This window comes from Lepisosteus oculatus, chromosome 23 (assembly GCF_040954835.1).
Source record: "Lepisosteus oculatus isolate fLepOcu1 chromosome 23, fLepOcu1.hap2, whole genome shotgun sequence".
NCBI classification, from domain to species: domain Eukaryota; kingdom Metazoa; phylum Chordata; class Actinopteri; order Semionotiformes; family Lepisosteidae; genus Lepisosteus; species Lepisosteus oculatus.
The window spans coordinates 2644119-2699630 of record NC_090718.1 but is presented as its reverse complement, the minus strand read 5'-3'; the positions used below and the strand labels follow the sequence as shown (position 1 = coordinate 2699630).

Here is a 55512-nt window from a genome sequence, read left to right as displayed (position 1 = left end):
AAGAGAACTGTGGTCCTTGAGGGTTGAAGAGTAATTTTAAACCTAAACATTCTAAACTACTTAATTTAATAAATTAGCTGTTTGATTTATCAATGGGACTGAATGTTCTTTTAAACTGGCCACTTAGTGGTTTTTAAATCTGACCAGATCAACCTACAGAAGTGTTGGCGCGTCAGCCAAAACATCCGTTGTAACATAACGCACTCCCGTACCGCAACTGGTCTAGGGTAACACGTTTTAAAATAATCGTGTGTCTTAAAATCGAAATAAAAAAACGGTCCAACTGAGATCTTAAAGGATTTTTCAAGGCGAATCGATCCCTGATTGGGTGCTCAACTAGTCGGGTCTGAGACGGAGGGAAGGAGGTGCTGCACAATGGACTTTGTTTAAAGGTTGCGCAAACCTTCCCTTTCGCCTCCCCTACACGTTTTGCGTAACCTCCGCCCTTCACCTCCACCGCTCCATCGGCGGACGCTGTTGGCGCCACGTAAACCTCTTCGCAGAATCTCGGCGGCGTTTCCGCATCAGCCGCAGCCGGAGCGGCGACTCGCTACGCACTTTGCGTAGCTCCGCCACCCGTCTGCCGGGAGCTCTTGCGCGGCCGGGCTTCGTGAATCCCGTCGGCCAAATAATGTTAAATTAAAGGAGGCGTACGGTGGCCGGTGCTGTGCCTGCGGATCCAGAGAGGGGGAAGCGATTGGAGGATTACGGCAGACACTTGACCGGCTGGGTACTGCGGTACGTTGACATTGCGCCGAGAGGGAGGACGGCCGTGTGACGGTGGTCTGATAAGTTATATGCAGCGGAGGGGGGGCGGCGCACTGTTGTCCCGTCCGTCTCTCTGTGTTGTCTTGGCTCGGAGGCGGACAGCCTTGCCTCTGTCTGTTCAAAAACAGCCCCCTGCCTCACCGTCCTCTACCTTGGTCTGCCCGCCGGTGGCCGGTGAGCTGTCCTTCAGCAGGTGAGCGGACAGCGAGTGTACGAGGGCGCCCGCACGTGTGGAGAGCCGTGTGAATCGTGTGCTTGTTGTGGCTTCAGCGTGTCTTTCTGTGATGTTGTGACTTAGGGGAAGGGTCTAGTGTGTGCAGGTTGCGCTCTCTGTGCATAGCTAAATTAGGTATTTTCCAGTGTCTTCCTACTCTGTGTGAGGAGTATATTCTTTTGCATGGAAGAATGAACCTGTTATATGTCAGTAATCCGCTCTCTGTGTGTCACCTACAGTGAATCCAATTAGCTCTGAGGTCACTTTGGGGCTCCTGCTTCTATATTATACAGTCTTAAATATATCAGTTTATATAACATAGCCTTCAGGCAGTCAAGGCTGTCTCTATGGCATAATCGTCTGTCAGGCTGTGTGTCTGTCTTTTATCCTTGTGTTTATATTGTATCCCTGTCTGTCTTTGTTGCTCTGTGATTGGTCAGTTCAGGTTGTGGCTGCCAACTGATTGGCCGGAGCTGGTGGCTGCCATGGCGATGCGGGATCTGGTGGAGGGGGAGTGTGGGGGTGCCAATCCGCTCATGAAGCTGACGGGTCACATGACCCAGGACCGAGAAGGCGGAGCTTGGAGACACAGGGCCACACCCACTGTGAGTCACATGGAGCAGAGACATATTGTTCTGATCTTGGAAGTTTTTCCTCTTATCATAAACGCCTGTCTCTCTCTCCCTCAGATTCCCACTCCTATTGAGATTGCCACTGAAGATGACGTGAGTAAAGTTATTATTAGTCACTTGTTTGAAGTAATTGAAGAAAGAGATGTAGATCGTTCCAATATTACAGGAACAAGAGCAACAGCAGCTGCTCATTATATTTGCCAGCAGCTATATTATCCTGCAACTCACAACTGGCAGCCCCACTGAAGCTCAGCAGGGATGAGCCTGGTCAGTACCTGGATGGGAGACTCCTGGGAAAGATAAGGTTGCTGCTGGAAGAGATGTTAGTGGGACCAGTAGGGGGCGCTCACCCTGAGGTCTGTGTGGGTCCTAATGCCCCAGTATAGTGACGGGGACACTACACTATAAAAAGGCTCCGTCCTTTGGATGAGATGTAAAACCGAGGTCCTGACTCTCTGTGGTCATTAAAGATCCCAGGGTGTTTTTTGAAAAGAGCAGGAGTGTAACCCCGGTGTCCTGGCCAAATTTCCCCCTGGCCTTTACCAGTCATGGCCTCCTAATAATCCCCATCTCTGAACTGGCTTTATCACTCTGCTCTCCTCCCCACTGAGAGCTGGTGTGTGAGGAGAGGACTGGCGCATCATCCAGGTGGGGCTGCACACTGGGGGTGGTGGAGGGGATCCCCATTATCTGTTACGTGTCCCAAAAAGCGCTACAGAAGTGTAAGGATTCAATTGGATTTATTGTTGTAATCACAATGGGTTGCCAGCGTCTCTCTGTCGCCCTCTAGCTGGTTAGCGAGTTCCTGCAGGACGCGGCCCCCCCCCGCCCCCCCCACACCTTCAAGATGGACGACCTGCTGGTGGAGATGCAGCAGATAGACCAGCAGAGCTACAGACAGGCTCCTCAGAGAGGTACCGTCTCTGCTGTCCTGTATCACTCTACCCCAGGCCTGGTCCTGGTGTCTCCCACACCTCCTAATTTCCCACGTTCATTAGATAATTGAATCCTTACTGGATCTAAGATCCAGTTGCTTCATTGGAATATTTGCGTATTGCCTCTGGTCATAAGTTGGCCGATTTTACTTTGCTTATAAAATGCAATGGTTAAGGATCCAACATGTTTAAAAGGGAACTGCAGTCTCAATTTCTTAGACCGGTTATTTATTCTCGTAAATTCATTGACGGAACAATGGATAAATCGTAAACTTTGTGAAAGTGCTGTATAGTCGCCACGTTGTGGCAAACTCGCATTGGAGTTCCCACAAATTGGGATGTTTTGCAGCCCTTCCTGCTCACTAGTCCCAGTAATGACTGATGTGCTGTGATGGATGAGCGAATAGGTACAGGTTGTGCAGCAGACATTTCGCCACAGAAATGTTCCAGCGTGATCTGCAGGCAGAGTGAACCAGTGAGTAGTATTTGTCAGTGGAACCATCTGGAAGTTGAGAGCATTATTTCTCCTGGATTAAAAGAGAGGGATTCACGAGCCTGCTTGTTTAAAGTGTAATAGAGCCGCTTCACCTCACCAGAAGTTTTGTTGTTCTGAATCGCAGAACATGGCGCTGCACAGACCTGGACATTTACTTGTGATGGAAATTGGAGGTTTTACAAGTTACTGTGCACATCTTACTTCCATTGTGGTTTGAAATGCACTCATCAGTGCTGATTCCTTCTAATCCCCGAAATTTAAAAATAGCATTGCAGTTCCCTCTTTGAGAGCTGGGAGAAATCGGTTCAAATCCATCGCGTTATTATGAAGTGAATTGAAGGGATGGATTGTGGAACTGAGGGCGAGCCAGCGGGTGTATGGGGGTCACCAGGCCCAGGACTGCTGTTTCACTGTTTCCCTGTCTGCCAACAGCCCTGTGCTCGGTCGCTGCTTGTCTCACGGGCTACAAGCCAGGCTTGACAGCTAGGATGTGTGGTGCATTGTGGGGAAACAGTAGGCATGTCTTGTTACAAACCAGCTGATACTCTGGGACGTGACCGCAACACCTGGTGTACTAGACATGCACGACAAGGAAGAACAGAGGAGAAAATAAGAGTCAAGTGCATTTGATTTGTGCTTGTAGTTGAATGTGTCCTGAAAGTTTTTCAATATTCTGGCCATTCCTGAGCTGTTAACAGGATCAGAGGATGCATTCTGAAAAGGTATTTGATTGCTTTTGCTCTGCAGGTTCCTGAACACACCCCCTTTTCCTTTTAAGGTGTAATGTTAAATGTAACAATTGATGCCATCTCACTGATTGTTTAGATGTTTCTCTCCTTCTTTCTGTACTTCTGTTTATTTATGAGCTGTCTCTTCTCTTTTCTTCCCCCGCTGTTCCTGATTGGTGGCCCTCTCCGTCCCGGGTGCGCCCGATTGGCGGTTCTCGGCGCAGCCCCGGGGGTGGCGGCCCTGGCTCTGTCGGGCGATTGGGCGGCTGAGTTCCTCAACTCCCCCGACCCCGCCCCCTCCCAGACGCAGGCGGGGCCGAGCGAGACGGCGGACTCTGATTGGACCAGGGAGTTCATAGATGACGGCACAGGTGCGTTGGATCCGTGTGCTGGATTTTGATTCTGTGCTGGTTCGAGAATTGAGACTGGGGACCATCCAAATGCCTGAATCTGCTGTGCGAATGGTAAAATTGAAGTTGGGGGAAGGGATATTGACATTGCACAACACGTTATTTAGTCCTCCTTTACAGATGTAAAGTTCTACAGTTTCCAAAAGTGAAGCGATTACTCAAAGGGTGTGAGATCATCAGTGAGTCCTCTCTTGCAAGAAATTGAGGACTGGCAGTGTGAGGCTTGTGCTTGTAGTCTGGGGACTGTGAGCAACTTCCTTGCCAGGTGTGTTGCTTAAGATGATACTCTTCTGAAAGCCTTCCAGAATGGTTACAAATGAGAGACCAGTCCCCCCCATATGGTCTGTTTGGTGGTTAGTAATTACAGGGGAGCTGTTCTTATATTTTGGGGTTAGAAAGAATCAGGTATTAATGAGTGCATTTCAAACCCCAATAAAGGTAAAATCTTCACCGTGACTTGTAAAACCTCCAATTGACATCACAAAATAGATTATATTTCCAGGTCTGTGCAGCACCATGTTCTACAATTCAGACCGAGGCAACAAAATTTCCAGTGAGGTGAAGCTGCTCTATGATGCTGTAAACAATCAGGCTTGTGAATCCAGCTCTTTTCATCCAGTAGAAATATTGCTCTCGACCATGAGATGATTTTGCTGACAGATAATACTTACTTGTTAACTCTGCCTGCAGATCACGCTGGAACATTTCTGGGGAGAAATATCTGCTGCACAACCTGTACCTATTCGCTCGTCCATCACAGTCATTACAGGGACTAGTGAACAGGAAGGGCCGCAAACCATCTCAATTTGTGGGAACTCGAATGCGAGTTTGCGGCAACATGGCGACTATACAGTATCTTTGTAGTTTTTTTTTCCGCCATCAGTGAATTAATTTTGTTACCGAGATTTAAGAGCCGGTCTGAGAAATGGGGACTGCAGTTCCCCTTCAGTTCACCATCTCACCCGGCCGTTGCTTGAAACAAGGCAGGGGAGCGACTGCCGCCCATCTGCAAAGAGCCGCAGGGGACTCTGGGATTGCCGCTGCTGACGCCGTTTCTCTCTCTCGCTGTCGCTCCCAGACCCGGCCGCGCCTGTGCGCTGGGCAGAGGAGTACCTGGAGCAGTCGGAGGAGAAGCTGTGGCTGGGAGACCTGGGGGAGAAGGAGCAGGACAACGAGTGGTGAGGAGGAGTACCCGCTGACCGGCTGACTGGATGCTGGCTGACCAGATACTGCATCACAATGACACTGACTGGCTGACCGGACACCGGGTGACTGATCAGACAGTGACCAACTGACTGGAGGCTGACCGGCTGTCCAGACGCTGCCCAACTGACTGGACACTGGCTGACAGCACTGCACCACATTAACAGGGAGTGACGGACCAGACATTGACCAGCTGTCTGAACACTGGTTGGACAAATACTGTGCATCACATTAACACTGACTGACCGGACACCAGGTGACTGATCAGAAACCAACCAACTGACGGGATGCCAACCACCGGTCCAGACACTGACCGTCTGACTGGACACTGGCTGATGGCACTGCACCACATTAACATGGAGTGACTGACAAGACACTTACCAGCTGACCAAATACTGCATCACAATGACGCTGACTGGCTGACCGGACACCGGGTGACTGATCAGCCACAGACCAACTGACGGGGTGCTGACCGTCTGTCCAGACACAGTCTTTTAAAATCGCACAGAATGAGATTGAGTCACAGTGTTGACCCCAGTGTCCGGGCTGAATTCTACGTGAAGTGGGCCCCTTCCTAAAAACAACCAACATTGAGATGCGATTAGTTTCTTTTTCCTTTGCTAATGCCCATAGCGGGCATTATGGTGGCAGAGTGCTTGGCATTGCTGCCTCGCAGCACTGGGACCCTGGGTTCAATTCCTGGGGTGCTGTCTGGGTGGAGTTTGCATGTTCTCCCCTGTGGGTTTCCTCCCCCAGTCCTGACATGCTGGTAGTTTAATTGCCCAGGGAAAACTGGCCCTGGTGTGCGTCCCATCCAGAGTCTACCCTGCCTTGCTCCCAGTGCTTGCTGGGATAGACTCCTCCTCCCCAACGACCCTGAATCAAGAGGAGGTTAGAAAATGGATGACACCCTTCACTGATTTTGTTCTTTTCACCATCTCTGGGAGGGGGAAGACCATTTCCCGTGGGAATTGGTGAATAGTTTCCTTTAAGATGGTAATAATGTTTACTTTTCTCTCCCTCCTTCCGGTCAGGACGCGGGAATATCAGGCCGGAGAAGATCTACAGCAAACCGCCAAGCAGCTTCTGGCTAAAGTCAGCGACCCCAAATTACAGAACACAGAGGTCAGTGCCCCTTTTAACAGCCAGTGAGAGGGCAGTGTTTTAGATATACTGATTTGGTTTCATTTTTATTTACCAGGCTCAACTTAACATTGAGTAAGTCGCCCAGTGCGATGCCTGTTGGTGATAATATAATAAAAAACCTGTTCGACAGTCCCATCTCCTCAGACATGGTAGATCTGTCCACTTTCCTACAGCTCTTCTGTGTCCTGTAGGATAAATGTATTTTGCTTGAGTGTCTTTGATGGGCGCTCAGACTGTTAATACGAGATCTCAGCTTGGCTAGATACGGTACTTCTGTGTTTCTGTCTCTTCTGTTTTATGCCTGGTGTTCAGTCACTAAAAAAAAAAAGATTAATGCTCTTGTCCAGGGGTGCACAGTTTAACGTGGCAGAGTCCCACGACAATCCTAATTGTAGGTGTGGTTCTGACGATGAATGATCGTTAACAATGGTGATTTGTTCTCCTCCCCTGATGGCTGTGTAATTCTCTGTTCCCATCTTAGTTTCTGAAGTTTATTAGGCAGATCGGGGAGGGGTCAGTCACCATAGAAACCAGCGAGGTGAGGGAGAGCACTGATAACAGGCAGGCTGAACAGGCACAACACTGGGCTACTAACATCGACCAGGTAGGACCCCTCACACCCAAGCAGAGACTAGAGACGACTCGTTGCTTACAGATAGTACAGCTTCCAGACTACACACTATAGACAGTCCTTCACTATGCAGTCAATCCGCATGGATTTCACCCTACAGATTGCCACTATATAAAGTATGATCTGTCTTATAAACACTGTAAGCTTGATCACATAGAGAATTTACTGTGCAGAACACTGCATGGGCTACAGCATAGAATATACAATATAAACGCAGGACTAAGTACTGTAGTGTTTTCTATATAGATAGGTACTTTATTGACCACTACTGTGGAAGTTTGTCTTTGGCTTCTCCTTTAAAAATATAAAACACACTAGGAAAACATAAAATCATAACAACAGCACATAATACATAAATGGATAGAGGGAGGACTACATTTACACACATTCATTGAGCTGTTTAATTGCAGAGGGGACAAAGGACTTCTTATAAGTGGTTTTATCTGAATACTCCCTGATGAGAGCATTATGAATTGGGAATGGAGTGGGTGTGTGGAGGCAGCTGTGATCTTCCTGGCCATTCTGAGAACTGTATTAGGATATAAATCGCTGAGCTGGGGGATGCTTTTTCCTAATAATTTTTTTCCTGGACAGTTTGGTTTTGCTTTTCAGCCCCAGGTTTCCATACCAAACTGTCCTGTTAAATGCTCTCAACGAGGCTTTTTATAAGCCATCTCTCGGACATTGTGACTGACATTCAAGTTCTGTAGTCTTGGAATTTAAAAACCTCTTTCTTAAAAAAGCTGTCTATATTCTCAGTGAAGCCCAGCCTCTGATCGATATGCGTTCCCAGATATTTCAAGCTATGTTGTTCAATATCTTTTTTAATTTTCCCAGATATTTCAAACTCTAGTTTATAATATACCATATAGACGATGCCCTGTAGATGAAACATGATGTACTGAATAAAGTATATTAGCGTACCGGCTGTGCTGCACACTGTGCAATATCCAGAGATAATGTCAAAGTAGAACTTGTACTTAGACTCAACTTCACCTCCCAAAGACATTCCCTGCCAAATGACTGGCCTCTGGCCCAGTGCACCTGATCAATCAGGGCACCTTTCACTCAACCTGATTCCTGGTGTACCGGCGGAGTTCCCAGTACATGCTCACTTGATAAGATATTGATCCGAACAGTGCCCAGCCACGATCAATACTTTGGCTTCATTCACGAACGGGCTGGATGAGATCCTGGAACCAATTAACAACCAACGACCAAATTAGATGGTGCCTAGCCATCCTCCTTTCGTTTTGTACCTTTTATTATGTCTTCTGTGTGCTGTGTTGTAGAGTGTATATTCTCTAAGGTATGGTCAGCTGTGCGGAATGTGTTTTCTGTGCTGTATAGTCGGTACGGACTGAAATATGCAGGGGACCCTACATCCTGTAACATGCAGGATGGAGTGGTGGGGTTCACTCGGATTACAACCCTAAAACCCTCATTGGCCGCTAACAGGTCCGAAAGTGTTCGTTCTGGGTCAAGTCAATGATTGGGTCCTCAGGAGTTCAAAACCAGATCGGTCTGGGTCCAGTCTCAGTCCAGGACATCTGCACCAGCCTGTACAGAGGTTCGCTTTGGTAGAGCACATGGGCTGTCCTAGAGCCTGTATTCATGGGTCCCAAGCCTGCTGGGGTTCCCCGTGTCTGTTGGCTCTCATTCCATGGGCATGGCTGATGCCCTGCACTGACTCTCGGCTCACCTGTTTCTGCACGTCTAGCCCCAAGTTTTAAGAAGTCCCCTCCCTCCATTTTTTAAAGGTGCTGTTTCCGGCACGCAGTGATGTGCGCGGTCTCTCCTCGCCCTGTAGACCCTCAGCTTGGGCAGGTTGGGGGGGGGCAGGGGGGATCACACCCACTCACGGTGAGCGCTTCTGTCCTTCTGCAGAGGTCCAGCTGTTTCCAGTCTGGCCCTCGCGGCTGTGTGAGAGCAGCTCCCAGATATTGGTCCCTGATGGCCGCCTGTTGGAAATCGCGTTCGAAGCTTTAAGAACTAAAAGCCGGGCACTACACATTTGTGCACTGCAGCCTGGCAGCGCTGGAGCCCTGGGTTCTATTGCTGGGGTGCTGTCTATGTGGAGTTTACATGTTCTCCTCGTGTTTGTGTGGGTTTCTGCTTCTGGGAAAACTGGCCCTGGTGTGTGTGTGTGAGTCTGTTATAATATATTATAAATATAATGTATAATTATTAATTATTATCAGTTAAGAACTTTATAAAGGACCCAGAACTGTTATTGGGAACCCCTGTTCTCAGGCAGAAGTAGTTGAGAGCTCCCAGCTTACCATTTGAATCCGTATCGGACAGACACAGTTCTTGCTCTATTTAGTTTGTCTGGTTCTGTGCGTCCTCACTGTCTTGTCTCAGCTCTCTCCTGTTCTCTGACACACTTTTAAACTGCCTCAACTCCCCCCCAACCCCTGCCCGGTTCCACCCCTCCCACCAAGTTACTTAGACAGATTCACAAGGTCACAGTCACCACAGAAACCAGCGAGGTGAGGAAGGAAACTGATAGCAAGCAGGCTGAACAGGCAAAGAACTGGGCGGCTAATATCAACCAGGTAGGACCCCAAGGGGAGGTGCAGTAGAGCGCTGCATGGATTTGTAGTTTTTTAGATGCTTTTTTTTAGGCTTGTAGTTTGCATTTGTGCTGAGTGAGGTTGGGAGTGAAAGAGATGAGAGGGAGACCGGGATGGAGTGAACAAGAGAGGAAAGAAATTAGGAAAAGTCCGAACGAGAGAATAAAAAACAAAGGCGTCCGCCCCTGTCTCTCTGAGCACCATGCTTGTGTTCTTGCAGTTAATCGCTCTCGGTGTACGTGTCCTGATCTCTCTCTAAGTCTCTGCCCTTCTTTTGAATTTTTCCTCTCTTTCTCAGGTGGAGGTAGAGTCCTGGGTGGATGAGTTCACCACAGGGGGCGCTCTCTCCCCTAACCCTGACTTTGAGAAAGCGAAGGCAGCTGTGGAGGTAACTGGGGAGCCCCACTATCAGAACTGTTCTTGACCGAATCTCTGTGGCCCAACGGACCCACCTGTTATGTGTCTTTCTTATGAAGCCACCTGGTTTAGTGCCCTGAGAGGTTGTACAAGGGTCCAGTTACTTAAAGAGGACTACAGACTGGAGAATACACAAGGGCACTCTGTGAAACTGTGAACCTGTGATGTCCTGTTAACTGCAGAAGAGGACATTATTAACAGCTACAAGTGCAGTTCTTACGCAACACTTGTTTAATTAAGAAGTGAACAGACTGTACTGCCCAGGGCTTGTTAGTGACAGTTAGAAACAACCCTTTTGTGTGAAGTAACTTTCATATATAGTGATTTATAGAAACAGTGATAGGATAAATACTATGATGCGTTACTACTCCTAAGTACCATTAATGGACATATGGCTGCCCAGTGCCATGTGGGATATGTAGTTTGTTAGAGAACTTTCTCTAAGGAACTACATATCCCACATGGCACTGGGCAGCCATATGTCCATTAATGGTACTTAGAATACCATTAACCCATGTAGTTCTTTAGAGAACTACATATCCCATATGGCAATGGGAAGCTATATGTCCATTAATGGTACTTGGAGTAGTATTGCATCATAGTGTCTATCCCATCACTATTTCAGAGATGTGCAGTTTTGTAAGAACTGCAGTTCACATAGTGCCTTTGACCACGTTAGAAAATCCCTACGGGCAGTTCAGGGTTTGCAGTGCAACATGGGAGCTGTAGTTTTTGTCTCCTCTGACATTGTTCCCTGTGACTGTACCTGCAGAGTGACGTGGATTTCTGGGAGAAGCTGCAAGCGGAGTGGGAGGAGATGGCCAAGAGAGACGCCGAGGCTCACCCGTGGCTGAGCGAGTACGACGACCTCATGTCCTCGTCCTATGACAAGGTGTGGCTGACGTGCGTGCATGTGTGCGTGTGTGTGTGTCTTGAGTGCTTCTCCCTCTGGCTCTGTGCAACGCCTGCTTGCTTTGGGGCGCTTTTGATTTTCATTTCCAGTGGAATGCCCGGTGGAGAAGCATGTGATGGGGCACGTGCACTTCTCTGCCGTGGGGCACTGGGGAGTGTTACCAGCGGTAGGGTGTGGAAGTCGCTGGCAGAGGGATGCTGGCTGTTAGACAGTATGTGATTCCCACCTCCGCTGTGTTAGTGCACTGGAGTGGTGGAGTGTTTTGTCTGGAATTAACCCCTCTCTCTGTGTTTACTTGTTAATGCACTGTAGTTTCTGTATTAACCCCTCTGTGTGTGTGCTTGGTAATGCACTGTAGTATCTATAACAATAATGGGGATTACAATAGTCATTACAGTGACTAGTGAGCAGGAAGGGCTGTAATCCCCCTCTATGAATTGTCTTCATTACTCTGCTCTCCTCCCCACTAATAGCTGGTGTGTGGGGAGCGTTCTGGCGCACCATGGCTGCCGTCGCATCATCCAGGTGGGGCTGCACATTGGTGGTGGTAGTGGGAGTCCCCATTACCTGTAAAGTGCTTTGAGTGGAGTGTCCAGTGCTATATAAGTGTAAGCAATTATTATGAATTATTAGTTAACCCCCCTGTGTGTGTGAATTCTTGTTAATGCCCTGCAGTGTCTGTATTAACCCCTCTGTATTAATGCAGTGTATCTGGTTTCACTCTGGTCTCTCTCTGTCTGTCAGGGATACGAGTTTGAGCAGGACAACCCCTACCTCTCGCACCCGGACCCACTGGCGGAGGGCGTGAAGAAGCTGGAGCGCGGAGACATTCCCGGGGCAGTGAGGCTGTTTGAGAGCGCCGTGCAGAGAGAGCCCAACAACCAGCTGGTACTGAGGGGGGCGCTGTGTCTGCAGCAGGGGTGTTTACAGTGTTTAAAGGGGAACTGCCGTCCCAGTTTCTCAGACCAGTTATGAACTTTCAGGAGCAGGATAAATTCAGTGACGGTATGAAAAAAATGGGACAAAATCGTTAACTTTGTGAAAGTACTGTAGGTCGTCCTGTCGACGCCACTCACATTCAAGTTCCCTCGAATTGCTACGTGAGTCAGACCTTCCTGCTCACTAGTCACCATTAGGACTAATGTAATGTGATGGATGAATGAGCGCGTACAGGTGGTGCAGTAGATATTTCACTGCAGAAAAATGTTCCAGCGTGATCTGCTGCAGAGTGATCTTGCTGCAAGTAGTATTTATCAGCAAAGCCATCTGTAAGTCGAAAACGTAATTTCTGTTGGATTAAAAGAGAGGGATTCACAAGCCTGCTTGTTTACTCTGTAATAGAGCCGCTTCACCTCACCGGAAGTTTTGTTACCTTGTTCTGAATCGCAGGACATGGTGCTGCGCAGACCTGGAAATTGAATCTATTTTGGGATGTAAATTGGAGGTTTTACAAGTTACTACGTGACTTTTACTTTCATTGTTGTCTGAAATGCACTCATCAGTGCTGATTCTTTCTAACCCCCGAAATATGAAAATAGAGTTGCAGTTCCTCTTTAAACAGCACGGGACTTGGTCTGACACCGTCCCACCTTCTTTCTTTCTCTCTCTCCCTTAGGCTTGGCAGTACTTGGGCACCTCCCAGGCGGAGAATGAGCAGGAATTTGCGGCCATCAGCGCCCTCCGCAGGTACAACGCAGGCACTGCAGCACCCGCTAAAACGAAGAACTCGAATTCAGATCTCGTCGCGAGTTCCTCACTAGCAAAGCCCATGCGCTCGTGGCGGGTTAAAAAAAAAGATGAGGACACCAGTCTCAAAAGAAAGAGAGAATTTGAGCCGATACCTTAACTTCCGTTGAGAAACGGCGAGATGAGCTGCGGGGGTGAATTAGCTCCTCACTAACGAGCGCGAAGGGCTGATCTCTGTGGGGCGGACTGTTCTCTGTGGCATTGCTTTCCCTTTTTGGATTTGCCAGTTGTTATTCCTGCTCAATTTGACATCTGCGCTTCCCCGCAAGGGGGCAGACTCGTCTTTTAAGGCATCGCCTAGGCAGGATGGGGTCAACGTACCGGTGGGAGGGAGGGGGTGGCTGGTTGGAGGAGAGGGGACGCCTCGACGACGGCCAACGCGCCGGACACGGTGCCGCTGAGAGTGTCGCTGCAGACTTATCACTCCCCGACCCCTTGCGGGGCTCGACTAGCCTTGTCTGCGCCACACTCCTCTTGCGGGGCAAAGCTGGGAAAGACATTGAAAGGCATGTCTCCCCCACCAGAGTGCCTCTGGGAAGCTTTTCTCTACTGTCTCGACGAAACCGTCCTGTAAAACGTTCTGCCCTCAAGGCCCGATCGCTGCCCTGCAGTGTAAATACCCCCCAGTGGAAACTTCAACTTCTTCCTTTTAGGATTAGTGAAGGGCGGCATGGTGGCACAGCTGCCTGAGCATTGCTGCCTCGCAGAGCTGGGGCCCCGGGTTCAGTTCCTGGGGTGCTGTCTGTGTGGAGTTTGCATGTTCTCCCTCTGTTTGCATGGGCTTTCCTCCAGGTGCTCCAGTTCCTCCCAAGGTCCACACACATGCTGGTGGGTTAAAAACTAGCTCTAGCGCAGGAGTGGGAGTCTGTGTGTGCCCGGCGAAGGACGGGCGTCCCATCCAGGCTGTACCCCACCTTGTGCCTGCTGCTTGCCAGGATAGGCTCTGGCTGCACCCCTGAATTTGAAGGAGCAGCTAGAAAATGGATGGATGGGTGGAAGATGAGTGAAAACGCCCATCAGTGCCTTCAGCTGTGTCTGTTGACCTCGTCCTGTTAAACCCTGAAACTAGTGCTTTTTCTGCATGACATTAATGTGGTACTATACCGCTATGGTAATGCTATATAATATGGTTATATATTTTGTATATGGAATATATTGTGGTAATATGGTAATATAATATGATATTATATAATAAGATAATTATTACACTCATACTCCAGTATCCAAACCTAGTTTGTTCCTGAAAATCTGTTTGGAAGGCGGGAGATTGTCAAATCGAAAATAATAATTCCATTATTTCTTCCTCCCCTGTTCTGACCCGAAGACAAGTTTACTCAAAAACCCCCCTAAACATACCATCCAGATCATTATAGCAAGCTCGGTGAACAGCGCAGTTCTACTCAAATAAGCCAGCTACATACGATACAGATATCATATTTACATTTTTCATTCTTTTGTAATAGATCACTATCCAAGCGATCGGCTAGAACGATGCGCGTATTGTTGTTGACTATGATGCTAAAGAATCTTTTTCTCTTCCTACCTGTGCTAACTCCATACATATTTATGAATTATAATTATCTGTCCATAATAAATAGCCATATACAGATAATATTATTAATACCCATAAGGCCGTAGTTGTAAACGAAGTAATCTGTATTCAGTTTAAATACCACAGGTTTAAGTAATTAATAGGAGTCGCTGCCTGGGGAAAAAAGCTGTTATATGTAAAACAGCTTTTATATGATAAAAAATCTATAATATATAATATACAATATGATGATTATACAATATTATATATGGTAATATAATATGGTGATGCTATATAATGGTAATGTGGTATTCAGAGCTGTGTGCTGTACTGCAGATCCAGTCTGGTATTGAGCTCTGCTGTCGTTGAAACGGTGTCGGCCGCGGTATTGACTCATGCGGCGCCCGCCCTCCCTCCCGCAGGTGTATCCAGCTGAAGAGCGACAACCTGGTGGCGCTCATGGCCCTGGCGGTCAGCTTCACCAACGAGTCGCTGCACAAGCAGGCCTGCGAGACGCTGCGCGACTGGCTGGCCCAGAACCCCAAATACCGCCACCTGGTGGACAGAGCCAGGGAGGGCGGCGGCGGCGGCGGCGGCGACCGGGCCAGGGACCGCGAGAGGGAGAGGTTCGGCTCCCTACTGCCCGAGTGAGTCCCCCCCCCCCCTCGTTCTAGGGTAGCGCCCCCTAACCCTGGAAGAGGTGTGAGTGGGGCCAGCAGGGGGCGCTCACCCTGCAGTCCATGTGGGTCCTAATGCCCCAGTATAGTGACGGGGACACTATACTGTAAACAGGTGCCGTCCTTCGGATGAGTGTAAAACCGAGGTCCTGACTCTCTGTGGTCATTAAAAATCCCAGGGTGCTTCTCGAAAAGAGTAGGGGTGTAACCCCGGTATCCTGGCCAAATTTCCAATTGGCCCTTACCCATCATGGCCTCTTAATAATCCCCATCTCTGAACTGGCTTCATCACTCTGCTCTCCTCCCCACTGATAGCTGATGTGTGGGGAGTGTTCTGGCGCACTCTGGCTGCCGTCGCATCATCCAGGTGGGGCTGCACACTGGGGGTGGTGGAGGGGAGTCCCCATGACCTGTAAAGAGCTTTGAGTGGAGTGTCCAGAAAAGCGCTATAGAAGTGTAAGCAATTATTATTATTATTATAACCTTGACTGCACCCAGTGCCCTTATCAAAGAGCGTTGAAGTGGTTTGTGTTTTTCGATCTTTTACCTTCTGAAACCATGTGGGCATCTTGTCCCCCCAGAGGTACAAACCTCTGCTCCACAGTCCTCAAATTACTATGCAAATGATGGAAAGAATGGTATATGTATTGCTGTCAGATTCATTTCAATTCAATAAAACATTAAAATATAGTTTTATAGAAGATAAGTGCTTTGTGTGAGAAAACTGGGTCAATTCAAGCTTTCAATCAAGTATGCAAATGAGAGAAATGAGTGGCTGTACCAGCCAATCAGAATGCTCCATGTTTCTACCTACCCTTTGCTGCTCCTTAAAGATCAATTTTGTCTTTTTATTCTGCATCAGGTAATCTTCTTAACATTTTCCTGAAAGTGGTACTTTATCAAGATGTCTTCCAGCAGCTTTATTGTTAAAGTTATTTTGATTTTGAAGGTACTTCAAAATCGTTCATCTTCTGTTAACATACTAGATGTTTCAGAAAATAGAGCTACTTGTTAAGATTCTTTTTTGTATGCATGCCGTCAGAATTGCCATCACTGGAGATTGGTAATCGATACCTCGTGTCTGTTCCTTTTTGTCTTCATGTGGTCAGAATTGCGATCATTAGCAATCAGTAATCGACACCTTGTGTCTGACAGGACCCTGTTCTCAGAGGTGCAGGCTCTCTTCCTGACGGCGGTGAACTCCGACCCTGGGGAGGTGGACCCCGATGTCCAGTGTGGGCTGGGGGTCCTGTTCAACCTGAGCGGAGAATTCGACAAGGCAGTGGACTGCTTCAACACCGCGCTGAGCGTGAGGCCGCAGGTACTAGAAGATCTTTAAACACGGCGCTGCATGTTCTGATCATACTCACTGTGAATGTACTGTATGAATTAATACTGCCAGACTATTAGAAAACACTGTGATTAGCCTGTGCATGCATACTCTGTACAAGACGAGCCCTATCTCTGTAGTAACACATGACGGGCTGAAGGAATTTAACCTTTTTAGTCTTGACCAGTGGAGACTATGAGGGGATCTGATGTATAAAAGTATTGGAAATGTCAGGCTTCCTCAGAATCAACACTGTAACACGAACCAAGAGGAACCATGTGGAGGTGGAACAACAAGGAACTGCATTTAAAACTGAAGACGGGGAAGTACCTTTAAAACTGAGAACCGGAGGCACTTTTTTACATAAAGAGTTGTGGGAGTGGGGAACAACTAAGGAACAAGTTGTCCAGCCATGTTGTTGCAGTGGATTTTGTGAGGATTTCCTGGGTCGGTGAGCTCTGATCTAGATGGACTCCTCTCGTTTGTAACTGTGCTTTTTTTCCCTTTATCCCTCAGGACTACCTTCTGTGGAACAAGCTGGGTGCCACGCTGGCCAACGGCAGCCGGTCAGAAGAGGCTGTCGCCGCCTACAGGAGAGCACTGGAACTGCAGCCAGGTTTCATCAGAAGCCGCTACAATCTGGGGATTAGCTGTGTCAACCTGGGAGCACACAGGTAAGCCACATGTGTTAAGGGGGAACTGCGATGCAATTTTTGCATTATTCGTGGTTATAAAGAATCAGGACTGATGAGTGCATTTCAAGCCACAATGAAAGTAAAGTGTACACAGTAACTTGTAAAACCTCCAATTTACATCACAAAATAGACAAAAGTTCCAGGTCTGCACAGCACCACGTTTTGCCATTCAGAACGAGCCAACAAAACTTAGTGAGATAAGGCGGCCCTATTACACTGTAAACAAGCAGACTTGTGAATCCCTCTCTTTTAATCCCATAGAAATATTGCTCTCCACTTCCAGACAGATTTGCTGACAAATACTACTTGTTAACTCTGCCTGCAGATCACGCAGGAACATTTCTGCGGTGAAATGTCTGCTACACAACCTGTACTTATTCTCTCGTACAACATCTTACATTAGTCATTACAGGGACTAGTGAGCAGGAAGGGCTGCTTCACATCGCAGTTCATGGGAACTCGAATGTGAGTTTACGACAGCATGGCAACTTACAGTACTTTTCACAAAGTTCCCTGGATTTCACGCTTAATTTGACATTTGTACATTCTATTTCAATGAATTAATTTTGTTTCTGACATTTAATAACTGGTCTGAGAAACTGGAACTCCAGTTCCTCTTGAACAGTGTAGGAATTGTCTCCAATGTGTGTGCTGTGATTACCGTGTGTTGCTTTAAGGAGTTGAATCTGTGCCGGCGGGTGTTGCTAGTCTGTTTAGGGGTGTTTACTACTGTTTTCTCTTTGTTAGCTTTTCTCTCTCTCTCGTTGCTAGGGAAGCTGTGGAGCACTTCCTGGAGGCGCTTTCTCTCCAGCGGGCGGCGCAGGAAGGGGCGGGGCCTGTGCCGGGGGCGGGACCCCGCGGGGGCGGGGCTGCCATGTCGGAGAACATCTGGTCCACGCTGCGCATGGCGCTGAGCATGCTGGGAGAGAGCGAGCTGTATGCGGCGGCCGACAGCCGCGACCTGGACACGCTGCTTAGAGCGTTCGGCCTGCGAGAGAAGGAGGGGGACTGAGAGAGGGGGGCGGGGGCGGGGGGGCAGATACTGTGTGAGTGTTTCGTCCGAGGAGGAGGGTGCGCGAGTGGGACAGTGGGGCGAGGAGGAGGAAGAGGGGGGCGAGAGGGAGACGACGGCGGTGAGGGGTGGGGACGTTAGCGGGGACAGGCAGGGGAAGGCCGGTGTCTCGTTGCCATGGAGCACACCTGAAGACAGACCTAAACTGGCTGCAGTAGAACTCCAGTTAATTTTCCAAACGTGGTGTTTTCCATTATTTTTAGAGCTCTGTCGTAAAGCAGCAGTTGTGTATCCATAGATGTAATTCCAGGAGAGACAGTGGGACAGGAGAGACAGTAAGACAGGAGGAGGAGGAGAGAAAGTGGGACAGGAGGAGGAGGAGAGAAAGTGGGACAGGAGACAGTAAGATAGGGGGAGAAGGAGAGACAGTAAGACAGGAGGAGAAGGAGAGACAGTAAGACAGGAGGAGGAGAGAGACAGTGGGACAGGAGAGACAGTAAGACAAGATGGGAGGAGAGGAAGACAGGAGAGAGTAGCAGGACTCTTAACGGTTGGGCACAGTCACTGAGGGGAGAGGGGGGTGAACTCTCCCTCTCTCGGTGTATTTTAATTTCAGCATCATTAGGCCATGCTCTTGTAATATAAACTTGTTCATTTGTAAATGGAATTCTGCCACCTATTGTAAAATACAGTGCAAAATAATGGTACATAATAAAAAGGAATTCAATTCATACCGACATCTGTGTCACACGGTGTGTCACTATTACAGCTTCTTAAAAAGGAGTCCGTCTGCATTCTTGGAGCTCATCATTAATTAACTCTTCTTTCCTGAGCTGATTACCTTCTGTGTGGAGTCTGCATGTTCCAGGGAATTGTCGGGCCGCCCAGTTTCCTTCCTTCCACCTTTCAGACGTGTGCTGGCCAGGATAATCAGTGTCTCCGTATTGTCTTTATGGATTTGTTTACCAGCCAGAGTGCGGTCTAGTCTGTCACCCAGGTGATGCTTTTGTGAAAGCCTATTTCCAGGAATAAGCGGCTGTCTGATACTGGAGGAATGCGGAAAAAAGCAGAATTTAATACTGCAGGAGAAAAAAAAAAAACGTTTTTAAGAGGTGTTCTTCTGCAAATGGCTGCCAGCAGCCATATCACTCTGCAATTCACAACAGGCAGCCCCACTGGAGCTCAGCAGTGTGAGCCTGGTCAGTACCTGGATGGGAGACTCCTGGGAAAGCTAAGGCTGCTGCTGGAAGAGGTGTTAGTGGGGCCAGCAGGGGGCAACCGCTGTCCTTCGGATGAGACGTAAAACCGAGGTCCTGACTCTCTGTGGTCATTAAAAATCCCAGGGCGTTTCTCGAAAAGAGTAGAGGTGTAACCCCGGCGTCCTGGCCAAATTTCCCATTGGCTCTTACCAATCATGGCCTCTTAATAATCCCCCACTATGAATTGGCACATCATTCTGCTCTCCTCCCCACTGAGAGCTGGTGTGTGGGGAGTGATCTGGTGCACAATGGCTGCCGTCGCATCATCCAGGTGGGGCTGCACACTGGTGGTGGTGGAGGGGATCCCCATTACCTGTAAAGCACTTTGAGTGGAGTGTCCAGAAAAGAGCTATATAAGTGTAAGCAATTATTATTATTATTATTATTATTATTATTATTTAAGTGTAAATGTGGTGGCTGTTGAATCTCTCTTGGGTTTGCAAATACAAAATTCTTGGAGTGATGGAAAACCTAGTTTTTGAAAATACAGAATCAAATGTCTAACGACTTATTAAGGTGATTAAGGTTTTTCGCATGTTTAACTTGACTGTCGATCTCCGGAGTTTCTTGTCGCCATTTTGGCTCATATTGCCCCCTCCTAAATCTGCTTTGAGCCAAAATGGCTGCGAGTCTCTACAAGGGCTTGCGCAACAGCCGCAAAGGCGGGGCGGGGCTGGAGCTGAAGTGGGGCGTTCCCTGTCCCAAAGAGAGTCGTCGATCTTCCAGTTGCAGCCAATCGGGTTGTGAAGAGGGGCGGGACCGGACTACGATTGGCCGGTTTGAAAAAAGCAGGATGTAACGTTCCGCGAATTCAAAAAAGGCAGAGAGCTTTATTTGTGTGGTAACAGAGAGAAATTCTAGGGACTGTGGAGTTATCTGACCGTGGCGTGTGAGTAGTCTACAGGTTGGGAGTCACGCGAACGGGTAACAGAAGAAGCAAGGGGAAAACCAGGTAAATATGGCAAAAAGAGACCAATAAATAGACATGTTTTGCAGAACAGACGCTAATCAAAAGCAAAATGAGACAAGCAACGCAAGTCTCTTTTCAGACTGAGATTGAGAAGATAAATGCGATCAGGTTGTCGAATGACCAAGGTCCTGCGAAAATAAACTGTTGTGTAGCTGTGTTAGAGTTTACGTGTAAACTGCAGGCTGTCTTTTTGTGTATCTTTCAGAAAAGTGTCATTTTCCTAATACTTATACTGAAGAAACACTCCTGCCTTGAGTCTCTTTACGGTTGAGCGGTACGAAGTGGTTGTGCTGCGTCTGGACTCCGACTCTCTTTACTGCACATTAAGGTGCTCTGTCCTTGTTTTGAATTGGATCAGAGGTCAAAATGGGCACCAGCGAGAGCAAGGTCGCTGTGGCAACACCCAAACTGGAGCCCCCCAGCCGGCCCGTGAGGAACAAGCACCTTCAGAGCGTGATCGACCCTCGCTCCCCCAGTGCTGGTATTGACAGAACACCGATCCAGGTGAGAGAAGCAGGATAGGGGCAGGTATTTCCTATTGCTGGGTCTCAGGTCCAGGTGAGAGAAGCAGGACAGTGACACAGGTATTCTATACTGTTGATGGGTCTCAGGTCCAGGTGATAGAAGCAGGACAGTGACACAGGTATTCTATACTGCTGATGGGTCTCAGGTCCTGGTGAGAGAAGCAGGACAGTGACACAGGTATTCTATACTGCTGATGGGTCTCTGATACAGGTGAGAGAAGCAGGACAGTGACTCAGGTATTATATACTGCTGATGGGTCTCTGATACAGGTGATAGAAGCAGGACAGTGACTCAGGTATTCTATACTGCTGATGGGTCTCAGGTCCAGGTGAGAGAAGCAGGACAGTGACACAGGTATTCTATACTGCTGATGGGTCTCAGGTCCAGGTGAGAGAAGCAGGACAGTGACACAGGTATTCTATACTGCTGATGGGTCTCTGATACAGGTGAGAGAAGCAGGACAGTGACTCAGGTATTATATACTGCTGATGGGTCTCTGATACAGGTGATAGAAGCAGGACAGTGACTCAGGTATTATATACTGCTGATGGGTCTCAGGTCCAGGTGATAGAAGCGGGACAGTGACACAGGTATTCTATACTGCGTATGGGTCTTCTTGTAAAGGATGCAGTTTTTTCCTCAAAGGGTTGTGGGACAATGGAAACATGCACCCCAGCCCTGTTGTCGAAGCTGATACCCTCACATCCTTTAAGGAACGATTGAATATCATGGGGATGAACAGCATCTTGTTTGTAACCTTGTGTCCTTCAGATCACGTTGATCTTGACACCTTATGCCTCTAAAGGCATTAATTAGCTGAATTTAAGTGAAGCCCAGAAGACCTGAAAGGTGTGCAGTACAGGGTTCCTTCTGTGTTTCAGGTGGGTGCTGTCAGCAGCCTCACCCCTGTGAGGGGGGGGCTCTCTGAGGGTGCAGTCCTGGAAGACGACCCCCGCTCCCCCACGCTTGGTATTTCCCGCACCCCGATGAAAGATATCATGGCAGGTAGGAGTGTACCACTGTTGAGGAAGGACGGGGGCGGGGAGATGGCAAAATCACTCTGTGTGTGTGCAGTGGTAATAGACACCGTTATCTCTCCATTTCAGCTACGGTGACCTCCTTCGTTCGGCGGCTGAACGATCTCTTCCTCGACGAGGAAGGCAGGGCAGAGGAGGGCGCCCCCAAAACGGTCCCACGAGATCCCTACCCTGGGGTGCAGGACGAGCCCTTTGTGGCCCCACCGGCCCTTTCTGAAACCCCCCAACTGGATTCTCCGGGGGCCGTACCCCAAAACCTACAGGCGGGGGCACAAGTGTGCCGTGAGCCCTCCCGATTCGGTTGCGGCTCGCCCGCGAAAGACGTTCCTCGTTTCCAGACACCCCTCCTGCCGGGAAGCTTGGGAATTGATGCCGGAGTTCTACAGACATCTCATGTGCTGAACAGTCCTGAACCAGACAAGATGGAAAACCCTGAGCCAATGGGAGAGCCTGCAGGACCAGAAATAGGGGAGCTCATGGAGTGTGGCGGGAGAGAGACCAAAGACGGGGTGCCCAGGGAGGGGAACGAGTCATCCGAGTCGGGGTGTGAGCAGCCTCAAAGCCAAGAAATGGGGTTACACCTTGAGTCCTGCCCCCCCTTTGGTAGCGGCCTCCAGCAGAGTGTGCCCCAAAACGGGGAAGAGGAGGCTCCCCCTCTTCCAAGCTCAACTTCTCCAAGAAATGCCACGGTCTCTGGTGCAGAACCCCAAAGCTGTGAAACGGAGCCGCACCTGGCATCCCAACGTCCCGACAATTCCGGGGTCGGCTCTGACGTGGCGAAGGCGGAAGGCGGGAAACCCGCCGGCTGTCAAGATGGTCACCTCGCCTTGCGGCCACAGTGGCTGAGGTCGGGTTTTGGGGTAACGGGGAAGGGGGTCCCCCCAGAGAGCCACAGGGCGGTCCCACAGGATTCGAACCGAACGCCAGACAGGGCCACGGCGGGACATCGGGGAGCAAAGCATGCTGGGAGTGGCGTTAAGGACCGGGCGTCACGTTGCAAGAAAGGTGGGGGATCAGGAAGTGTCCAGGGACTCTGACCGTCATGTGTGTCTGCTGCAGGCAGCAGGCAAGTATGCCCGTGATAACCACTGTCTCCGTTTCTCTCTCTCTCTCAGAGAAGACTACCAAAGTGCTGCTGGGTGAGGGCCGCTCTCCACTGCAGATTCTGAAAGAGACCAACTCACCTCGGGAAAGACCGCTGCAGGTAACTCTTGGACTGCTGTCCCACACCATAGCTCAGAGTCGGCAGGCCATATTTTGGTTTTGAACCAGAGTTATGCTTCTGGTTACCTGCTGAGGACAGATTTCACCAACCCTGGTCCCGGAGAGGCCCGGTCCAGTGACTCCAGGGGTCTGTAACCCCAGTCCTTAATGATCTTTAACATACTTGATTTAACAAATCGCCTGATCGCGATGAGGACTCTTCAGGACTAGGGTTGGAAATCTCTCTTCTTGAGTTTCTCTCAGTTTCATCAGTTGCTGGTCCGTTCACAACATACCTCACCCTGGGGACAAGACCATTTGCTTCTCACAGGAATTAGTCACAGAACTGGTCCCACGGGAATAGGAAATACCAGGAGGTTTTCGTTTTGCCTAATCCTTGTGATTTGAGAGTTTGGAGGACGAGTAACTTCCAGTAGTAAAAAAGCAGAGGCTTCATACTCCGTTCCTGGAGAGCCTTATCTCTGTGATCAATTAAGTAATTCAGAAATGTTTGTTAGCAAAGATCAAAATATCCTTCAGCCCTCATGGAACAGTGTTCCCTTTCAGCAAAATATTACTTGTTTAATTGAGCAACTTGAGCAACAAGTTACTCGGTTTTCAATAACAGGTGATGAAGGGTGAGCTGCAAGAATAAGTCAGTCAGGGCTCTCCAGGCCCAAGGTTGGAAGTTCTTGAACTAGGCTGCCATATTCTCTAGATCAGGCTCCCTGTGCTTTTCGTTCTTGTGTCGGGCTATCTAAAAATGTTCAGTAAAGTCCTTCAGTCCAAAATGCAGTGAACTTACAATAACCACACAGCTGGCTACAATTGTGAAGATCACATCACTAAAAACTGCCCGTCTAGTGCATGAAGATAACGACTACAGGAAATGAACATGTATGCAAATGGACTTTTTAAAAAAGAACCTGTAAAACAGATCTCTTTAAATTATAAACACCTGAAGACCTGGCTGGAGCTGTTAAACTGGTCCGGTTAAGCAAAAAAAAAAAAGAGCTCATTTGGGTTACGAGCTCAGCTGGACTGAAAATCTGGAGACCGTGGTCCTCCAGAACTAGGACTGGAGATCTGCAGGTCTACCAATGCCTTAGGTTTTGTTCGTTACATGTGATTACAGGGCTGTGCTAACAGTGAACACTGTGCTCTTTCCCTGTTTTCAGATGAAGAAACAGCCCCCTCTGCTGGTCAGAGAAGGAAGGGTCACCCCTGACAGGCACAGTCAGGCTGCAACACTGAATAAGGAGAATCGGATGAGGTAGTCGGGGAGAGAAAGATGAACAGATAGTGCCTGATGGGGAGACAGAGGTGTGCCCCTCTGTCATTAACACTACACAAGCTCTTGGCCTCCACATCCACGTCTCTAAATATGTTCTGCTCTTTATCAAGAAGTCCTGTTAGTCGTAGCTCTGTGCGTCCTGATTCTCTCCCACTGCCTTTGCTGGGATCTTTCTCTGTGTCAAGTCAGTCTTTGTCTTTTTAATTCGAGTTGTAAATAAACAAATCCTGTAAATAAACTCCTTCCGAGATTGACCGTTTCGACTTGCCTGCACCTCGTGTCCGGCCTCTTCAGAAGCAGTCACACACATTGCCACACACTGTGATGCAGGTCTAGTTTAATTGAAAAGAACCAGTGGTAACAACATTCAGAAACAAATATCTGAGAAGTTGTAAAAGCGCCCCCCCCCCATAGTGTTTACAGGCAAGGTAGGGGCAGTCTGTTTTGTGGCTCTGCGGATTTCTGTGCCTTTATTTACAATCGATCCTTAACTCCTGCGACAAGCAGTACATTGGTGGTTTAAGTGAACCCGAAAATATCAATTTCAAAAGCCATAAGGCCTGGTGCAAATTGCTCCCTGGTGTGTGCACTGAAATCCATTTTTGTAAAACGGAGAATTAAGTGAAAGATCATTAGCTGTAGGAAAGAAGACTTGAAAAACCCACAGCAGTGAGATGGATTAAGGTGGAAGGGGAGAATTGTGCGACTTCCTGCTCGCGGGTTAATGAACCAGTTTAGTTGACGACAGTCTCATGTGTTGGCAACAGCCGGCCTAATCTTTCTCGCCCGGTGGAAGAATTTGGGATGAGTTGGAAGAATAGATGCCCAGGAGACCAGGAAGGAAAGCCCAGAGGAAGAGGGGCGGGAGCAGGTGAGGAGGAAAGGAGACAACCGAGTTTGAGAGCTACCAGCAGTTTCGCTAGCGAGAGAAAATGGAAGCTGTGGAAAGGGAGAGAGAGGCCCAGATCTAAGCACATCTCAAGATTTGGAGGTCAAAGGGGAAAGGGGGGGGTGAATTACCCAGAATGCACAGCACATGTTAAACGCTATGTTTCAAAAAGTGGATTTTCACTCTTGGGTGCGGGTTTGCAATTTCAGATTTGGGCAATCCGGGAGTTTTTAACCTTTTTTTTTTCCAGCCCTGTTTCACTCACATTTTGTAATAATACAGTTTCACTGTATTCGGGCATGAAGTGAGCGACCGGATCATTCAATAATGCTGATGGCCGTCGAAACATCACGAACGCGTCATGGATTTAAAAGATGTTATGTAGCTCCCACCTCCGCACATACCTCTGCTGCAGATTTGATTTTTGTTTTTTATTTTACAGTTAAAATGATATAAGATGAATGTTGCGTAACCCAGAGAGAGTCCGTGTAGAGCAATTGAGGTAGAAAAGATGCATACGCCTGTATCAGGGTGTATACTGTATATATCCAGTTCTGGATAATCAGAATCTCTTTCAAGCAACACTAGCCTGTAGAGTCACTCCGATTAATAATAATTCCTAATACTTATATAGTGTTTTACTCCCCTCCACCACCACCACTGTGTAACCCCCATCTGGAAGCCATTAATTATTGTAATTGGAGCATTAAGCGTTGTGCTTGAATGAAAAATAGCAGGACAGCAACACCTACTTGATAGAGGTAAATCGTATATTATTAGTAAGATATATGGCTGGACAAATGTATACATTAAAAAAACCAGTTTGGCTGAGAAGAACATTTCCCATAATCCATTGTAGCCCTCCTTCCCACTGTCTTCTGGGAGTTGTAACTTGCATGTCTAGAAAACGTGTCTGAAAATCACGATTTAAAATAGGAACTGCAAAACAACATGAAGACTAAATTCAAATTCGTCGGCGAACACACACTTCCAAGTTTTAAGGGAAGCCACCTGCAGATGGTGTTTTGTTGATCAGCTGTAAAATCATTGGCATATGATTGCATGTTTAATTACATTTGCTTATTGCCTGTCAGCCTTAATGACAATAAAACTCTTAACCTTAATATATTTGAAAAATCGGTTCACAACCAGTAAAACAATGACTTCTTTCTATTTTATAACTTAATTACCAATGAACAGGGTGTTTTTTTCTTAATTTTCCTCTTGAAGAAAAACAGACGTCTCATAAAGTATTGCAAACCTTAACAGACACCAGAATGAGTCCCAGTGTGCATCAGTTTTACAGTATGGGTTCCAATTTGCAGATACATAAGCTTGTGTTGTATATTTGTTTCTGTAAGCTAAAAAAAATCAATTAAATAAGTCCAATAAATAACAAGAAAACTAACAGTACAATCAAAGGTTAATGAAAAAAAAGCATTTCTCTAAAGATCCTTCAAGTTACAAGTGTTAAAATCATTTACATAACTCTAAAAATAGAAACGATTTATGAGTTTCTTATTTTAAAAAATATTGCTAATTGTTTTCCCATTATTTAGCCATTTGTTATGTATACTTTGTTTCCGTATTGCGGTCCGTATTCGAGATCAGTCTTTCCCTGAAAAGCACGCACGCTACCATTAATGACAATAAATACAGATGCAGAATCGGGCTGTTTCATTGCTCGGTAACAGGTCTTGCAGAGAGTGAGAGGGAAGAGAGACAGACAAAACAGACAGGCTGACTGCTTCAAGACTGACATTGTCTACCCCCGTCTGTCTCCAGGTGAGCAAACTCAGACCCACTGTCTCTATCTCAATTCTTTCCTCACTATGGCTTCTGTCCTCTCGTCTGTCTGTTCCTATAACTCATTTGCATAAACTTAAATATTGTCTTCCGACAGACTAGCTTCTACCTATTCTGCCCCTCTTTCTCTCTCTGTCGGTATTTATCTCTCTCTCTCTCCCTTTCCTCCTCTCCATACTGCAACATTCCTAGTTCCAGATTTTCAGGAAGCTGTCCCATGATCCTGTGCAGGCAGCCATTCCGTCTGAGGTCACTCCGATACAGCTCACACGGTTGTCATGACCAGACAGAACACCTGGGGGAGAAGGAGGGGGATTGCTTGATAGGCATCATTGTCTATAACGTTAACACAAAACTACAGATTCTAATATAGAAACCAGGGACACTCCTCAAACAGAGAGACGAATACAGACCCTAATATAGACCCTAGAGACACACCTAACAGAGAGATTAATACAGAACCTCATATAGACCCTGGAGACACACCTAACAAGGAGAGATTAAGACAGACCCTAATATAGACACTAGAGAAACACCTAATACTGTTTAATACAGACCCTATTATAGATCCTAGAGACATGTATTATAGTACACAGACAGATTCATATATCTCAGAGCGGCATCTTGCACAATGAGAATTATATAGACCACAGAGAGAACCAGACACAGACCGTAGAGATATGTCTAACACAAAAAGAATAATGTGTCACCCTGAAACTGACATAGGGCAATTAGTAACGGCCCCAGTATCAGCCCAGCAGACAGCTGGCCACTCACCCACTCTCTCAGCCTTGAGGGTGTCCCAGATGTTGCAGTTGAAGTCGTCATACCCGGCCAGGATCAGCCGGCCGCTGCGGGACATGGCAATGGAGGTGATCCCGCAGATGATGCTCTCGTGGGAAAAGCCGATCAGCTCCTGGTCGGCGCGCAGGTCGAAGAGCTTGCAGGTGGCGTCGTCAGAGCCCGTGCAGATGGCGTTGCCGTTGGGGAAGAACTGGGAGGGAGGCAGGGGGAGAGACGTACATGTAAGGGCTCGAACCCTAGAGCGTTTCCAAGACGGGTGGAAGACCCGTTATTCCTTTTCGCTCCCGCAGAGGGAGTTCCCACTGGGGAAGAGCTGGGAGAAAGGCAGGGAGAGAGATGTAAGGGTAAGAGCTCGAACCCTGGAATAATTCCAAAATGGACAGGGAGTCTTGTCACCCCACCACTCTCGACCACTCGCGCAGAAAGGGTTCCCACTGGGAAAGAACTGGGAAGGAGGGAGCACTAGAGGCGTACAACAAAGGGCTTGACCGTAGACCGATTCCAAGATGGGTGGAAGACTCGTTATCCCTGTGCTTGATCGCTCACACAGAGGGAGTTCCCAATGGGAGAGAGCGGGGGAAAAGGCAGCGAGAGACGTACAGGTAAGAGCTCAAGCCCTGGGCTCATTCCGAGACGGGCCGGAATCCCATCAGCCCCGCACTAGGCCACTCACACAGATGGCGTTGATGTCGGACTCGTGGCCCGTGAAGGTCTGTCGGCAGGTGCCCTCGCGTACGTCCCACAGCTTGGCAGAGGAGTCGCAGGCCCCCGAGATGAAGAGGTTGAAGTCCGGGGACACGGCCAGACTCATGCAGTCCCCCGTGTGTCCCGTGAAAATCGTCTTCTGCGTCCCCGTCTCGATGTCCCACAGGGCACTGCGGCGGAGAGACGTAGGGATTCGGTGTGCGCGGTTAGGTGTTACTCCAAGCACTGCCTCAGCTCTCGCGGGGGAGAGCTCATGATATCGGGGGGCATGGTGGCTTGCAGCTCTGGGGTCCTGGGTTCAATTTCTGGAGTGCCTCGTGCCCGGAGTTTGGAAGTTCTCCCTGTGTTTGTATGGCTTTTCCTCCGGGTGCTCCGGTTTCCTCCCACAGTCCAAAGACATGCTGACGGGTTATCTCGCTTGTGGGAATACTGGCCCTGGTGTGAGTGTGTGTGTCTGTCTGCCCTGAGATGGAAAGGCTCCAGCTCCCCCACGACCCTGAATTGGATGAATATGGCTAGATGGATCTCGTAATATTATCGACCTTAAGACATACTGTAAAGAAGTAAAGAGACTTTATCATCCAAAAATTGTTCATTGAATTCAGAGCAATGAACTCAGCGTTTTCGGCATTTGGAAGAGAAGGCCACATTGGGGCTGACACCAGGATATGAAAGGCACAGGGTTATTTAACCCCTGTACTGGAACAACTGGTGTAACTGTAGTTCTCTTTAAAGAATGAGATCCTGAAATTCTGGGGAGAAGCTGTTAAAGGGGTCCAATTAAGCCAATTATAATCAGCTTTAGGTTATTACGAGCTCAGATGTGTAGTCTCTTTCGTAGAAGGTGACCATTTTGGCTCTTACTGGGGGTCCAGGCGTAGTCGCTGAGCCAAAATAGCTGCTGACAAACCAGTAATTGAACCCAGGTATGGATGGGGACAATCAAGGCCCAGGTGGGTTATTAAAGATCTGTAATTGGGAGCAGGGAGTCTGGAAATATGGAAAGGAGAGTTTATAAAGGCTCAGAACTAATTAATAGCAATCAGTGAAGCAGGTGATGTAAATGAACTGGTTTAGAGATCATTTAGGACCAGTATCTCAGTTTCAGCCCATAAGGATCAGAGTTTTCCTAACTGAATGTATAACCTGCTTATTTCTTCAACAACCAACGGGTATTCCTGATCACAGTCAAAGGAGAGTTTGGATGTAAGAGGTCAAGAATATACAGTTGTGCTCTGTATTGTGGTTTCTGAGCTGTCCTGTATTCTCATCAGACACACTGGGGGGAGGACAAATTTAAGTCACTTTGTTAAACCGAAATCAGACACCCCTGTGCTGTGCTGTGCTGGAACAGGCAAGACCTGTCCTGTCTGAGCCACGATGACACCTGTGAGCTCTAAATGAGGTGATCAGCTGAGCTGATGGGGTAAGCAGGCCAGCATGCTCACCAGGTGGTGTCTCCAGAGCTGGTGACGATCTCGTTGTCATTGAGGAAGCGACAGCAGGACAGGTATCCTGGAGCAAGAGGGAGACTGTGTGAGTGGTAACTGTTCATATTGCAGGCACTATTCGAGATGTATTACTTTATCTGGACACACTGGCAGTCGTTCAATACCTTCAGCTTTTACAGGTAATTGGAATTGTGTGTTGGATGGGTGATCCATTAGTTAGTTAATCCAGAAGTGTTTCAGTTGCTACTAATTGAACAGTGTGGGCGCCCAGCTTGCAGCTCATCTTGATTAGTACTGTCTGACTGTCTGCTTAGTGTTCATTAAGCAGTATGCTAATACGTCAATGAACTGTATTGAGCTCAAGTGTGTGGCCAGCTGACCTGTAAGGTGATTGGTAAACAATCTAATGAGTTAAGGACACTACTGCTCTGCCTGCACTGGTTGATTGTGTGAAAGAGGTGTCAGGCAAGTCCATGTTTGTTCATGAACATTCAATGTGTTCGATTTGAGTCTAATCGGGTGTCTGTATGGGTTGATGAGTTACTTGCTTAAAATTGTGTTCAAGGACGGAGTCACCCTGGTACGTTAGACCCTGTGTAGACTGATTTTGACTTGTGTGATTAAGGTAAAGAGGTAATGCATTATAGTGTTGACTGGTGAGCCGTTCAAGTTGTTGAGTTCTGTGTTTGAGTGCAGGTGGTGACTAATGATGGAGTTCATGAGCAGGGATATCTGACCTGTGCTACTGGTCGACCGGTTACTTTATGTGACAACCCCTATAATTAATCAGTCAGTTCATGGCTTAAAGTGGCATAGTAAAATTGTTCTCATTTCAAATTCAGCACAAAATCGGGAACTTGGTGAAAGTGCTGTATGGTTGCTAATGTTGCTGCAGACCCCTGGTATCCCTGTGGGCGAGAGTGAGAGTTTTCACGAGTTGGAGATGTTTTGCGGCCCTTCCTGCTCACTAGTCCCTGTAATGACTGATGTGCTGTGATGGACGAGCGAATAGGTACAGGTTGTGCAGCAGGTGTTTCCCCCCAGCAACGTTTCAGCGTGATCTGCAGGCACAGTTAACAAGTAAGTAGTCTAGAAGTGGAGAGCCATGATCCTACTGGATTAAAAGCTATCAATGCCGTTTCTTCCTAAAACGGGAAATGTTAAAAACCGTGTTGCGCTTGAAACGGCTGGGGTGTTGGTGAGCAGGAACGGTACCCGTGTGCGCGGCCAGCTCGCGGCTGACTTTGACGTTGCCCTCTCGGGTCTTCAGGTTGTAGATGGAGCACATGTTGTCCAGCCCCCCACAGGCCACGAAGTTCCCTGAGGGGGCGTAGGCACACGTCATTACCCAGGAGGACTTGAGAGGGATTGCGTTGACCTGAGAGAGAGCGAGCGAGCAAGTGAGTGAATGTTAATGCAGGTCTGGGCTAGAGTGAGGATAACGCAATGAGAGAGAGAGATCTGGATCTCTGTACCTTGTTAGTGGTGTAGCTGTCCCACACGATCAGTTTTCCATCCTGGGATGCACTGACCAGCAACCTGGAGGAGACAGAAGGGGGGATGATCTAGATACACAACTGTGAACTGCTCGGCCAACGCGCCGCGGGAGAGAACTGTGGAGTGAGTTTCCGAGTTCGGTCGTCATGGGTAAAGTCAGGCACCAATGAATACACAGAGCGGAGTCCAACTAGCGGGCGGAAAAAGATTTCAGTAGATATTTTTGTATAAAAAGAGAGGTAGCTGCACACAGACTGAGTACAGTATGTAGAGAATGTGTGTATAGACTGCTCCTTTATACCTGGTTCCTAGGGTCTGTGGGAGTGTGCATGTGGAGAGACTGATGACACAGGTGTGTGTGTATTTATGCTCACACAGGCTGGTCTAGGTGCAGTGTGCCTGTAGAGAGACTGATGACACAGGTGTGTGTGTGTGTATACTGTATGCTCACACAGGCTGGTCTAGGTGCAGTGTGCCTGTAGAGAGACTGATGACACAGGTGTGTATGTGTATATATGCTCACACAGGCTGGTCTAGGTGCAGTGTGCCTGTAGAGAGACTGATGACACAGGTGTGTGTGTATATATACTGTATGCTCACACAGGCAGGTCTATGTGCAGTGTGCCTGTAGAGAGACTGATGACACAGGTGTGTATGTAGTCACACAGGCTGCTGCAGGTGTTGTACCTGGAGTCGGTAGCCCAGTGCATGGCGTAGATCTTCGCCAGATGGCCTCTCAGCGTCTTCCTGGTTCTCATCTGGATGCGGCCGACCACCTCCGTTCCGGCCACCATCTCCGCCAGGGTGGTGTCTGCCACGGCTTTCCGGGCGTCCTGTTACACGATTGGCACCGGCGTCGTTATCGGCAGAAACGATCTCACCGCAGACCTAGAGCCAGCCTCTGTAACCTGCACGGGCGCCTCCGCTGGGCTGCTGTTATCACGGTCCTCACTACAATCGCACGGCAGCTATTGCCCTCACTGCTCCAGTCTGCCAGCACAGGGAACATCGCTTTGAATTCACCTCGATCCGTTCAGGGGAGGAGGGGAGAAAAGTAACTTCTCACCATTAGTTTGATTTATAGTCTGGCCAAGTGGGTGATCAAGTCTTGCTTTCACTTGCTGTGCTTTCCTGGGATAGGTATTGTGTAGACGTTCATATATTACACAGATTATTAGTAATCTAATAAATGAATAATAAACTTGTCAAGGAAATTGGATTGATCACTATCGTCCAGACCATTAGTAATGATTACAAGCGAGAGTATCTTTTGTGGCAGCTACAATAGTTCTAGCCGAATTTAAGGTCCATTTTAGACCAAATGAATCCATATAGAGTTGATCCATATGCACAGCTGTTCAAGAGTCATCATTGGGAATTAATATATACATATTATGAGATTCGATAATCGAATCTTTCTGCCTTTCTTTCCTGTTGTTGAAATTGGATTGATCTTGATCTTCCAGAACCTGATCACAACAACACGTCAACTATACACAAGCTGCTAATAGGAAGAGTTGTAGGAGCTGATCGGTCAGTCTGTCTTCCCCAGTTGGATTGAATTGAAGTTCCCAGAATTTCTTCCTCTCTTTTGTTTGGGTTCATCCCCGTGTGTTCCTTAAGTTTGAAAGGCTACTTTTGGTGCTACAAAACCAGATCTAAAAGGACTAACCATTTACATTTCGGAGAGGAGAGTGGATTCTCACCCTGGATATAATCATCGTGCTTCAACAACTGACACGCCTAGTTCATCCAATTCAGGTTTCATGCATTATCTGTTCATTACAAGATAATAACCCAGTGTCATATCATTAAATTCCAGATCACACGCTACTGCACAGCGTGATCAGATTCTAACAGGATCTTTATACTTATGCGGTCTTGAGTGACGTGCACAAGAGACAGTTTTTGTATTGATGAAATCAGGCTGGCTAGGTGGTGTTTGTTTTTCATGATTCATTCTGATCTCACGTTTGAGGAGTAAATGGGGAGGGGTCAGTCTTGACTGTGTTGGCCATATTAATTTAGTGTCGTTTAGGTGTTAATTAAGTCTCCAGTAACAGGATGTTCATTATCTATCAGTAACCGATTAAGGAACTGTACATGTTGTGGATGTTAAGGAGACATTGCAAAGTTTCTGTGTGGTGCGATGTTGATCAGTTGAACACTCTGGTCTCAGCAGTGTTATCTGTGGAGTGCTCAAGAGCCATGTTGGATTAATTAACGTCAAGCAGGTAATTGGACTCACGGCAATCTGCTGTTTCAGGGCCTCTGCCTCTTTCCGAAGCTGCTCCACTTCTCCCATGGCAACGGTTGCTAGGCGCTGTCACCACCGGCAATGGACAGGAAGTGAGGTCGGGTGCAAGAAGGAGCTGGGAAAGAGAGTTTTGGAATCATCTGTGCGTGTTCAGTAACTGCTTCGTCCGATACCGAGTCAAGTTCAAAACAGCCCATCACAGGACACAAACACACACTCACACCAGGGCCAGATTTTCCCGAAACTAGTTAACCTACCAGTTAATTAACTGTCAGAAGGGGCAGAACATGCAAACTCCACGCAGACAGCACCCCAGGAATTGAACCCACAGCCCCAACGGTGTGAGGAAGCGGTGCTCACCCCTGCCCCACCCTGCCTCCTTCTTCCCAGACACTTTTATTAGATGTAACTCCCCCAGGAAGCAACAGTTGCAAGCTAAACACAGGGCTCTTATCTCCTGTCTCTTGGTGTTTGCTGTCCGGCTGCGTTTGTTTATTGCTGAGAAACGATCCTTTTCCTCTTCTGAATCGGCTTATTTGCTTTGCAAACGAGTTCTCCCAGTCCCCCAAAAAAATCTGCTTGCGCCACTTTGCAAAATTTGACTGGGCGCACACACACACGCACACGCGCGCACACACCCTCGGAGCACGCTGTAAATATGGGCACGCGGAGCACGGCCGGGTCCTGCCAGCCTCCCCGCCGTCTCAGTCAGTGCAGGGTCAAGCCGGGGCGCTGTCTCTGTATGTCCAGGTGCTGTGGCGTCCAGTGGGCCTGTGGACATGAACTCCCTTCTCTCTCTCGCCCTCTCCCATTTGCATGCCGATTTAAATCTCCTTCTGCTGATCTGACCATCTCCCTTTCTCTCTCTTCCTTTCATTTCCATGCTGTATGCAAATAACCCCATTGGCCAGGTCACACACACACACGCACACCTGTCTCCCTACCGCGGCTCGGCTGTAGTTTGCTGCACTTGTAATCGCAACTACCCGATCACGTAAGACCCAGGTCCAGAACGCGCCGTATTGTTCCAGCAGAACCAGATTTAGATTGCAAATGCAGAACATTGGACCGGCCACACGTCAACTTGACCACGCTGGCCTGTTTGGATTGGACGTTCAGTTTCAATGGATCTTCTTATACGGGAACTGCACGCGAGCCCGTACCTGAAGTTTCCCGTCGCGTGTAAGTGCGACGGCGTGGAGGGGGCATTTAAAGCCGAGAACGGGAGGCACGTCTGTACACAAAGGGTTGTGGGAGAAGGGAACAAGGCGCCTGGCAAAGAAACGGCTGGATGAGGCCCTCGGCTAAAGCGTGGGATCTCGCGCCCGAACTGAGCCGGGTGGGCCTCGGCGGGCCCCCCCCCACTCCTCGTTTCCGGCCTCTCTCGACTTCTTTGCGAGACCCGGGAAGTCTTTCCTGCCTTTCGCGTTTCCACTATGCAGCGCCTTCATAAAAAAAAAACTTTCAACCCAAAGCAGCTCCTGTCTCCCCCCCCCCGAATGACTGCCCCATAGAGAAAACAGCCGCTCTTACCTTCGGCGGTGGCGAAACTGGGAGGCACGCGGTTGATCGCTGAGCTCTCTCTGTGCAGCGTCGCCGTCCTGTGCTGTCAGTCTGCTGCTCTGTTTGTCTTTCAGCTCCGATCTTGTGACCCTCGGCGATTTGACTGAAATTTGTTTGGAGTGACACAGAGAGAGAGAAAGAGAGAGAGAGATGACGAGAGGCCGCCCCAGCCAGCGAGCAGGAGATACAGACTAATTGCAGCACGGGGTCGGCGCCGTGGGTGGGCTGGAGGTGGCCGGTGGGCCTGCAGGGCGGGCTCCCTCTCTGGGACGGGACATACAGAGGGTCCCGTTCAGCTGGCCTCTGCCCTCCAGGGCGTTAACGCCCGGAGCAGCGAAGGGAGAGAGGCGGGCAGACTGCGTTAGAGCCCAGCAGGAGATTTCAAGCAGGGGATCCGCTGGGCTAAACCGCCTCTGATCCGATTAGAGACGACGACTGCTCTTTACGAGGGGATAAAGGAGGGGAGGGGAGGGGGGTATTAGCGCAGAGAGAACTCTCGGCCTAACTAACCAGACGCCAGCAGACGTGAGCACTACAGGGGGAGAGGCGGTGATGGTTCGGTGGAAGAGGGGCAGAGGAACACTCAGTGCAGGACAGGACAGTGCCATAACCCTGCAGGGAGAGAGGAGGTGTCAAAGTAGATGAGTGAGTGACCTGGCTGGACGCTACGGTACTGAGAGATGGGTGGAGAGACAGATATTTCATACAGATGGGGAGACTAACTGAACGCAGTACTTGTTCCCTCCCAGTAGGTGGCGGCGCTGTCGCGCACGGCCCGTGGTTGGCTTGAAGCGATGAGGAGCTGCCCTGTAGGCACTGCCACCCGGAGACCGTTTTAGACTGGCCATTGACTGTGAGCGGCGGCTGCTTTCTGGGGATTGCACAGCAGCAGCAAGAGCTCCGCCAGCCTCTCTACCGCTGGCAGGAAATGGAAACGGCTCAGAGAGCCTGGAAAGAGAGGGCAGGAAACGCTCAAAACATTCCCATTTTTCTCATGGGCTCCTGAAAGACACTCCCCATGATCCTCTGCAGGAACCTCGGTTTGGTACAGCGAGCGTTTTATCCCCCCGGAGGACACTGGGAGCTGTAGCGGGACACTCTTCGCTGGTTCAGCCATGAGCTACGCCTGCCGAGAAGCGATTTCCGTCAGCGTTACGAGCTGTCCTTTCTTTAATTGACCTCTCCTCTCCCCGCGCTATACTACCCTGTGAGCGCCGATCGCGTCTTCCCTCGTGTCGAACTGATCTCGCCTTCGCGCTTCCTAGTGTAAGTTGGAAGTGACTGCGTCTACGTACACGTGACATCCTGTCCTGCGCGGTCTGTGATGTGCTATGTTGTCCTGCTCGGATGGCACTACCGTCCAAAAGCACAGTATTTGTATTTCCAAGTTCACCAGACCCCTAATCCAGTCTGCCTTCCACAATCCATCACTGTAAACCCCCTACTTGACCCTCCCTGCCGAGTGAGGAAGTTTGCCGAGAGTCAGTGGTTGCACGCCAACATGGCGCCCAAGAGCGGCGATGTGGCTGGTTCGCCCCGTGGGCCGTTCGGATCCAGTCTGTCCTCTCGTTATTCCGGACTCCACAAGCGCTTGTGCGCGTTGATTCGGATTGTTTTTTTTCTAGTTGTGGTTTTCCGTCGCGCGTTATTTAACCTGCTTTGGGGGGGGCGGCGACGCCTTTAAGGTCTTGTTATTGGCGCGCGCCTGCGAATCAGCCTGGCGTTGCCCCAGCGCGGATGCCACATACACTGCGCCGCACGCCGAAACAAGAAGAAGAGCTACTGTCCGACTGGGGCTAGGAGGGACTGGCGGGAAAGACAGAGGTCCGAGCGTCTGGAATCGCGAAGCTGTTGAAATGGGTCTTACCTGGGCTTTGCTCTGGTTAAGGTGCTGCTCTTGTCCTTCTCCTCCTCCTCCTCCTCTGTCTGATTAGGTTTCTCTGCCCCTCCGCAGTCTCCCTTGCGCTAGCTTTTTGAGTTCTGCCCTGTTCTGCTGCTGCAACTGGGAGCTCCTTCTCTGTCGCGGCTGGACTTCGGTCAGGAGTCCGGTGCAATCCCGTGCTTTCTCTCCGTCTCTGTCTCTCTCTCTTTCTCTCTCTCTCTCTCCCCGCCTGGCCTTTGATGAACAGATGAGGGCCGAGGGATTGGAAGGGATGAAGGGAGATCAGCGCTGAAGGGATAAAACTGAGGGATGGGCGGAGAGAGAGAGAGAGGAAGAGCGAGAGAGAGGTAAACCGATTTGCTCACCAGAATCAGGTCATAAGGTCAAAAGACTTCAAGGGGTAGAGCAACAGCAGGGGAAGTTGCTCTGTCCCATAAAAAGGGCTGAAATTAGTTCAGAAAGGGAACGCGCGCCTTTCGAGACGGGCACAGATCCGTCCTCAGCAGTTGAGAGGCCAGCCGAAAAGAAATGAAATGAAGATCACTGAAGCCTGGGGCACAACAGACATCGCGAGAAGCCCGACCTGCCCTTACAGAAATGGAATGTACTGGCGGGGTTAGGGAGCGGGATTATGTGTAGTGATGTCGTTTTGCTGGGTGGGGGTGGTGATCGTACTGCTCTGTGACGGTCTCGGGGGGGTTTTGTTAGTCGGCGAGTAGCCATGAATTCCGGGAGGGTTAATTAGCTCAGCTGTTAATTGGATTTCCCGGGAGTGGGGACCGGGGAGTTTGGCGTGCGTTTGTCGGGGGGGGTGTACAGGGGGAATCTTGTTAAAGAATCAGCACTCTGACATAATACCTACGTCAGCCCTGAGAACATTACCCTCTCGCTGGGTAGCGAGACACCCTGCGCTGCCACAGGTAGAGAGAGAGAGGTAGACAGGATACTATCACTGAGCTAGAGATTCACCATTACAGACCGGGCGACTGGGCATTCCAGTACATTAATCCATTCCAGTGTATTAATACTACACTGAGTGAGACAGACAACAATGTCCACTGTTATACACTTACACAGTGACTGGGCATTCTAGTATATGAATCCTTTCCAGCGTATTAAAACTGCACTGGGAGAGACTGAGAGAGTAAGACTCACACAGTGACCGAGTATTGTGACTGCCTGTGAACTAGTCACAGACGGTATCCCAGGTTCAGACTTTTCCACCCGTTCTGTGTACATGTCCACACAGAACACACGGCCCAGTGGGCAGAGCTCCGTCCAGCAGCCGGGCAGAGAAATGTCTACATAAGGCACATGGTCCATCCAGGAGGTCAAGTCTGGGGTAGAGACCGACAGCTCCTGCTTAGTCAACTGAGAGATTTCTCTTTTTAGAGCCAAGTGTGCCTGTATATACTGTACAGTGTGTGTGTACAGGGGTCTGTAAGTATAGTTTGTGTGTGTATAGGGGTTGTATGGGGGTGTGTATGTGTATGTACCGCATGTGCAAGTGTATAGGGTTGTGTATTTGTTTATACAGTATGTTCAGGTGTATAGGTTGTGTACAGTGTGTGCATATACAGTATGTATGTGTGTATAGGAGTGGGTACGTATAGGGGTGTGTAAGTATAGTTTGTGTGTGTTTATGGGGCTGTGTATATGTGTGTGTATAGGGATGTTTGTGTACAGTACAATATGTGTGTATAGGGGTGTGTATGTGTATATACAGTTTGTGTGTGTATTGGGGTGTGTATGTGTATAGACAGTATGTGCAGGTGTATGGTGTTGTGGATGTGTATATATACAGTATGTATATATCCATCCACATATTTATATATACACAGGTGTTTTCTTTCTTCTCTTTTCAGCATGGAATAAAAATGACTTGTTCCTTTGCAGCCTATGCATGCAGACACAGCTCTCCACCTGAACTATACACAGTATGTATGTGTGTGTATAGGATGTGAGATCAAGTTTAGTCAAATTGAACCTGAACAGCGCAACTGAGAGCTTCGGTGAGGGACAAAGAGCGAGGAAGAGAGAGAGAAGGATGATAGAGGAAAGGTAGACACCGGTTTCCTAGATTTACCCACCCTCCTCCCTCCCTGCATTATCTTAACGAGCGATGGCAGAAGCAGGTTAATGAACTTCCTAAGGGGTTTAAGACAACAAGATCAGGATGCAGAGAGCCAAGAGAAGGAGAGAAAAAGACAGATCGCCACATCTCTATAAAGCAGTAAAGACTGATCCTGTGGTAGAGGGAGAGAAAAAGATGAGTCGTGTCTTTTTCATGTCAAAGATGACCTTGTTAATAAATCAGTTCCACTCTCCCCTGATTTTAAATAATGTGAAAAGTACCCCATAGCCTGATCTTGTCAGAACTCAGGAGCTGAGCCTGCTCTGTCTAAGGAAAACTGTAATGAGTGGTATACAGTAAGTGACCTGTAGGTGGTGCTCTTCCCTCTGGACAAGCCATTGCCAGAGACTGTTTCCTGCAAGAGGTTCTGAATCATTAAAGAACCCAGAATATTGTACAAAAGAGTAGGAGTGTAACCTCTGGGATGAATGGCCACTGTGGGTCACCCAGGTGGGGTAGCTGTACATCAGTGTGGGATGACATGGATCTCATCCTAAGTGTTTGAAATCACTTGGGATGATAATCTAAATCCGAGAAAGTGTTATAAAAATGTATGCATTGAGTTTATTATAAAATAAACCAATTTCTTCCACTGAAGAGTTCCTGGACTGCAGGCAGCTTAAAAATGAAACATCTCTGATTTCCAGAGGAGTGAGAGAATGGAAACAGAGCATAGTGTTGAGGAAAGCGTTGAGGAGATCAAAAGAAGACAGCAGAAAGGAGTTCGAGAGAAAAGGAGATAGATGTACGCACACTCTATTTAAACATGGGCTTAACACCGCCTTTTAGGAAAATGTTATTGCTCAGAGAGCCGCAGAGGAGTTAATACAGACGCGCAGACTGACAGGACACTACAGTACATTAACTCTGTCCCCAGACCGGGAGATGATCAGAGATGATTATGTGCTTACTTATTATAGAGATTATAGATCCATATTCTAAAAAGGATATTTTAATTTAGAAAAAAAAAACCTCAAATGCAGACATACAGATACTTTGTCGTAATCCGGACTGAGTGACAGTGTGTATGCATTAACCCCCACCAGAGCAGTGTTCAAATTCTGTCGTATCCATTAATGTGGGGTTTTTTATTTCAATTGATCGGAGATTCAGTCTGTCCGTCATCAGAATGTCCACCATCAGGAAATCACTCTTGTCCTCCACAAGCACAGTGAAATGCACACAGCACTTTAATGTTAACCTCCTCACATAGAAATGAATTGCTACAGATTATCGGAATGATTTACACTTTAAGGAAGACTCTGTGCACGAGTGCACCCTTAACTCTCCCAACTTCCTCACTCTGCTGAAGACCAGCTTCTACATAGTGAGAGACGGACTCTTCTCCCTCTGGTGAAGACCAGGCTCTGGTAGGCGACTTTGACCACGAGAGACTTCTTTTCTGTCGCCATTTTCAAAATTCTCCCAAGCCATATCACTCTGCAGCTCACAGCTGGTGTGAGTCTGGTCAGTACCTGGATGGGAGACCTCCTGGGAAAAACTAAGGCTGCTGCTGGAAGAGGTGTTAGTGGGGTCAGCAGGGGGTGCTCACCATGCGGTCCATGTGGGTCCTAATGCCCCATTATAGTGACGGGGACATTATACTGTAAACAGGTGCTGTCCTTCGGATGAGATGTAAAACCAAGGTCCTGACTCTCTGTGGTTATTAAAAATCCCAGGACATTTCTCGAAAAGAGTAGGGGTGTTACCCCGGTGTCCTGGCCAAATTTCCCCCTGGCCCTTACCCATCATGGCCTCTTAATAATCCCCCTCTCTGAACTGGCTTCATCACTCTGCTCTCCTCCCCACTGAGAGCTGGTGTGTGGGGAGAGGACTGGAGCATCATCCAGGTGGGGCTGCACACTGGTGGCGACAGTGGGATACTTCATTACCTGTAAAGAGCTTTGAGTGGAGTGTCCAGAAAAGCGCTATAGAAACGTTAGAAATAATTATTATTATTATAGTCTTTGCACTGGAGCCTTTAATGTGATGAAACCCTGCTCTTCCCTCCTCACTGAGCTACCCCAGTCCCAGTGCCTCAGAGCTACTGACTCCTAAGACAGGCCTGATGGGCATCCAGCAATTTCAACCTGGAAATCTCTGGAGCAGGAACCAGAAATAACTGGTGTCATCGATTCAAAATGAAAAGGTAACGCTCAACTTCATTTAAAAATGTTGGGGTTTATTTTAGACTTTATATACAAATGAAACGCAAAGAGCACTCTGTGGACGAGTCACAGCTCGTCTCTTTCTATCCTGCCTGCCCTCCTCTCCCTCGCCCCCTCTCTCCGGCTGGAGCGATGAGGGGGCTGCGGTGTCTCCTCTTGTCTCTCCTCCATATTCACGCCCTGTCCACTCTGTCCACCTGCTGACCACACTGCCGCGGCCTCCTCCCTCTCCTGCAGAGAGATAAGACAGGGAATACTGGCTGACTGGACACTGCAGCGCCTTGACACTGATTGACCAGTCAACTGGACACTGCAGAGTCTTGACACTGGCTGACTGGACACTGCAGCGCCTTGACACTGATTGACCAGTCAACTGGACACTGCAGAGTCTTGACACTGACTGACCAGTCAACTGGACACTGCAGAGTCTTGACACTGACTGACCAGTCAACTGGACACTGCAGCGCCTTGACACTGACTGACCAGCCAGCTGGACACTGCAGAGTCTTGACACTGACTGACCAGTCAACTGGACACTGCAGAGTCTTGACACTGACTGACCAGTCAACTGGACACTGCAGAGTCTTGACACTGACTGACCAGCCAGCTGGACACTGCAGAGTCTTGACACTGACTGACCAGTCAACTGGACACTGCAGAGTCTTGACACTGACTGACCAGTCAACTGGACACTACAGCACCTTGACACCTGGACTGACTGGGCAGCTGGACACTGCAGCTCCTGGACACTGACCGATCAACCGACAGGACACTGCAGCACAGGTCACAAGCTCCACCTGTGTGATTGTGACTCAATGCCTCTAGGTCAGTCCCCCATCAAAGGATTGTGGAATGCCCATTCTCTGCAGTATATACAGTACCCATAGAACCCAGCGGTATTGTAGCTTGCTTATGCACAGTACACTAAAGTTCACCTTGGTACATTATGACATACTTGGCTGATCAGTATTGTTTATTGTTTTTCTAATCTCTGCACAGCCCCTGCAGTGTACTACAGGTTGATGCACTGATTGTACACTGAAATAGTCTGTTTGATCATGTCTCTGCTGTGTATATGCACGCAGAGTAGTGTGATCCATTGCTTTGTGGTTTTCTGGTCTGTGGTGGAGGCCGGCACACTGCTTCCTGCTTACCATGTCTCTGTGCAGTCTATCCAGTGTGAACCAGAGTGCCAGGGCACAGCGCCGCCCAGAGGTCACTGCAGAAACACCGTGGGGATTGACCGGTCCAGAGGAGAACCCCACTAACCGCCCACACTGAGGGGAGACCACTGCCTGCAAAACCGGGAGAGAGACAGGTTTGTACCAATGGGTGGAGACCAGCACAGATTCTTACTGACTGAGACAGACGGGTTCTTACTGACTCGGAGAGTGAGAGACAGATTCTTACTGACTGAGAGACAGACGGGTTCTTACTGACTCGGAGAGTGACAGGTGTGAGAGAGACAGATTCTTCCTGACTGAGAGAGACTGGTTCTTACTGACTGAGAGACAGACAGGTTTCAGCAAACAGAAGGAGATGAGGCTTTTACAGAAGGCGAGAGAGACAGGTTCTTCCTGATGGATGAACAGAGAGGCAGAACAATATTGACAGAGCTAAAACTGACAGATGGAGAGATTCTCTTTGGCCAGGGAAAGACAGGTTGGTTCCGACTGACAAAAAGAGGGAGAGGGGTTAATATTGCCTGGCTGAACATCACGGTAAATGACTCGGAGTCTCACAGTCACAGTCTTGGCATCTCTGTCGGTGAAGAACAAGTCTCCCCCCTCAAAGTCGTCGTTCAGGTACAGGAGTGCGCTGTGGTGATGATAAATAAAGGTCACACTCTGGTAGGCAGGTGTCAGATTGGCGCCATCTAGTGGCCTACATCAGAATAGCACTACTGTCAGTACACACAGCCCTGGATATACGAGCACAATCGGTTCCAAAATGTCTGCTCGTAAGCGACCGCTCATAAAAACGACACTAATTTCTCTTACACATAAAAGCTTCCAATTTGTACAAGTACAAACAAACCAGTTGATCTTTGGTACTTTTTCCACTGACTAGCGGCTATATCACCCTGCAACTCACCACTGGCAGCGCACTGGAGCTCAGCGGGTGGGAGCCTGGTCAGTACCCAGGTGGGAGACCCCATGTGAAAGCTAAGGCTGCTGCTGGAAGAGCTGTTAGTGGGGCCAGCAGGGGGCGCTCACACTGCAGTCACTGTGGGCCCTAATGCCCCAGTTTAGTGACGGGGACACTGGACTGTTAAAAAGCACCCTCCTTCGGATGAGATGTAAAACCGAGGTCCTGACTCTCTGTGGTCATTAAAAATCCCAGGGTGTTTCTCGAAAAGAGTAGGTGTGTAACCCCAGTGTCCTGGCCAAATTTCCCCCTGGCCTTTACCAGTCATGGCCTCCTAATAATCCCCCTCTCTGAACTGGCTTCATCACTCTGCTCTCCTCCCCACTGAGAGCTGGTGTGTGGGGAGAGGACTGGGGCATCATCCAGGTGGGGGGGGTCACACATTGGGGGTGACAGTGGGATACTTCATTACCTGTAGAGTGCTTTGAGTGGAGTGTCCAGAAAAGCACTATATAAGTGTAAGGAGTTATTATTATTATTTAAATACTGTGGCACCATCAATTCCTAGGTTGGAACAAGCTGAGCGGTACCTGAGGTCCCGGTGGGTGAAAGCAGGCGGCTCTCTCCAGCACTGCCGGGTGTCGGGCTCCAGCAGGCAGTTGTCGGCGTGCACGGGGTGAGACAGGTCCGTCCGGCCCTCCTGGTCTCCTGCAGGGAGGCAGGGAGACAGGGAGTGCTGAGGACGGGAGAGTCCTGAGTGCGTGTGTGCCATGTGTGTGAGGTGCGTGTGACCTGTGTGTGTGCGTGCGTGTGCGAGCTGTGCGTGTGTGTGCAAAGTGTGTGTGGGTGCCCTGTGGGTGCCCTGTGGGTGCCCTGTGGGTGCCCTGTGGGTGCCCTGTGGGTGTGCCCTGTGTGTGAACCCTGTGTGTGTGTGCAGTGTGTGCGAGGTGTGTGTGTGCCCTTTGTGTGCTTGCGAGCTGTGTGCGTGTGAACCCTGTGTGTGCTTGCGAGCTGTGTGCGTGTGAACCCTGTGTGTGCGTGCGAGCTGTGTGCGTGTCAACCCTGTGTGTGCGTGCGAGCTGTGTGTGTGACCTCTGTGTGTGTGTGCGAGGTGTGTGTGGGCACGGGGTTACCTGTGACGGCCGTGCGGCAGACCAGGTGTGTGAAGGAGAAGTAGAGGGGCGAGGGGCTCCGGAAGTAGGACTGGAGCAGAGAGCGCACCCTCTCGCCGAGGTCATACAGCAGCTGCGCCTCGGCGGCGCTGACCAGCCCGTCCTGGGACAGCTGGGAGAGAGAGAGAGCGTGGGGAGCCGGTCCGTACCAGACTTAACCCAGCCTCACGAGCCGCTGTAATCCCAGAACACTGCTGCAGGGATCATGCAGCCCCAGGGAAAATGGGATGGTCTCCCACCATGCACGTTTCTTAAGAGAACAATATATCCATAGAAGATGCATATATATATGTGCATAGTTAGTATAATGTATATATGTAGCCACATATATGTCGGAAAATCTCTATATCAAACTGCTGAGTCACCCTCTATATCGTTACCTATATTGTTAATCATCCAGGTGGGGCTGCACACTGGGGGTGGTGGAGGGGATCCCCATTACCTGTAAAGCGCTTTGAGTGGAGTGTCCAGAAAAGCGCTATATAAGTGTAAGTGATTATTATTATTATTACCTTTTATTATACATAATATATTATATATACAAATGTAATTAAATATGTTATATATGTAATCGGCCTTTCATACACAGGCGGGACAGCACACCTGTTAGAAACACGCTCAGGCAGACTTGTGCAGCGGGACGGCCAATTCATCTATTATTGAATTATTTCTTTATTAGTTTCATTTCCCTTAAATGCTTCCCTTGCTCTTCACTCCGGGCTCCGTCATTATATATGTATGTATAGCAGCTGACTCAGCATTTCCATCTGGAGATCCTCTGCTAGAGTATATAATAATAAATTGAATGGCACTCCATTCTGCACTTCCTGATAAGATGATAATTAGAGCATGGTTGTTAACTATTCTCTGAGGTAGTCTAGGGTCTAGCTCTCAAGCCTGGCATTTTCTGTTACGCAGATGCAAGTATATTCGAAAGCTTCGGATCATTTGAGGAGCAGCTCGTAGGGTTTAAATGCACAGCGCAGGCAGGGCCTTACTCTCAGTGCTCTCAGCACAGTCAGACCCTGGAATTTCTCATGGGGGGTGTGCGGAGACCGTCGGCCCCGGTAACCGTCGCCTGACGACGCTGCAGCCTGTGAGCGAGAGAGAAGGGAGATCAAGGGGCGGAGCCAAACGGGCATGACCTCATACAGACTCATCATCACATGATGGTATTTCAACAACTTCAATAACTGCTCATCCAATTCAGGGTCACGTGGGAGCTGGAGCCTATCCCAGCAAGCACTGGGCACAGGGCAGGATATACCCTGGACGGGACGCCAGTCCATCGCAGGGCACACACAGACCTTCTACAGACTTCTCGATTCAGGTATTTATTCTTCAGCTTCAAAATTACCTGATTATGCTCCTAATCTAGTTCCAAGTGGCACGGCAAATTTTCACTGTTAAATATTAGCCATATATTCATTCTTTTCATGAAGCACTTCTAAACATGACAGTTTTCTCCAAATGCAGGATCTTGAAATACAATATCCTTAATTTTTCTTCCCATAGTTCACTGTAAAAAGGGGGAAATGTAACTTTCTCAAAAGCCTCTGCAGAACTGACAGAAGTGATATCCCCTCCCTCCTAGTCAATCTAGGAAAACCCCTAAGCTCCTCAATTGGTCAATGTGTTTGATTGACAGCTCACCGTGGCCAATCCCAAGATGGTACGGCACTCTTCTGGGCTCAGCACTCCATCAAGAACAACACGATTGGTCCCATTGAGAGTGGCATCATCCATTGTGACAGACACCCCTGGGAGAGTAATGGGACCTCCTACAGATACAGAGGGGTTAATACAGACACACTGAGCACCACAATACATTAACACTGCACCGAGAGAGAGAGGGGTTAATACAGACACACTGACTGGACACTCCAGTACATTAACACTGCACTGAGAGAGAGTTGTTTTTTTATTTAAAAAAGGGGGAAATTGTATTTTACCTGCATAGAAGCCACTGTCATCTGTTTCTCCTTCTCTCTGTCCTTCTGCCTGTCTCTCATCCAGTTTTTCTTTCTCTGCTCTAGAAAAGTACGGGTATTTGTCAGCGTGTCAGTAAGTCAGTACAGTGTTAGTATGTCAAGAACGTGCCAGTATTTCAGTGTCCATATGTCCCCCAAATGTTGATACAGTGCCAGTGTCTGCATCACCAACACGTGAGCAGTTCAATGCGAGCTCAGCGTTGACCAGCACACTGACAGTGTCAGAGCTGTGTTTCAGTCTGCTGCTCCAGTGTCATCACAGTGAGCCACTGTGTGAATGCAGTGCATGTGTCTGCATGTGTGATTCACTCACCTCCAGGACTCATGCAGAGACTCGGGGATGACGGATTCTGGAGTCCAGAGATCCTATAGAAAATGATGTTTTAGTATAAGATTAAAAACAGACTTCCGTGCCCATGAAGTCATCTCCATTCCCTTCATCTGGAACACACTGACTCATAATGAATGAGAGATAAAGAGTTTGAACATCTATCCTTCCATTTTCCAAACCCTTCTTCCAATGCACGATCTATTGAAGGGGGAGCTGGAGTCTATCCCAGCAAGCAATGGGATACACTCTGGACAGGATTCCAGTCTATCACAGGGCAGATGGACACACACTCACACACACACAAGACACGCGCCAGGACCACTTTACCCAGAACCTACCAGCATGTCTGGGGCCTGGAGGAGTAAATCCATGGGAACATGGGGAGAACATGCAAACTCCACACAGGCAGCACCCCACAAATTGAACCCAGTGCCCTAGCGGTGAGAGGCAGCAATGCTGGCCACTGCACCCGCGTGCCACCAAGAGTTTGGACATACAAAATCTGCATGTGTAGTATATAGCCAGAAATATTTACAGTATACTGTAACTGATATATAATCCCAAAGTAATTTTCTCAAGAGGAAAGACCTGAGCAATCCTGAACACGCTATTTCCACTGAAATAGCAACGTCCCTAATAAGACATTAACAGGGTCAGTGACCTACTGGATCGGTGAACTTGAAACCCAGATTCTCCATCGCAAAGTAGAGCAGTTTCTTCTCCAGCAGCGACCGATGGACATACCGAGAAATATCCTGAGAGCGAGAGGGAGAGAGAATCGGGGGGGTGAATACAGACAACAAGACTGGCCCACCTGAACAGGAACGGGGTCTAGGGAGAGAAAGGCAGCAGAAAGCCGAGCAGAGGAGCTGCGCAGAGTGAGCACAGGCAGCCCAAGACATGGCGAGAGGAGAGAGACGGACACGCGGGGGGTGGTTGACCTCTCGGGGCTGGGCGCTCTCCGGGGTGCTGCCCCCTGGTGTCCTCAGGTAGAGCTGCAGGTTGGAGAGGGTCTCCGGGTCCTCGGGGTAGAAGAGCAGGTAGGCGCGCGCAGACATCACCGCCCCCTGCAGGGCGCCGGCTGAACATCCGGACCCAGAGAGAAATTGTTGGGGGACAGGTCTTAGTATACACTCACACGCTGTACTCCTAATGGAATCCACATTATCCAGGTGGGGCTGCACATTGGTGGTGGCAGTGGGATTCCCCATGACCTGTAAAGCACTTTGAGTGGAGTTTCAGGAAGGTGCTATATAAGTGTATGTTATTATTATTAATAATAACAATAATAATAATAGTTTCCAGCTCTGCTGAGGACTTCTGCTTTCATCCCACCACTAATTCAGGAGAAGAGGCAGGGAACCAGCAGACCTGACATCAACTAACTGGAGAGTGTAAGATCTCTGCTTTGATCGAGCAATCATACTCTACAGAAAACTACTTCCATAAGTGATAGTCACTCTTTTTAGGGGTTATTTGCTTACAATGAGGATTATACATGGACATTGCACACTGTAGTTCTGTGGTTACTGTACAAAGCAGCTGTCATTGTTGTATCGGTTAAGCACACTTACACGCCTGTCATGTCTGATCGTTATTGCTGGCCATCTGCTCCTGAATCAGTTGCCTCTCCTCAACTGGAGGCAGGTCAGAGGTCACATACAGAGATCTGACGTCAGTAACACTGAGTTACTGATTGACAGCCGGAATACATGACTGGGCACTGCAGTACTTTAATACACAGGAATGGGATTAACACAGACTCTAAAACTGCAAGCATGTGCGTGTGCATAAACATGCCGTGACCTCTGACCTTTGAACTCCGCCAGGTGCAGGTGCTCCAAGAGCGATGGCAGGAAGTCCTCAATGGGTGAAATCCTTCCGGGTCGCGTGGCTACGAGAGACACACAGGACTGGCGGCAGGAGAGCAGCTGGAGTGACAGCCCTGAGAATGAGGAAAAAGCAGAGAGGGGTGACTCAAGTAGACTCACTATGTCACAGATATCACACTGCAGTCCTTTAAGTGCTGTAGCTGTACTGGGAGAGGATAGACAGAGTTAATTTGCTATCTACTCATATAATTCATCATAAATGTACTAAAATAACAATGTTAAAAATGTAAGTCATATCATATTAGTTATGCCAGCAGCAATATCAGCCTTCAACTCACCACTGGCAGCCCCACTGGAGCTCAGCAGGTGTGAGCCTGGTCAGTACCTGGATGGGAGACTCCTGGGAAAGCTAAAGCTGCTGCTGGAAGAGGTGTTAGTGGGGCCTGTAGGAGGTGCTCACCCTGCGGTCTGTGTGGGTCCTAATGCCCCAGTATAGCGACGGGGACACTATACTGTTAAAAGGCTTTGTCCTTTGGATGAGATGTAAAACCGAGATCCTGACTTTCTGTGGTCATTAAAAATCCCAGGGTGTTTCTTGAAAAGAGTAGGTGTGCTACCCCAGGGCCTGGCCAAATTTCCCCCCTGATCTTTACCAATCATGGTCTCCTCATAATCCCCATCTTTGAACTGGCTTCATCACCCTGTACTCCTCCATACTGATTGATGGTATGTGGTGAGAGTACTGGAGCATCATCCAGGTGATGCTACACATTGGTGGTGGTAGTGGGATTCCCCATTACCTGTAAAGTGCTTTGAGTGGAGTGTCCAGAAAAATGCGATATAAGTGTACACACTATAAACTGCATTTCCCATAAACACCCTTCTGATGCGTACAGTGCATTCTGGGGGCTGTAGTTTTTGCCATTCATTCTTACCAGCTGCTCTCTCGTAGAGCCCCTTGGTGCCGGTTAACTGGTTGTCCTCCTCACTGGGCTGCAGCGCCTCCCCCGCACAGTTGGCTCTGCACTCTTCTGTTGCAGCCAGCGTCTCGTTCACACACTCCCTCCATGCCTCTGCCGCCCGCGGCCAATCGGAGATGCTCTCAGCCAATACGCCGGAGTCATGCAGGGTCTGAGCACAGAAGGGGCAGAGGTATTGGGAGGTATTGGAAGCAGGGAGAGATATGGAGAAAGGCAGAGAGAAGTGGACAAGGTGGAGGAGATGGAGAGATACTGTACTTCTTCATTCCATGAGACACAAGAGTGTCTGGAGCAGGTGGACAGCATACTTAAAAAAAGGCACCTGTTTTCATGAAACAGTTGCTTCCACTCAGTCTAACACTTAGTTTCTCAAAGTGGACTCGGCAGTTCACAAGTGCAAAGAACCAGCTACAAACTCTGGGTAATACAGCACTGCAGTAACACTGTAGTATAGTACTGGAGAGTAGAATATTATGTTGTGCTAAACTGTTTTGTACTAAACGGTAGAAAACACTACACTACACTGTAGCAAATGCATTGTACTATAGCTCATGGTACTCTGCTTAAAGCTTGATTATATCTCAACCACAGGACCTGCTGCCACCCTTTCACCTGAAGTCAAGACCACTCGACCTTCTGTCCTGTCAGAGCTTGAATGCAGGAGGTGGCAGGCTCTGATTCTGGCATGGATGAGCACAGAGGCAGCAGTGAGGATTGCTGCTTCGCAGTGCCAGGGCTCAGGGTTTAGGTCCTGGGGTACTGTCTGGGTGGAGTTTGCATGTTCTCCCCGTGTTTGCGTGGGTTTCCCTCCTGGTGCTCTGGTGTCCTCCCACAGTCCGAAAGCATGCTGGCATGAAGCACCTGCCCGGTGACTGACAGCCCGGTGTGAGTGTGTGTGTGTTGGTGTCAGTGTGTGTGCCCTGTGATGGACTGGCATCCTGCCCAGGGTGTATCCTGCCTTGTGCCCATTGCTGGATAAAGCAGTTAGAAAATGGATGGATTCAAGGTTGCAGAGTTAAAATAACATGACCAATAGGACATGTTCCTCTGACGAGAATGAAGAAATGTGCCACGTATGTTAGTTTTACTATGTGAGTAGCGGACAAACCAAAGCAATCGGAAAAAGTAACTCATTTTTGTAAATTAAGGAACATTTCTTCTAACTCCTTTGCTTATTTTCTGTATAATTGGAGTAGCTTTCATGCACTTATTGTAAGTGTGTTACTCACACTTGTTATTGCCTGAACAGTAGAGCAGGGATTGTGCAGTAGGATATATTTCATATTATTTGCATTTGAAATGGCATTGGTGACAGTTCCTATTGAAGTTAGTGGCCAGGGTAAGCAGATATGTGATCCTTCCACACGCAGGCTTAAGGCTATTGAAGGCATTGGCACACCTGAACCGGGCCCAACAGTGTGGCACAGCTGTTCCCTGTGTTGTATTGACCTGCATCCCCATGCAGGGGGTGGGATTTCTGACTCTCTCACTCACCCAGTGCTTCTCTTTCTCCCTGTCGAAGAAGGCCTCTTCCCTCACTCCCTTCATCCTCCTGTACTTCTCCAGGTTGTTCCTCATCTCCAGGTGGCTCGGGTTTGACACGAAGAAGGTTTGGGCGGCTGACACCGCCTTCTCCAGCCTGCCCAGCTGCAAGAGAGGAGGAGGAGGTCAACACAAAACGCAAGGGCCCTACAGGCTGAGTGGAGGTAATAATGATTCCATACACTATAGCGCTTTTCTGGACACTCCACTCAAAGTGCTTTACAGGAAATAGATCCCACTGTCACCACCAGTGTGCAGCCCCACCTGGATGATGCACCAGTACTCTCCCCACACACCAGCTCTCAGTGGGGAGGAAAGCAAAGCGATGAAGCCAGTTCAGAGATGGGGATTATTAGGAAGCCATGACTGGTAAAGACCAGGGTGGAAATTTGGCCAGGACACCAGTTACACCCCTACTCTTTTTGAGAAACACCCTGGGATTTTTAATGACCCCAGAGAGTCAGGACCTCAGATTAATCTCTCAGCTGATGGACAGTGCAATTTTTTTACAGTACAGTGTCCCCGTCCCTATACTGAGGCATTAGGACCCACACAGACCACAGGACCAGCGCCCCCCACTGGTCCCACTAACACATCTCTTCCAGCACCAGCCTTAGTTTTTCCCAGGAGGTCTCCCATCCAGGTACTGGCCAGGCTCACACCTGGTGAGCTGCAGGGGGGGCTGCCAGTTGTGAGCTGCAGGGTGATACAGCTGCAGCACAACGAGAGATTCACACTGCGCTGAGAATGAGAAATCAATGCAGGCAAACAGATACACAACAGACAAACGTGAGACAGGTGCCCGGAGTTACTGTATAGAGACAAGACGTACAGTAAGATGATGAACCAATCAGGGAGATATACAGTTACAGACTCAGCCAGCAGTGTACACCCATAGATAAGATGGCAGACACAGAGCCAGTACCTTGTAGTAGGTCACCTGCAGGTAGTTATAAGGATTCCGGTTGGTGAACTCATACTGGATGTCCAGGGAGACAGGGGGGATGGCAGAAGGGGTAACGCGCTGTTCCAGGCAGAATTTCAGACACTCAGCCCGCCGCTGCACCAACCCAAACACAGCCAGGTCCCAGAGACTCCCATCCGCGCTGTCTATCGAGCATCAATAATCTTGAGTCAGTCCCACTGCTTACTCCCGGGCTGAACCGATTACAGCCGTATCACCCTCTGACCCGTCTGAGAATTAAGACAGACACTCCACCACCCCCCAGACATCGTCATTGACAGTGTGGGTCATAGTCAATAATGGGTAGTCAGACACTCTTCCAGCAGCTAATCAGGTCTGATTACCTTCCAGCTCCCAGCCATCGTCATTGACAGTGTGGATTATAGTCAATAATGGGTAGTCAGACACTCCTCCAGCTGGTGATCGGGTGTGATTACTGCCAGAGATCATCAGTGATACTGTGGATCACAGTCAATAATGGATAGTGAGACATTCTTCCAGCAGATGATCAGGTCTGATTACTGCCAGAGATCATCATTGATACTGTGGATCACAGTCAATAATAGATAGTCAAGATACTCTTCCAGCGGCTGATCAGGTCTGATTACCTGCCAGCTCCCAGACATCATCATTGACAGTGTGGGTCATAATCAATAACGAATAGTCAGACACTCTTCTGGCTGCTTTATCCATTCCTGACATTATTGACTCGCCTCACGGTTGACAGTCTGTCAATAATCCATCATTAACGCTCATCCCAGTGATAACCTCCAGTGCAGGATGATCTCGGGGGAAAAGCAATCTGTGCTGATCGGTTTCAATTGGGTACGATATTACAGTTGCCCAGGGGTCCCAGACTCGGGTCCTGAAGGCTGCTGGGTCTTCTATGCTTCTCCAGCACAGGCAGAGATCATGAGCTAGCTACTGCCTGACCGGAGGATTTTAAAGCGTGACTCAAGTCACAGGAGCTGTGAACGATAGCCCAGACACCGGCAGGGGGTGTGACAGGAGTAATAAGTAAATTTGGGGGCTCTGGAGGAGAATAAAAAAGCAGGCGTTTCTTCAGCTGCCCTGAGATCTCTCTCCTGTACCGTCTCTCTCAAACATCGATGGCCGGTTTTCAGTCAAGTGCCTTCTTCGGTGTCATCAAAAACCAATGACAAAAACTCGCACCCGAGCATTCGGGAATCGTTACCGATCACCCGTCAACGAAGCACCAGCGCATCATAAATAATCTGTCCGGTCCAGTCAGTCCACGCCCTTCAGTGACCGAAGTTAAAGATCAGCAGTGGGCTATGCCAAGCCAGTGTTTAAAGAGCACATGCATCCCCACCGGCGCGGTAGTTACCCAGGCGAGCGGAGTCCCCGGCCGCCGCCGCCTCGCACTGGTCGTGACAGCCGCGTCGGACCTGGAGCAGCTCGGCCCGGGTGGCGATGGAGCGCTCCAGAAACTCGGCCGCGCGGTCCCACTCCTGCGTGAAATACGCCCGCACGCCCGAGTAGTACAGGCGGTCGTAGGGCAGCAGCTGGCCCCCGACGGGCTCCAGCAGGGCCCCGGCGGCCCGGGCAGAGAGGGAGAGGAGGAGGAGGAGGAGAGAGAGGAGAGGGGAGCCCGGTGCCACGTCGCTAGCTGCGGTGTTTCCTCCGCGAAACGCCATTCGGATTCCGAGACTGGTCCTCCAGGAGATGGGAGGGCAGAGAGATGTGGAGGGAGAGATGTAGTAAAATTAAAGTGTGTTTTTTCCCTCCTCTCTCTCTTTCTCCTGGGACGGGGGGCGACAGTTGTGGGGAAGGGCTCAGAGAGGAGGAGACGGGGCTGGTTTTCTGCGGTGTGGGAGAATTATTGAAGGGGGAGTGTCGAGTTACAGCGGAGAGGGGGGAAGGACCGTGTCGTACCCTGAAGACAGTATCCTCCTGCGCGGTGGGGAAGAATGCTGTGCGAGTTCAGACCGACCGCATTCCTCAAGCCCTTGAAAGCGCTCTGCTGACCCTCTTCTTCTGCCCTTCGGCCCAACCACGTCGCAGCGAGACCCCTGCAGTTTGCGCCGTCGACAGAACTCACGTTTAAACGCCGGCAAAACGAATTTCATTCATCGTTGATTTCATTTGGAAAAGTGTTCAATCTGTTTTTGTGTCGAGGCTACGTGCCACTTTCCCTAGTCTTTCTACCCCCCCAATAATTATACAGTCATTATAACACAAATGAGGCACAAAGGGTACTCTTTTCTCAGCTCTCCTGTATTGCATACGCAGCCGTCTGTCATTACGTGGGAGGCAGCGCCAGTAATTCCCCAAGTGTGCAAGAATAAACGGGAAATTGTATACACAACGATGCACCACCCCATAGAGGAGTATTCGTTAAGGTACCGACACAAACTCGCTCTGTCTCGCTGCGTCTCTGGGGAAAGTCGCACCATCTTCTCGGGAGAAACGGAGAACGACAGACAACGACAACATACGCCTTGTGCTGCCTAATCTGCGCACGTATTTGAGTGTGGGTCTTCATCCTGTGTTAATAAAGGCACGTTTTCGCCCGGTCGCTGACGTGATACATGAACTCTTAAATTTAAGGAGCCGTTACTAGTTGCAATACCTTATGCTTAGTACGTGGCGGTCGATGGATAACTTGTTGCCTTTTTAAGCATTACGTTTACTGCAACTCGGTAAGGCAAGTCGTGAACAGATAATATTAATCAGTTATCTCAGGGGGTGTCGCAGTGTACGGGAGCAGAACCGCTTAGTAAACCGAAATAAACGCCATAAATGTGGCTCATAAGCGCTGGACGGTTCTGATTCTGAACATTCGTGTTGGATTAATGTACACAATTGTATTTAATTTTTTTTTACTACGTGTTTTTTCCTACTACTATTTTACGACACAACACGTAAAAGGCAGTAATTAGTATGTCTACATTTGAATCTGTGAGTCCATAGAAAGTCTACACTGCTTCTCTGACTCGGAACTTTTTCCGAAGCGAACTTAATGACCGAGGCGACCCGCTCCGCCCGCCGCTAGGTGGCAGTGGCTCTTCTCCGGGGCAGCCGGAGTGACTTTTCCGCTTTCTCATTGTCGGCGCAGCAGCATTCTCGGGATCAGCCGTTACCGTA

General features: G+C 48.9%; 4 protein-coding genes across 12 annotated transcripts; 2 read left to right on the top strand and 2 right to left on the bottom strand.

The window, feature by feature from the left end:
• The first annotated feature begins 324 nt into the window (after positions 1-324).
• Positions 325-18797, top strand: pex5 (peroxisomal biogenesis factor 5). Of its 9 annotated transcripts, XM_069182381.1 has the most exons (17): positions 796-961; positions 1428-1587; positions 1672-1707; positions 2405-2528; positions 3998-4144; positions 5262-5361; positions 6421-6511; positions 7014-7136; positions 9608-9721; positions 10038-10127; positions 10929-11048; positions 11814-11957; positions 12685-12755; positions 14769-14993; positions 16179-16344; positions 16870-17027; positions 17820-18797. In XM_069182381.1, exons 1-17 carry the CDS (start codon positions 798-800, stop codon positions 18058-18060), a joined length of 2274 nt encoding a protein of 757 aa, XP_069038482.1. In that variant the 5' UTR covers positions 796-797; the 3' UTR covers positions 18061-18797. The 9 variants fall into 9 exon arrangements, with proteins under 9 accessions (XP_069038488.1, XP_069038487.1, XP_069038485.1 ...); XM_069182387.1 differs by lacking the exon at positions 796-961 and adding an exon at positions 325-738 and having other exon boundaries at positions 1428-1707; XM_069182386.1 differs by lacking the exon at positions 796-961 and adding an exon at positions 325-738 and having other exon boundaries at positions 1423-1707.
• A 1323-nt stretch (positions 18798-20120) lies between these two features.
• On the top strand, positions 20121-24602 carry cdca3 (cell division cycle associated 3). Its single transcript, XM_015337879.2, has 6 exons — positions 20121-20271; positions 20648-20793; positions 21696-21819; positions 21921-22856; positions 22967-23055; positions 24233-24602. The coding sequence occupies exons 2-6, from the start codon at positions 20656-20658 to the stop codon at positions 24329-24331; spliced, it is 1386 nt and encodes a 461-aa protein (XP_015193365.2). The 5' UTR covers positions 20121-20271; positions 20648-20655; the 3' UTR covers positions 24332-24602.
• Positions 24603-24670: 68 nt separating this feature from the next.
• gnb3a (guanine nucleotide binding protein (G protein), beta polypeptide 3a) lies at positions 24671-37479 on the bottom strand. Its single transcript, XM_006642358.3, has 10 exons — positions 37188-37479; positions 35291-35423; positions 33749-33872; positions 32188-32333; positions 31479-31542; positions 31219-31381; positions 30001-30067; positions 28521-28722; positions 27821-28037; positions 24671-27338 (listed from the first exon to the last, which is right to left on the bottom strand). The coding sequence occupies exons 3-10, from the start codon at positions 33803-33805 to the stop codon at positions 27232-27234; spliced, it is 1023 nt and encodes a 340-aa protein (XP_006642421.1). The 5' UTR covers positions 33806-33872; positions 35291-35423; positions 37188-37479; the 3' UTR covers positions 24671-27231.
• A 4018-nt stretch (positions 37480-41497) lies between these two features.
• Positions 41498-54245, bottom strand: p3h3 (prolyl 3-hydroxylase 3). Its single transcript, XM_069183055.1, has 16 exons — positions 53753-54245; positions 52366-52550; positions 51393-51545; positions 49854-50049; positions 48900-49031; positions 48028-48167; positions 47752-47841; positions 47069-47121; positions 46717-46796; positions 46418-46545; positions 45763-45858; positions 44726-44876; positions 44183-44300; positions 43247-43322; positions 42659-42799; positions 41498-41735 (listed from the first exon to the last, which is right to left on the bottom strand). Exons 1-16 carry the CDS (start codon positions 54060-54062, stop codon positions 41571-41573), a joined length of 2214 nt encoding a protein of 737 aa, XP_069039156.1. The 5' UTR covers positions 54063-54245; the 3' UTR covers positions 41498-41570.
• Between the last annotated feature and the right edge of the window lie 1267 nt (positions 54246-55512).

Bases quoted from the DNA above. Each gene is read 5' to 3' on its own strand.
- gnb3a (XM_006642358.3), bottom strand. From the start codon at position 33,805: ATGGGAGAAGTGGAGCAGCTTCGGAAAGAGGCAGAGGCCCTGAAACAG. The intron at 30,068-31,218 runs GTACCGTTCCTG...CTCTTGCTCCAG, and splicing joins CGAGCTGGCCGCGCACACGG to GATACCTGTCCTGCTGTCGC. The intron at 27,339-27,820 runs GTGAGTGGCCAG...CTTCTCCCCCAG, and splicing joins CCTCAAGGCTGAGAGAGTGG to GTGTTCTGTCTGGTCATGAC.
- cdca3 (XM_015337879.2), top strand. From the start codon at position 20,656: ATGGGCACCAGCGAGAGCAAGGTCGCTGTGGCAACACCCAAACTGGAG. The intron at 20,794-21,695 runs GTGAGAGAAGCA...TCTGTGTTTCAG, and splicing joins TTGACAGAACACCGATCCAG to GTGGGTGCTGTCAGCAGCCT. The intron at 22,857-22,966 runs GTGGGGGATCAG...TCTCTCTCTCAG, and splicing joins GGCGTCACGTTGCAAGAAAG to AGAAGACTACCAAAGTGCTG.
- pex5 (XM_069182381.1), top strand. From the start codon at position 798: ATGCAGCGGAGGGGGGGCGGCGCACTGTTGTCCCGTCCGTCTCTCTGT. The intron at 1,708-2,404 runs GTGAGTAAAGTT...GTCGCCCTCTAG, and splicing joins AGATTGCCACTGAAGATGAC to CTGGTTAGCGAGTTCCTGCA. The intron at 14,994-16,178 runs GTGAGTCCCCCC...TGTGTCTGACAG, and splicing joins TTCGGCTCCCTACTGCCCGA to GACCCTGTTCTCAGAGGTGC.
- p3h3 (XM_069183055.1), bottom strand. From the start codon at position 54,062: ATGGCGTTTCGCGGAGGAAACACCGCAGCTAGCGACGTGGCACCGGGC. The intron at 44,877-45,762 runs GTAAGGCCCTGC...TCTCTCTCCCAG, and splicing joins CTGTGCTGAGAGCACTGAGA to CTGTCCCAGGACGGGCTGGT. The intron at 41,736-42,658 runs GTAAGCAGGAAG...ATCTCTCTGCAG, and splicing joins ATAGACTGCACAGAGACATG to GAGAGGGAGGAGGCCGCGGC.